The following is a 72,089-nucleotide window of genomic DNA, read 5'->3' on the forward strand; positions in this document are numbered from 1 at the left end:
AGCGAGTGAATATAATTTCCAGTCTGAAGCATTCCATTAAATTCCACACAAAAAAAAAAAATATGTATTCCATTATCCATAATTCATAGCCTGATCTAGCAAGAAGCAACACCAACCCTTGTCAAACATGATTAACTATGTCTGTATCTTATACAGTTTAATTTCTGTGTGTGTGTCTGCCTGTAAATCAGAGAACAATTATTAGCAAGCCCTCTCAAAAGATTTGCGGAAGAGAGGTTTTCAAGCGTTTGAATGCTACATACAGTATCAGCAGGAAAAAAAGAACACAAAGTCTCAAGGCTTGGAGCAACTTTTCTGAATGAACATAAACTTACACCTGTTTAACTGCAAAACCTTATAATTTCAGAGCAGTTCACATTCAGTGTAGCCAAGGACAGATATTGTTACACCATCTACAGCAATGATTCTCAACCTTTTTCATATGAAGGACCCCTAGTTTAGTCCACATTAGGGCCACAAACCCCCATTTGATGAGATTTTCTCTCTCGTACTCAAATCTGAGAATATTTTTATTGTCAGATATGATTTTGTCCAGAATTCCATGACTATCTGTATTGTAGGTAGAGAGATAACAGTGAAACTATGATCAAAATAGTCATTCTTCTACATTCTCTAATTGTGTTAACTTCTTGTAAATGAAATAATGCTGAAGTTTATCAATTCACCAATTTGCTGGGAACCCCCTGGAACCCCCTCAAGGACCCCTGGTGGTTCCCGGACCCCACGTTGAGAACCACTGATCTACAGCCTGCAAAAAAAAAAAAAAAAAGTATCTATTCATCTCTAAGGCCGAGGGAAAGATGGCTGTTACAGAGATTACAGCTTTGGTGTGAACTTTATATAATGTATGATTCACTGAACTGCAAGAACATAAAGATCAGCAAAGGTCTTTCATAAAAACTAAGTGTGCTTTACATGATAGAATGCATTGAAAGACCTAATGCATATTCATAAACAAACATTGTATGACGATAATTTGAGTGTCTGGGGATGAGTGCTCTTGACATAAGAATTCTGAAGTCTACATTTATCAAGACACTCTCATATCATATCAAAAACTGCATAGAATACAGGAGCATGACAAGTGCAGTGACATCATGCAATTAATAGAAATATTTTCAAGGGGAAATAATTACAGCGATGAGCGTAATGAAGACATGCAGACGTTAAATGGTGATCAACCAATGCCATCAAGGCAGACAAATGTCCTCAGATCTCAGATGCCATTAGGGTCGCTTGATCCTAGCCCCCTCTTCTCCTAACACCACCCCCCCACCCCGCCCCTCCTCACTGCCCCCCCTCCCTCCCCTCCTCCTCCTCCTCCTCCTCCTCCTCCATTGACATACATCTGAGCAGGACCCTGCACCTTTTGTCTTGGGCTCCTTCTTTGTTAGCAGCTGGTGGACAGAGCAGCAGCAGCAGCAGTGGCAGCATTATATTTACTGTAATGGTAATAATGACAAGAAGACACTGTAGCACAAGACCATTCTCAAGCTTTTCACACTCAGTATGTCAAGTATTTATTGTTTGATTTTGTTGGAATAATCAGAGAGAAAAAAAAAAAAAATATATATATATATAGGGATGTAAAATACAGTTTAATACAGTAGAGTTGAATGGACTGAAAATATTATTTTAATGGGCTTACATCAAATAGTTTTTTATTTTTAGAATAAAGATGTATTGCAACTATTATATTTGCTTCTATCTATCTATCTATCTATCTATCTATCTATCTATCTATTTGTCTGTCTGTCTGTCTGTCTGTCTGTCTATCTGTCTATCTGTCTGTCTGTCTGTCTGTCTGTCTGTCTGTCTGGTACAAGTGTGCAGCAGCAGCATCACCGCCAAAGTGAACTGCAGATAACCTCATGACGTGGCAGACATATGGAAAGCCTATATAAAATTCTCAGCGCCCACATTTATCTGGTGGTGGTCCGAGCCGCTGATAAGGGTTTGCTGGCTATTTGACTTCAGTCTAGATGAAGGATGAGCTTCTCAGACATAGACGTTGTCCATCCTGCTGATGCTCCCTCCTCGTCTCATCGTAAACTCTTGTGCACCCTCTGGTGCTTGCTAGTCTCCCAAACTTCTTTGTGTAGCCTGCTTTGCAGATTGTCTTCCTTGTCTGTGTGGTTGCTCATTATTCAGAGACAGACGGATCTCAGGTCATCTGCAGCTGCAGCAAAGGAGAAGCAGGAAAGATGGCGATCATCCATTAGACCGACCGGGCACACGCATGAAATACGAGGACAACTTTTTGGAAGATCGCTTGAGGAGAAGATTGTACCTGTGAGTTTTTTGTTACACTATATTTCCAGTTTCGCCAAGATTGTGGCTGGGCTTTCAAGGTCTACGAGAACGTCGGTATGGTAGATCATGGGATATAATTTGGAGAGCGCCTCGTGAATGACCTGGAAAGAGCTGATCCCCCTTTTCTTTTTAGTTCAGGTCCAGCCGACTTGGGAGAGAAAGCCGGGGCGAGAATAGACGGGTGGGCGCTCCGGCTGGCACCCATGTAGCCAAAGTCAAGTGGGTCTTCTAGCTTCCCAATAATATCCTACCAACCTATCGCTTCCTTGCTATGTCGCCTTTCGGTTTGTTGTCAAAGTGACACAAGGAAATGGACACGGCGCTTTAGCGGCTGCCTGCATGTTTCAGCACCGGAGTGAGTGTTTTGTTATTCTGACATGTCTGGTCAGGGAATTAGCCTTGCTGTACCGTCCCTTTTTCTGGCCGTGCATGTTGTTGTGCGTTAGCTTCATGGAGAAGCCATTGCACGGATTGCTCTCCTCTCCCAACCAGCCTCCATTAGCGACACAGTCAGTGTAGCTGGCATAGCCGCTGGTCCACGTCCAGTCACTCACCATGAAAGCCATGTCCAGTGGAGGCTATGTGCTCCCCGACGGCTCCCCTCCCACCACCACCACACAACCACCACAATTAAGAACAGAAAACCCTTATCTGGTGTGGATTTGAGACGGTTCTCCACAGGGTTGGAGCTGTATCTAGATATCTCTGGTGGTGAAATGCATGCAGGCGCAGTGTGGGTTATGTATTTTTTCGTGTGTGTGTGGTGGTGGTGGTTGTGTGTTTCTCGCTCGTGCCTGACTGTGTGGATGCCTATTGCTGTCAGTGGTCTGAAGTCAGGTATGTCATACTAGTAGGGCTTCACCATAAAATGGAGGAAAGCAGATGAGTCTCCAAGGAGAGCCCTGGAGTCAGACAGGCAGGATCCCTCACGCCAGAACAAAGGTTGACTCTATTAAAAAAAAAAAACTATCTCTTTCTCCTTGTTGTTTTTTTCTCCCTTTACCTCGAAAGTTTGTCTGCTTATGGATGCAGGAGAACTCAGAAAAGTGAGGTTAGATCATTTAGAGGGGGGCTGTGGAATAAAAGTCAAGGTTAACTTCTTTTTTTTTTTTTCCCACCCTCTTCCCCCCCCCATAAACGTATTGCTTTAATTTACATGATTAAACACATTTTGACCGATTTTCCCCTCACGCCATGCAGCTTTAATGGAATATTAAAGATTTACTTAAGACTGTTGGACAGTGTTTGCGATGGTGATGGCTGAGGGACACATGGATGAGATAGGAATTTTAATGCTGAATAATGCAGTGTTTTAGCCTGCAGGTAGTTAATGTTCAACAAAGTGGTCCTTGCACACATGCACACACACACACGCACACACACACACGCACACACACACACACACACACACACACGCACACACACTTTCTGAGAGAGAAGTGATTGCTCTTGCAGATAGTTTCTTAAAGGAAGTTCTCAAGATGATTCTCACCAGTTTGTTTCAGATGAGTTTTTTGTCAGATTGGGGTTCAAGTGCTGTTATCTACTCGCTGTGTGGTGGATTTAATTTAAAAACTAAGGTATTTTGATTTATATATTTACTTTTTAATTTGTAGACTTTATTTTAGACGTGCTAGTGGACACCCCTGTTCTGCTTTTTGGGCTCCGTGCGCGCACACCTGTTATTTCAAGATTGTACTTTATTTCTGTGGTGTTTTTTAAGTTTTCTAATTCATGCAAAAGTGATCTAGACTGTTGGATTAGGTGGTTGGTAGTTTATAAATAGGGTGCACGTTACAACACACTTAAGGTAATGATATGTGGCTACTGGACAGCCATAGGTGACTTTTTCATAAATTATATCCTGAAGGTCTCTGTAGACCAGCCTGTCAGGAGAGTGAGGGAGGTGTGTTTGTAAGCCGCTGTGTTTTGTGTGTTTGTGTGCGTGGGACTTGCTGTGTGTCCGTGTGTGTGTGTGTGTGTGTGTGTGTGTGTGTGGCTGTGCTATGCTCTGCAGTTCCCCTGGCCACTGTGTGAAATCTTGCTGACAAGGAGACTGAGCTTGACACACTGTGCTGCGACAACGGTGGGGCTGAGAAGAGCAATCAAAATGGTGGCGATGCTCCTTCTCCCTGGTGTGGCAGGGCAAACAGGTTCTCAAGGAGGAGCTGAGAGAGGATGTCTGGGCAGGAATCTGCTGTGGTCGACATTTGTTTCACAGACGGGCTGCACTGGATACTCTGCTGAAGGATGTTCTGCAAATGAGCCCAAGTGTTTTAATGCCGGATTTGATTTTGATGTTTTTAGAAGAAGCCTCCAAGCCTGCTTAGATTATCAGTGGGACACTAGCGGACGCGTTATCTCGGTTTTGCACTTGGGTTTCCTATATTAACTTTCACAGCTTCTTCAGCTAATTCTTGACTCTCTCCCAATTGTCAGAAAATATTTCATAGCTCATTCATGCTACAGTCGTGGATAATCTATGGGCCCAGTATTTAAGTTCAGCTCATCAGCTAAGGTCATGTAGGCCCGGGCTGTTTGTTTTTCCTCGAGTAGCAGTGGTGAAATGTGCAGCAGTTTGTCTTATAGTGTTGGCTATTCAAATATTGATCCCAGTAGTCTCTAAAAGCTATAGGCTACATTTCTGAATGAGTTAATTTCTGAAGTATAGGCAATAAGATACTATGTTATCACACAAATCAGTTAAAAAAAAAAATTTCACACTCATATTGTTTATACTTGCACTTGTAGGTGTATTTGTAATTTTATGGTCTTAGTGTTTGACTGACTAACTATTTGTATTATGTGCTACAAAGTCAATCCAAATCAAACTACTTGACTTTTACCCCTGCATAAATATTTAATACAGATTTTTTGCTTTATTGCAGTTCAGTTTTAAGGTGACAGCACAGTAGTAAACTATGCTAGATACTTTTGGACAAAATTACATAACAGGATTTTTGTAAGGTATTTCAGGATTACACTAAAAAGCAACCGTTTTGAAAGACAGGGTAGGGGATTAAACAAGAGAGACTTCTGTGATGGTTTGAATGCTGGAAGGAAGTGGTGGTGGAGCTCATCACTCACTCTGATACTCTTTCTCAGTCTCTCTCTCTCTCTCTCTCTCTCTCTCTCTCTCTCTCTCTCTCTCTCTCTCTCTCTCTCTCTCTCTCTCACTCACTCTCACTCTCTCTCACACACACTCTCACTCACTTGGTGATGCACTCCTCCATTCTTCTCTACCTGGGGCAGTGAAGAAGGCTAGAGAGACACACAAAAGCCAATTGAAATGCTCCAGTGAGTGCTTTCTTGACATGATGCATGGCTCATGAGATGCAGCCTGGCCCTACTGCTACACTTGTAAGTGTACAGAAACACTCTAGCCCCAGTTCCAAAAGTCTCTAGTCATTATAGCAGAAACCATCCTACCCTCTCTTGCATTTTAACTGACCGTCTCCACACCATAGACACATTCCTTCATTTTCATTTAATTGCATGCATTCTGAAAACACGGCATTGTTAAAACATCCCAGCATCCACTGAATAATTAAACACTGTATAACTAGGTAGGCCTGTTTGAAAAACTAAAATGCATCTGTCACTTAAAGGTTTCAGTGGAACAAGGAAGTGGCTGGCTAGAGGAGGTGTCTTTCCAGTTTCTGTTGTCAGTTGCCACGTTACACCACTGCTAAACTGGTTCCTCCTCTTGGCTTTCCATCAGAACTTCAACATTTCAACCTTTGCTTGTCTTGTTTGGAAAAGCAGCTGTGTTTGTAGCGCAGATATAGCTCACGGTTCTGTGATCTGTCTTTGATATTCCTTTCAACATGCATACATCAAACATATGGGGACCTAGTTTTGTCTAAAATGAAGATGATCTGTCGGTGTTGTCAATTCGTCCAATAAGATAAATCAAGCCATCAACACTGGCTTTCTCTCAGGTTAGGAAGCTAGCCTCAATTCAGGCTTCATTCCCTCCTCTAATAAGACACAGTAAACCAACTCTGTCAGCCTTGAGCTGCCTGTGGTGGAAAAATCCTGAATTCTTTGGAGACGCCCGTTCCTTGGGCAGTGTGGTGCCACTGGACAAGGCCTTCATTGAGCAGGAACAGGAGTGGTCTTGTAGAAGGGATCCACTGGCTCGGCCTACGAAGCAACAGAGCTGTCCAAGGACGATTAAATATTTAAGGGCTTGGAAAGGAGGTCTCAGTGGTAAGTTAATATTGATGGGTCTCTCATCTTTCCTTCTCAAACTTGTTGAGTCGCCTCGAGAGGTTGTCTTGGCGCACCTGGAGAGGAACCTCGCTTCTTCACCTCTAAGCTAAACACTCACCTTTTAAAAGATCAACATCACAAAGTCTTAGAGTAAAACTCAGACTCAGAGTATGAGTTTTCCACTCTTTGTCCATGCCTCCTCTGTGTCTTGGTCAGTCTGAAATCCTCCATCCTGACTAGCTTGTAACCTCACCCACTCCCTGTAACTGTAGTAACTGCCATGTCAGGGTTACAAGGAAGTCAGCAATGCAGCATTTTCTGGCAGTTGTCCACTGAACGCCATTTACAAGAAACCCTTCTGTGCATCTCATAGTCTTCTCTTGTAATCATGTTTTCTTTTTTTGCAAATTGGTGTAAGAAGGCATTTCTGTTTTAGGGAAAAAGGCAGATAGGAATAAAATATACTTTTTAGATCTTTTGGCAGAGATGTGAGAGGAGAGAGGAACCTTCAATAGCTGATGTGCTTCATAGCCAGGAATAGAAACCATAGTTCCATTAAATGATTATTATAGTATTTCCAGATTCATTATTTTAAGATATGAATTTTATGATATGAAGGAACAGTAATATACTGTAGAATATTGTATACAACATTGTTATGCTAGTCAGATCATACATTTAATAACAATACCTCATTTACTGTGGCTTCTTTAACCAAAGACCACTAGTGATCATATCGAGGGCTTGGAGCCAAGGGGCGTATTTTGGGCAAATATGAGTATTATATATCAATTGAAAGGTATCAGTGAGATCTTTTCAGTGCCAAAAGGACACAACTGAAATCATGACCCATAAGTTTTAATTAAACAAAAACTGAAAGCCGTAACAGTAAAAGTAGGGTTTTGTTTGCTGCTTAAAGGGCGTAACTGCACTTACGCCCTTTTGACACCAAGCAAAACCCCACTTTTGACACTGAACAGGCATTGTGGATAGAGGATTCTAACAGCACTTAGGTCAACTCAAAATGCATGCTGGCGTAAGTAATGCTAGCATGGCAGCATGATCACATAATTTTTAGTATCCTATTCATAATATTCTAGGTCAATATTAGATGAATGTAAATATGTTAATATTCCCATGATATACTTAGGCCTATAGATTCTATGAACTGGTCAAGATGAGCTCTGATAGTAAGACTGCTGGTAGCTGAAGTTATCCCTCAGTGTTATGAGGAGTTTTACAGGTCTTTGAATGTGTCCCAGGACACATCAATAAGTGATGTGTCCTGGGACACATACAAAAATGTATTATACTAGCAAAAGAAAAAAAAAGTAGTAGTTTAGAATCAAAAGTAGTTTCTTATGTCTATAGAGGTTTATTAAAAAGGTTTATTAAAAGTTTTTAACAGAAAAAATGTATCAATCAATTTGATATGTTCCATGTAGCCGACCATTTTAAAGGCCTTGGTGAAAGTTGCTGAGCATTACTTCAAGATAAAGATATTCATTCTGATCTTGTTTTATATTTTAGTGTTGACTGAAGTGTAATTGCTAGATTTGTATTAAAATGAATGTGTTTTACAATTGTTTACTTACATACGCCCATATTCTGCATGGCTGTATTGGGACAATGTGCCAAAAAGGCGTGTTTCACTCTTTTGCCAAAGTTTGTTTTGGCTCTCCTGTAAAATCTACTATAACACACTTACTTTCGCTCCAAGCCCTCGATATTTACTTTGTAAAGTTTGGTACCTCGTGCCATGAACCTGCAGACAATCTGTATAGTCTGTTTATAATGTAGAATTTATAGGAAACTTACAAACATCAACATATGTAGCCTGAGATAATATAGAGTTTAGACAACAGGCGATTGATTTACTTCAGGAAATAGTTCCCTAGGAGACACGGACTACATGGCTGCACGGAATGTAAGGTTTCCTGGAGTAATTGTCCTTGTGGAAAAACACTTCCTGGTTTCTCTCCAAGATCTGTCTTTGGACATCCTTCAGTTGCTTGTCTCTTCAATGGCTTTTAGCTTGTCCATGGTCCTGTCTGTTTCCATTTGGGAGAATGAAAGATGTTTTCAACTTCAATTGTTGGACTGCGAACATGTAAATTACGTAATGTTGAATAGACTAGCACACAAAATCAGTTTTGTTTTAGCCTACTTGTGTACTTGAATTTTTTTTTTCTGAATTGCTCTTTCCAAGCTCAAGGGAAGAAAACCTCTTGAGAAAACCAAATACATCTACCTATTCCTTCCCACATAAAATTGTAAAAATAATCATGCCTAAGGCTTGCAATTAAATTGTGCACTTAATCATTTTTGGATGGAATATTTAATTAACCATGTTGCTGAGGGTCGCCCCAAGTTTTTATCTTTTATGCTTTTTAATCTAGAAAAGGGATTTTATCTCTCTAGTGAAACTGTAAAATGTATGAAGAACCTGTTTAAAACATGTTTGAGACAAGAGTGATCTAGAGCTGATAAAAGTGTGTTTTTACTTTAGCGTGTTAGTGTTGTGCTCTGTGGTGAACCTTTGCAGATGTCTCCTGAAGCTCTGGTGTAAACCCACAGTATCTCAGGGGGGAGTGAGTCAAAGCTCTATATTTGGAGGCATGATCCTCGGATCTCTTTAGAACGTCGTCTTTAGCCAGTGAAGAGCAGACGAGCTCCACTACTGGTGGCCATCTTTGCACTGAACACAAACACACATCTCACTTCTGCTTTTGCTGACAGCCATGACAATCTGCAGAGGAACCAACAGGAGGGAAGCTGCTTGCCCAGGTCTGTGCTCTTAAAGCTAAACAGTTCCATCTGTGTAACAAGATAGCAGAGCTAGCAGAGGCAGCTCCAGTCAGCAGAGCAGGACAGTCAGAGACCTTGAGGAGCACAAAATGGTGGATGGCCATGCCACTGATACTCCAGTGTGATTGGCTGTGTCTCCTTGGCCACAGTGGGGCTGCTGTGTGAAATGGAGTCCTCTGTGTGGAGCGCTGGCCCAGCCTCTGCTCTGATGCAGAAGATAATTCTGTCAGCCCCGAGAGAGCGAGTGAGAGAGAAGAGAGAGCGGCCAAGTGAGGTGACTACACTAACACAGGTTGAGCAATAGTCTTCAGAGAACCCTTGCCTTGCAAGTCTGTTAGCTTCCAGCCCTTAGCCACACTGGAAAGCTTCATTTCCAGGGTTTGGTCTCATCCTTGAACATTTAGACTTCTGTTATTATTTGTATTTTTCACATGCGCAGTTGTGCCTTTTCCATCTCACAGACTAGGCTATTAAAATACAACTATAAAAGGTTGATTTTGGGGTGTGTTGGCATAAGAATGAAGAGAGTGACTATGTGAGGGTATTCATTATCTAACCTTCACACACAGCAGCTTAGGGATTTACCAGCCCCACGTTTTGTTGCTTTGTGCATGGAGAAATTTAAAGCTTGAAGGTCACGTAAATATCTGAGAAGGCTCACAATTGAAAGGTAAATGCAGGACAGATGCTAATGCATGGAAGGACTGCTCAAGAACTGCATTGTGAGTGGAGGAGTAGTTTTTACCAGCCGTATGGATTTTTCACCATGACAACCCGAAGACAGCGGTCACATGGAAGATGGCCATTAATGCTCCTCTCCTCCTGATCTGCTTGGTCATTATCTTCTGCCTGCGCACAAGAGGCCAAACGTCGCCATTGAGTGCTCTGTGTTGCAACCATCCGCTTTTAAGAAGGAACAGTCTGAGCCCTTTGCAAGAAACAAAGGCTGCCCTCGGAGCAAGGTTACGTGTACTATGATGGTCGGCTCCTTTCTCTCTTTTTTTTTTTTTCAGCTTTAGAAAGAAATATGGAATTAGCAAGCTAGATCTCTTTTTTAATGGAGAAAGGAAATGCATTGGTTTGTAAAGAAAGCTCCTATAAAGAGTGGAGTGAGAGCAGTGATATTAAGTATTAAAGGCTGGCTGACTGGGTGGGTGATGTCAGGTAACCATCTGTCAGAGAGGGAGAGGCTGACACAGGCTCCGTCTGACCTTGCAGTATGGACGACCCAGACATGAAATAGCAAATTATCGTCTCTTCCTGGGATTAGCGTAGTATTGCAACTACAGGAACCATGCTAATGGTGTCTCTCTCTCTCTCTCTCTCTCTCTCTCTCTCTCTCTCTCTCTCTCTCTCTCTCTCTCTCTCTCTCTCTCTCTCTCTCTCTCTTCTCTCTCTCTCTCTTTTTGATCTGAAGACTTGCTTGAAGCCCTCAGTCAGCAGTATACTTTGAGGTCCAAAGATCAAAATTCTTCCCCCCTCTATTGGTTGTCCTTTATTACTGAGGTGACGCATGTACATTTCATGTAATGCATGAACTTCAGCGTTTAATCTGATGGAATCTCAAGAACAGTATTGACGACAAGTAAAACATTTTTAAAGAATAACATTGCGAACATTCAGTAATGCAGTGAAAAATGGATCTTTCAGGGGTTAAAACTCTCAGTTCAGTTGCTTCTCCTTCATTTCGTTCCACTAAACCTATATTTAGCCTACATAACAGGATGTATGCATCTCGTAAACACGTTCTACTCCTTTACCCAGAATCCTTATGGTTTGTCGGGGCCCGCTGTGGCGAGGTGTTTCTTTTTTGCCCCCTCTGATTGTGACATTAGTGAAGGTCAGGCTGCAGACAGATCAGAAAAGCTCTCTGGACTGCAATGTCTGAGAAGCTCTGCACCTGTATTTACCAATCCTCTCAGACAAGGAGTTCAGATCTGGGATTACTGGGCTGGTTCTCTGAATGTTCACATTTTTGACATTCATTTGAATATAGTAACCAGCAAAAGCAAGGTAAAAACAAAAGCCTGCTCATTTCTAACTAATTTCTCTGTGTTTAAGAATGGGAAAACTAAAACGCCTTGTTTGCATAAGCGTACACATACATATAGCTAATTTACCTCCACCTTAGATAAACTGAAATGACTAATTGGATCAAATAAAAGTAGAATTTCACTAAAGGTCCATAGTGTATTTCAGTGTGCAGAGGCTAGCATAGCAACAAGGAGCTAACACAAGATCTTCAAGATCTTGCTGTCGAAGGTTTCAGATTAGGACATATAGGATACAGAAAGATTTCAAAGACCTTAAATATTTCCTGGAGCACAGTGAAGATTGTAATGAAGAAGTGGAGGAAACATGGCACCATCAGGACTTTGCCTAGTTCAGGTCGTCCCTCTAAGATGGATGACTGTGCAAAGAGGTCGCCTGTAAGGGAAGCTACCAAGAGGCCACCAGCAACCTTAAAATAACTGTCTGTCCACTCCATGCATGTAACAGTTGTGTGTTCTCTGCACTTCTGGGCTGAGGAGTAGGATGGCAAGATGGAGGCCACTTCTCACTAAAAAGGACACCAGGTCCCGTCTTAATTATGCAAGAAGATACAGTTAATCTCCCAAAACCGTATGGGGAAATGTCTTCTGGTCTGATGAAATCAGGGTAGAACTTTTTTCGAAAGATGTGTTTCGTTCAGAGGCAATACAGGCCATCATCTTAATAACACTGCCTATTGTTGAGTACAGTATGATGGTGGTGGCAGATTTCTATAGGGCTGTTTCTTTTTTGGCGGACGGGGAAAATGAATAGCTCCAGACGCCGAGGTATTTTGGGGAAAAATCTGCTGTTCTCTGCAAAAAGCTCGAGTTAAGGAAGAATTTCATCCTTCATCATAACAACGATGAAAAGAAAATTCCTAAATTCAGATGTGCCAAGTTGGTAGAGACTAATCCAAACACTTACTGCCTATATCGAAGCTAAATGTGCTTCTATTCAGTATTAACTGAAGGGTATGCACAACTAAGGCATTTCAGTTTTCCTTTTTTAGTACATTGTCAGAAATGAATAGCCTTTTGGTTTTACCTGTATTCAAATGAAAGTCTGACTCAATGGGTTTTTATGTTAGGCCACAAAGCAGTAAAACTAGAAAATTTGAAAGGGCCTTGATAACTGTAAATTGTAAAACTAACACAATAAATAAATGTTGGAGCAAAAAGACATGGCCTTTCTCCAGAAGCGACCCATTGATGCAGTCAAATGGAGCGGTCTTACAGCATGGGAGGACATTTTTTCTGTTTTGTTTAAAAACTATTTGTGCATTTTTATTTTATATCCAATATTTCAGATGGATTTAGGGCTTTACGATGGAGGAGGGCTAGAGGAGCATTTCTGGTCAAGGCTATGTTAGCTGGTTAATGGTTGACCTAGTTTTTTTGGATGCCATATGTTTCCTGAAACAGATTTGTTGTCAGATTAACGCCAGTGTTTTTGTCAGGTGGCTGATAATATCTCATCTCATTGTTGATGATTGTAGCCCCTTTCAGAGATGTTTTGGACGATTAGCCCATCCATGGTGGGTTGATTCATTATACACGTTACAGTCTCAGTCTTACTGTGATTAGGGCATAAACATGTTTCTGCACAGCGGGTGATTTAGGCCTGATGCAGGGTCACTGTGCTTAGAAGAGACAGATGTATCACAATGCCGCCCTGATGTTAGAAAAATGTCACAAAACAAAAATCTTTGAATTAACATCAGAGTCGGTTCCGTACTGAAGGTAGCATAATGATAAAGCTTAATCTTAAACTTAAATGACAAAATGTATCGCGTTGATATTTAATATTTGTCGCTGTGTATCATAAGCGGCAACTTGCAGGGCGACGTCTCCGGTGACATCACTGTCATCTGGCCGGCTCTACTCTTGTTTTGTTCCGTTCTGCTGTATTCTATTCCATTCCAGGCCATTCCCATCTCTTTCATTCCATTCCAGTAGATGTCTGATGAATGTTATGACAAAACGTTTATACTGAACACTATTGATTTCTCACATCTCCTCTGAATAGGCCTGGTCCATTGATCGGCCAGGTGGGATCGATGTCTCATCTCTGTGTATTCAGACTTCCTCAAATGAGCAGCACCATGTGATCACATCATTTAAGGAAGCTCTCCGCTCTGACGCCAGAGAGGGAGGAGTGCAGAGGTAATGGATGAGGTCACTGTCCACCTCGCTCTCATCACACAAAGGCTGAAACTCAGTTGGAATTAGATATCTATCCATCAGGTGCAGGTGGTTAGATTGTGGTCATTTGTTACATTTTCCATTGAATTACAGTACATTATTAACATATTACGGTTACAATTTCTCATCCATGTATAAGAATCAATGTATTTTAGGCCAAAGCAAGAGGTAGTATGGGGTTCTCGGCATCAAGTTTGGATGCATGGACTATACAGTAACAGCACCTGAGGCTTACATGCGTATTAACACAGCGAGGGACGACGGTGCAGTGTTGTGGTTTCATCTGTCGATACAGTGCAGCTTGTGTGAAGGGATGAGGCAGGGGCACAGTATTGGAATATGAAGGTCAGTCAGGTCAGACAGGCTCTCCTCTTTTGAACCGGTGTTGTTATCTACTACAATGCCGACCGATAAAAGCCCAACTGTGAGCCAACTCGAGTGTGAGCTGCATGCAGGCCAAACGATCGGTTCAAACGGGAGACTGTTATTTTGGTTGGCTTGCGTAACTTTCGGAGTGCGCCATTCCCAATCTGAACCAAAATAACTTGCAAAGCGTGCATCGGGAATTTCTTGGGAGATCCTTTTCAGGGAATAATGCCCTGTGACATATTCAGACCGCGTGGCTTAATGTTTAGAGACCTGCAGGTGAGGCTGAGCCATGAAAAATCACTGACATGTTGACAGTGGAATTCTGGGCTCTGTGTGTAGTTGAGGGGGTGATGGTGCTGTGTGTGTGTGTGTGTGTGTGTGTGTGTGTGTGTGTGTGTGTGCGCGCAGGTGAGTGCATGTATGCATGCTACATGCACATATGGATGCATGTCGGCCTACAGTGGTACACAAACCTTAATTATGCTTCCTAGTTACCCTTTGGCAGTGGGTTGAGGCCAGTAGCAGCACCGCGTCTGTTCACCAGAAATAATACAGTTGGAATGTGCTTCTAATTATATCATAAATGTATCTGGCTCGCTATGAAAAAAAAGCATTACCACCACATTGTCAGTTGATGTTTTTTTGGGTTTTTTTGGTGGCCACTGGTTCTGTTTATATGAAGACATAGTCTGTGGGATCAACTTTACTGCGCTGTAGTGCGCCTCCTTTTTTTGGCTGAGAAGTCTTTTTGACTGCTCATTATTACTGTATTTCCACTTGGAGATGTCTCATTAACAACTTCACAGCATGTTTACAGGGGTTTCCACTAAATATCTAAACCATAATTTCCTTAGACATTCATAAAACTTTAAAGTAATGGTTTCAAAACACTGTTTTACATGCAGAGCTGCTGTGATAAAATCTAATGTCATGGCTAAGTAGGAGGCTATGGTTGAGTGAGTTTTGCTACAGCAGAAATGGAAATGGTCTGTTAAGATTCCCCACAGACATGGAAAGGAGTGAGTCAGTTGTGCTGACCCTCACGTCAGTGTCTGTGGCGGCTCTATTTGCGACTCAGGGCAGCCTGGATAGTAGTGGCAGTCACTGACTCGCTGTTTCACTGTTTTGGTGTTTTGTCTGAGCCAGTTTTGGACCTGTTATATGTCTCTAATATAGTTGGAATCCATCCAAGTCTAGACTCACAAACTGTCCACTCTGAACAGATTTAGATTCCTCCAGGATATTGTTTTTTTTTGTTATTTTTGCAACAAAAAATGCTTGATGTTGTGACATCTTGCTTTAAAATTGAGGAATTAGTAAAAATTGTAAGTGAGGGAAAAATTTTACTAAATAAACTTTTTAATCACTTCTTGTGATACTGTACACTAAAGAAACTACTCAATACTTTAGTCCTCATCTGTTTTTTATTTTTCGGGTTCAAAGGAAAGTACTGTGCTTTAATTTAATTTTTAATAAATATACCTTCAACTCTGCATCAGCACATTAAGCACCAAATTAAGTCCGTCCATTTGACTATGTTTCAATATTATAAAACTCCACAGTTTCATTAAAAAAGTGCCCATTTACATTTAAGGTTGACTTTTCTGTCCTGTTTTTCAGACTAACAGTATGAAAACCAAAGGCTCATGATCAGTTGAAACTGTAATATTGCAGGTTAAATGAAAAACAAAGTGCACTCAACTTCTTACACCTGAATAAAACTTGCGTATGAAACTACAACCCTAACTGTCTGAATCATCCTTCATCTCCTCTCTCTCAAAAACTCCTCTGCAAAGTTGTTAGTTGTAGTATAAGAGGACCAAGGTAGACATAGTTTGTTGAGATGAAAGTTGGATGCTGTGATAGCATAGTCCCATTTGACTTCCTGATACTTCCAAATTAAAGAGATCACAGCTTTAGTTAGTAAAACTTCTCTGGATGGTTTTATTATTCTAGGGGAGGTCTAGTGATTGTACCTGAGCACCCATGTCAGGGTTAGGGTGGAACAACAAGTCACTGATTTCCTCCAGTCCCCAGGTAAAAAAATCCAGCCAAAGATGCACTGATTGTTTCTTTTCTGAAAAAAATAGCAAATGTCCTTCAAGTTGACATATTCAAAATGACTCACATCTCTTTATATTAGAAATTAAATCAGTGGAAAATAAGGGGAAAGCATTTTTGATGTGAATCCATTACCATGCTATCTTAAGTATTTAACATGACTGCATTGGTAAACTAGAAGGGCACTCGGAGAGCGCAGACCTCCGCCAAGGTTCGTGCTATTATTGCTTGTTCGTGAGTCGGATCCGGATCCGCTCCAAAATTTAATGGGTTCTTCCTTGGCCCATGCTACACCCTTCCACGAAGTTTCATGAAAATCGGGCCAGTAGTTTTTCTGTAATCCTGCTAACAGACAAACAAACGGCACCGAAAACATAACCTCCTTGGCGGAAGTAACTAGAAAATGTGCTCAATGAAGTTATGCACCTTTTGGTGACATGCCACGCCCACCACCACGCCCCCTTTTGGCCAATCAACATGAAAAGTTAATCAGTTCTTCCTTGGCCCATAACCAACCTTCATACCAAGTTTTGTGCAAATCCGTGGCCAACCTTTTGAGATATCCCGCTAACAGACGGACGGACAGACAAACAGGGTGAAAACATTCACTCCTTGGTGGAGGTAAATAGGAGCAATGTAGTGATTTCAGAAAATAACAGAATATACTGAATTTCTTTGAAAACTCAGGAATTCAACTCAAATGCCATCCAGTCATGAACTACATATTATACACTGCTTGACTTTTCTCATGGAGAATCCACCCTACACACTAACATCCTTTAGCGATGTATTCAAGGAAGAAGGATGCAATTAGTTTATTAGAAGTTAAAATTTACAAACCTTTAGCCTTAACTGCCTAATAAATAATTTGGTGTATGATAACATAAAGAAAGGTTATAATTTTTTTTTAAAGGGCGTAAACAATTTTTCAAAATCTGATTTTTCTATTTGTATTTTATAGTTACAGATACATTCCTAGAATCTCCTTTTCACTCTGATTATTACTTTGCATAATTGGGCGCTGTGTAGAGTCAGAGGTGTGTAGGTGTCGCGTTTAGGAAGAGCAGACTGTGCAGTAAAGTGTTTACTAAAATTAAAAAATCAAGTGTGACAGCAAGGTGGGCGGGCAGGCTAGCCATGCAAATAAGTCCCTAATATTGAAACAGACCAATGTTCATTTCATCATCAAACAAATATGAAAACTTTCAATTAAATATTGCGTGCTGTAAGTTCCATGTGCCCTGCGGCAGGCACACTGCCCCGGTGCCTGTTCACAACATTTTCACTGTTGGCATCTCCCAGCAGTTCAGGCAAGTGCAGCACCAAGGTTGTCCATGGCTGGGATGACTAGTAGCCCTGTTGCTGCGTCTTTCAGCGCCCGCACATCAAACATCACTCCAGGGAGACGAGGGAGGACCGTTTCAAGGTCTTCATCCTTCTCGCCTGGAGTCATGGCATCTCTTTCAGCCTGTGGGTGCAAAATAACAAGGAATACCAATAGGTGTTCTACACAGATCAATACAAAGACAGATAAATAATAGTTAGGGTGAAATTCTGAAAGAAGTACCTCTTACCCTTATTGAACTTTGAACGTTCCACCTCAAAACTTGTCTCCTTCAATAATATGGGAAAAAACATTTTAAGTTACCTGACTGCTCAACATTTATAGCATTATAGATCCTGGAGCCACATGGCATTATAATACATTTGGGGTTTATATGTACAACAGTGTTGGTAGATAATCAAAAAGCCAACACACTTTTATTCTCCATAGTCAAATTGCCATTGCCTACTGTACTTGATCTACTGTTACAAACACCATGGCTTTAGATGACAACTTCTGAGACAACTGGCAATTTCTTGGTAGTCAAAGATCAGGTAAACATTTCACAGCTAATTCAAATAACGTCAAACTCGGTTAGCAGGTTAAAAATACCAACGTAGGTCTATTGCTGACCTTTCTGTAAGCAGTCACTGTCCTCTGTTGATATAATGTTATTGGTTGAGTATCTGTGAACGTTTTACAAAACATGTTTGATATATTTATATAGTGTAGATACCGTCTCTGTGGACATGGTCACTGTTAAGCACCGGCTGAGTCATTCTGTTATTTGTAGTCACTTCTCTAGTCTCAGTAGAAAAGCCCAGGCGGGTTTAGAGGTTTGGGAGCTGCAGTCAGCCCAGTGACGTTAAAGTACTGGTGACACTGGTGTGAAGTGATAGCTGGGAAATACACTGCAAAACACCAGAGCAATGACTGCTCATCACCAATATTATCACAGCAATGTTTTTTAACACCTAGTTTTCTAGGTGTTAAAAAACATTGTCGTAACCTGACATAAAACAAGACCTTGTGAAAAAACTAAAACGGAACTAAAACAATATTGTCTACTTGTAAAACTTACCAAAATAAAGTAAAAAATATAGTTGAAATGTATCAAATACCACCCCTGAAGTAAACCAAAAAAAGGCTAGGCGCGACACTTGCTCGGTAGAAAAAATAAACTCTATTTATTACATTAAATCAAATATCAAATACCACCCCTACCAGAAGTACTAAAACTAGAACTGAAACTAAATAAAAACTAAACCAAAAGTAAACATTTGCAAAAACATTTTTTTATTAAAACTAAACTAAAACGACCACATCCGCACAGAAAATAAACTACAACTAAACTGAAATTGAAATAAAAATTGAAAACTATATAAGAATAAAATCAAATGAAAAATCCAGGACTATAATACTCCTGATGTCACCAAAATAAAGAAAAACAATAAACTTGTGTATTAGAATTTACATTTGTTTATGAAAAAACAACAACTGGGGCTTCATAAGTACACAACAAGTAACCAATTTGCATATTTTGTGATGTTGCATGAAGAATAAGAAATTTGAAGTGAGAGCTTGTGCTCGAGCCCATTTCCGCAGACAGCCTTGATTAGTTAGAATTGAGAGGTACATACTGTACGTGTGTGTCATTACAAACAGGTAAGAGTTGTATGGCAAGTCCCCCCCCCCCCCCCAGCTGCCATTAGCATTAGAATTGTTTGAATTGAATGGAGATATTTATGAATAGCCAGTCATGAAATGTTTTTGTGTCAGTCAATGACATGACTTATAATCTTGCTGTAAGTGTAAGTATAAGTGCTGAAAAAGTGTCAAAGTGTGCCAAAGATGGACGCATAGATTACTGTGAGGAAAATTTTCATGGTGTGGGAAATCCCCGTGTTGAGGAACAGTGAAACGTTCCGACCACGTCACACCTGTGAGCGCCTGTCCCTATCAGAGCATCTGAAACTGGTACAATGACTATTAACAAAGAGAGCCAGCATGCAAAGGCTTCTGGTTGTGGACTTGTTTGTCTTACCTTGGTGGTGTGCAGCAGAAGTCTCTGGCGCCGCAATACATTTTGGACGAAACAATCACAATAAAAACATGAAAAAAAAGCTCCTTCCATGTAAACAAATCTCATTCGCATCAAACCTGGACTCCTGTACTGGTGTCTCCCTGTGAGGCGCACTGTTATCTAGACTTAGATAACAGACTTTATTTTGAAGCCAAGCTTTGGTGTGTACAAGGTTTTAGGGATTATTATTTTCTGGAATTAGGTTACTGTTAATTACAGTTGTAGTGGGGCTTTGCTCTATCAGCTAATACTTGTTGCTATTGGGAAGAGATGGGAGAGGTGAGAGTTTGGCAAGGTTTTCTGAGCCACAACTATCATTTTAATAATCAGAAGTCCCATGCATAATTCATTACGTTTAGATTATGGACGCCGTTCTTCGTGAATATGATCATCTTGTCGGCTTGGTTACAATTTGGAAGATTGTATTTTTTGTTTCCTCCCAAATATGCTGTTTTGTAACACAGTTATTCCTAACACTGCTAATTTGTGTTAATGTTGATTTAGAAAATTATTTTAAATATGCATCTGTCTATCAATTCTGTAAAATTTGGCGTCAAGTTAGCTTGGTTACTGGGCAGGTGTAAAGCTTAGCCATGCTGTTAGATTTAACTCGGCCTGTATAGCACATGTTGATCCGGCATGTCCAGTTCTCCAGGGTTGCTGACATGGGGATGGGAGTAGCCATCTTGATCTCCAGCTTCTCTATCTGCTGTTTGTGCAAGAGGCCAAATTCTCCCTGGTCCTGTGACGCAACCTTTGCTGCTCTTCTGCAGGCACAATGAGATCTTTCTCTACTGTGTTTCACTCTCCTCTATCTCCTCAGCGGGGCTGAGTCTGATTAAACCTGCAGGACACTGTTGGCTGAAGAGATCAGAATTTGAAGTATTTTTGGTTGCCTTTTGCACTTTCTTGAAAATAAAAATGTATTGATTTTTCTCTGATGTTGTCATCTAATCTCTGCGAAAATCAATTTCCATGGCTCGGGCTACCTGCTATTACTGCCACTGTATTTTTCCTTTAAAAAGCTGGCTGTCATTTTCAATCAGTGGGTCATCAATTATTGAGGCTCTGCAAGTTGACAAGATGCACGTCCTGTCTTGTTTGCCAGATGAATTATCTGTAGCTGTGATTCTGGCCGTACAGTGTAACATATCCGTGGCCTTTCCTCTCCCCAACGGCATGAGATGGTGGCACTAACCAACAGTTAAGGACAAAACCTCTGTACTCCTAATCAGCTTAATGCTGGCTTATTCAAAGGCCCTCTTTCAGACAGAGCAGCTGCTGTCAGCCAGTTTGAGTAGAGGGTGTGACTGCTGGCAGAGCTCGCCGATGCAGAGAGACCGGTTGGTGATTAACAAATGTCAGTAGACTTTGGAATCTGGGGAGCCCAGTCTGATGGCTTTGTCCTCTGTTGCTCACCAGTGAAGGTCTCCCAGGTGGCTTGGTCATGCTCTCATGCTACCTCTCTTATCCTCCCACCCTTCCCCTTCCCCTTCAGGCCTGCTCTCCCCTTCTGCTTCTCTCTCTCCTTCCTCTCCGCCCCTTCTTGTCTGCTCTTCAAGCCCAGGGTTGCAGAGCTCTGAAAAAAAAAAAGGGAAGTTCAGACATGCTTTGCATTTTTAGACCCCCTTGTGGAACGTAGTTGACAGTTCCTAAAAACGTATTTATTCCTCCTCTGGTTTTTTGAAGAAGTGTAGCCAACGTGCCACTGGCTCTGACCTTCTCTGTGTTTTTCCATGGAATGGGGCTCCAGCATTTTTCTGAAAATCTCTTGATGTGAGAGATAATGTCCCCCAGAAATGAAAGGACTAGGCAAAGTCAGTCTGGCAAGAGTGCGAGGTGTTTTCTGCTGAGCTGTGTGGGCAGAGGGCTTGGGCACAGCACTGTACATCTGGCAGATAGATTTCTGTCAGCAGCTCTCCAGTGACAGCCTGCCTGCCTTTGAGGAAGAGGATCAGATCTGTGGGTCCATGTTGTGTGCTGGCTGAACACCTAAGCGCACATAGTCAGCTCCTAAAATGGCTGCCCTTGAAGCTCAGCTCAGAGGAGGATCTGAGCAGCTCAGTGGCTGTCTGTTAGAGCCCCAGCTGACTAGATGAAAGCAGTTACACAATCTCACCCATTAACTTGGTGTGGCACGGGGACTGACTGGCTGAAGAGACGGCCTACACTAAGGCAGATGGTGGTTGTGTAGGAGGCTTTTTTTTTTTTTTCTCCTCAGGCATTCCTCTCCCCTCCTTCTCCTAAAGGATTCTCTTGATATCCATGTCAAGGAACCTGGCATTAGAAGACAACTTTGTTCAGAACAGCGATGAACTGCCAAGAGAGCAGGGTGGGGCCCCTGGTGGGGCTGTAACCCGACCCTGAACAACAATGGAGCCCCTGGCTGCTCTGGGACACACTGGCAGCTTGGCCCGCTCACATGGAGCTCTCCGCTGGCCGGCCAGCTGGGTGTGGGACCAACTGTCTAGGGCTGCGTATCGTTTGGAAATTTCCGGTACCGGTACCTTGAATTTGATACCGGTACTTTTTCACATCTATGCTGAATAAAAGCTGATTTTGTAATGCAATACCTTTTTACTAAAAGAAGTAACGTTTGAACTCTTGAGTGTGACATTTATTTAATATAAAACAAGCCTTTATGAGTATTTATTTATTAGTATTGTTAGTAGTATTTATTTGTTCAAAATGCAATTTTACACTGTAAAAGAAAATCACACTATCAGATTCAAGTGGCAGATAGTTTGTTGTCACAAATATTGTACCACACCCTTTTGCTGTCAGCTTCAGTGAAATGTAGCCAGACCTTGGACCGTTTCTGCCACATTGTTTACTTTGAGCAAACCGAAAGATGAAGGTGTAGTGACACCTGGACAGATTTGTTTTTCCTGCCTGTGGCAAGTAGTTACCTAGCAAGCCAATCAGCAGTCACTAGGTTTTATAACAGGTGTGGTGATTGGAAGATGGATGTTGCAGGCTAAGATTAACCATTAAAGTACCAAACTTTGGCACCAAATGTTTTAACTATTTCCTAAGTTGGTAGTACCGACGTGATTCAGTTGGTGCCAAAAAAGCACCGATGCTCAGCCCTACAACTGGCAAGATTTATAATAATCAATAATAATAACAATAATAAGTTTGAATATTTAGGGTAGTATTTAGGCTATTTGTTTGTTTATTTAGTCAGTATGTAAGTTGGTAATACTTTTTTCATTTCACTAAATTGTACATAGTGTACGTAAAGTGACATTTTATGACAGCTGTTCCAATTTTTTCATGAAGAGTCGCATCTTGTCTTTCTCTGTGGATACTCTCCGTCACAGGTTGTTTTTTTTAGTCATACTAACTGCTTATCTGCGCTATGGGCTGTGGCTGGATGTTTGATTTACAAGACACCACGAGGTTTCAAGCTGAAGCGTCTTGATCCTCCAAGGAATGTAGGTGGGTAGATAGCTATGCATGATAAAAGAATGGAGCAACAATTCTCTTTAGGTATGAGTGTATATGTATAGGTATGTGTAGCCTAATGACACTATGAATGTCATTTCTTTTAGTTCTATAATTAATAGGCCTAACTACAAGTAGTAAGAATGTACTCTAATTATGACGATCCTATACAATAAAGTATCAAGCTACATGTGGGATATTGACTTGGAAAATTCAATTATTAGTCTGGGTGTCATTATTGCCATTGATTTGACATCCCCATGAGGGTCGGCCTGTAGGCTTTTCAGCAAGACTCTATGGAGGCTTGAGGTTACAGCAACACAAGATTATTTTTGGTCAGATTGAACACATCTTGCAAAAACGACCCGCAGAATATTATGATGTGGACTATTTTTTCCATCAATCCAATGTATTATACAAAAGTATGCACAAAGGGTCATGCTTGTAGTGTGAACCATTAATCCTCTTTGAATACATGCAAAATACTCCTGCCTTTGCCAAACATAATACACAGTTGACCACTTGTGGGAAATGGAAAAGAGATGTTTGGGAAAATAAGAATCAGCTTTCGGCAAAATTTGTGTTTTAGTTTGGCCCCCGAGAAGGTGCTCATCAATCTGTGACCATTTTGAATGGTAATGATATTTAAATGAAAACTATCCTGCTTTGTCAGTACACAAAGGAGTGCGGACAAGAGGGAAAATCTTGAAAATACTGTCTCCGAGTGTGTGTGTGTATGTGTGTGTGTGTGTGTGTGTGTATAGGCCTACACCCTTTCAAATTTTCCAGTTTTTACTTTCTAGTTTTTCTAGTTTCATATTTTCTACTTTTTTCACTGTCATTTGGATATAGTTACCAACAAAAACAAAAGGCTACTCATGTCTGACAATGTATAAAAAATGTAAAACACATTGGTGGCATAAGTGCGCACACCCCTTGGTTGTAATTGTGTTAGGATTTAACTAAACATTGCACAGAGCTAATTTGCCTTCATCTTAAATAAAATAGTGATTCTAATTAGACCAATTAAAACTGGGATTTCACTGAAGGTTTCTTAGTTGCTAAGTGTATTTCAGTGTGCAGAGGCTAGCATAGCAACAAGGAGCTAACACCAGATCTTCAAGATCTTGCTGTCGAAGGTTTCAGATTAGGACATATAGGATACAAAAAGATTTCAAAGACCTTAAATATTTCCTGGAGCACAGTGAAGATTGTAATGAAGAAGTGGAGGAAACATGGCACCATCAGGACTTTGCCTAGTTCAGGTCGTCCCTCTAAGATGGATGACTATGCAAAGAGGTCGCTTGTAAGGGAAGCTACCAAGAGGCCACCAGCAACCTTAAAATAACTGTCTGTCCACTCCATGCATGTAACAGTTGTGTGTTCTCTGCACTTCTGGGCTGAGGAGTAGGATGGCAAGATGGAGGCCACTTCTCACTAAAAAGGACATCCAGTCCCAATTATGCAAGAAGATACAGTTAATCTCCCAAAACCATGGATAAATGTCTTCTGGTCTGATAAAATCAGGGTAGAACTTTTTTCAAAAGATATGTTTCATTCAGAGCCAATACCAGTGTTTCCCACACAGAGGCTTTACCAGGTAAAGCCCTCTGGTCTTCTGGTCTCATGAAACCAAGGTGAACTTTTTGGTCTTAATTCCAAAATATGGTGCAGAGCCAATACAGCCCATCATCTTAATAACACACTACCTACTGTTCAGCATGTTGGCAGCATCTTTCTATGGGGCTGTTTCATTTTTTGGGGGATGGGGATCCTGACTCTGGTCAGGATAAAGGAGAAAATGAATAGTTCCAAACACCAAGGTATTTTGGGGAACAATCTTCTGTCCTCTGCAAAAATAAGCTCAAACAACGAATAACAAAGTCTGTCATCTTTCATCATGAAATGATAGAAAGAAAATTCCTAAATCAGTCGATAGACACTAATCCAAACACTGCTGCAAACTGCTGCTATTAAAGCAAAAGGTTCTTTTTCCATGAATTAAAGGGAAAATCCACCCCAAAACACCAACTCTGTTAAAAAATAGCTATTGGCGACATACCTTGCATTACTAGGCCCATTTTGTTGTTCGGTGCTGGATTTTTTTCTGTTCCCATGGATAGCTGACCACATGTAAACGATGTGATGTCATGTCGAGATATTTCCAGTGCAGCTACAATGGAGTTTAATAGCAGAATCTTCAAAGACAAAGGGCTTCTTTCTAGACTCACCATTTTGCACCGACGTTCAACAATCATACAGGGAGAAATCCATCGTAGAAGAGTCAGGGATACCAATTTCTCCACCAACAGTAGCCTCAATAGACCAGAATGCAATGCAGGCACAAGACATTTTGCGTTTTCAGTAAAGGGACGTGACTCTTGCTTTTTCTCAACCTGAACAAACTCACTCTCTTGCTCTTATTATTGCTAATGCCATCACTATTACTATTGCTCTCTCCACCTACACGTGAGACCAATGGCTGAATGCAACAAGTTAAGGACCATTCTCTCGGGGTTGTCCAAAGGCCTTTTGAGAAATATAAGAAATCACTAACTGAAGTAGAAGTAGACGTGGGCACACAAAAAAAAAGGAAATTACACCACTTGATCACAAAATAACTCTTGTAATGCACTGAACATCACAGATTGATGATATCTAACAGTGTAAATGGGTCTGAGGGGGAGACTTTCATTTTAATTGAGTGGTGTGCGCAGTTAAGCAACCACTGTCATAAGCAACCAATATTGCCACAAATGAGTATTCTTTGTTTATTACCTGAGACTTTGCTGGTTACTGTATCCAAGTGAAAGTGTGAAAAAAGTATCATTTACTGGGCTTTGATTTCAAGCCTCAAGGTTCAAAATGGTGAGCTTTAACTACCTATCTAAAAACCAATGTGAACCATAAGGCTTATATGCTATTTAATATGGTTGTTGAGATATAATGACAATTGATTACAATGCCATGATGAGCAAGCTGTGAAATGATGGCCACATCATCAGCTTGTGTTTTTCTGGCCAGGTCCAAACTACAGAATTGCCCCAAAGACATAAAGCCTTCATCCCTCTGTTGATTCATTCAATCTTATTTGAGAGCGGTTGATACAATCTGACAGAATAGTCTGCTGTAAATACTGGGCTGTGGAGCTGCTCTCCAGCTGTTGCTTATCCCAAGGTAATAAAAATGGGACAAATCAGCCCATAATCCCTCCTCAGTCCCTCCATTGTTCTTGGAACGATGCTATGCTAAAAAATAGGATCTTCTTAGGATTCTTAGTAACATCAGCATCTGCAGAATTCTGTTTTCTGACCCGCTGTATCAGTTTGTTGACAGCTCTAAAATTACATTCATTTTAGAAACTGGAATTACTCTCATTTTTATGTGAATTTGTGGTATTGCATCCATGTAGTTTCTTCATCATAATGAGACAACAACATACATTTGTGACTGTTGATCATAAATAATTCCAAATGTGTCTAATAATTTTCTAATTTCACATGATCTATTTATTTACTGTATCCGTGAATTGTGATTGGTTTGGTCCGGACACTAGGGCTGCATAATGAATGAATAAAAAAAAAAGCAAAAATGCAATATTGCCTATTGCAATTTACAAATCGTAAAAGGCAGATTTTTTTTTTTCTCAGAGGGAAACAGCCTCCTAAACAAAAGTCTAAAAATCATGATAAATGTTAGAGATGTCATTTTATTCAAATTTTGCAAACCAAGTTTAAATTTTTATTTTAGCGTCTCATATCCATTTTGAGCATAATTTAAGCATTGAAAAAAAATGCACAATAAGTTATGTCTACATTTATTGTGAATCAAATTACAATCACAATATTCAACAAAAATATTAGTTTTTCGTCGATGTTTTGCCATCCTTGTGTGTGCTCCTGTCAGGTAGACTACCTTTATATTTACTTTGGGTTGCCAGGCGCTGATGATCAGCGACTACTTGGTGACTAGTTACAGAACTTTTTACTGTGCCTGAGTCTTTCAAGAAGGCTACTCTTTTGAGGATTTCTCTGAAGCTTGCAGACAACAACCTCAGGGCTTTGAGTTTGCTCTGAAGCAGAGGTGAAGGAACTGCTCACTGTCTCAGATGTACAGGGGTACAGGGGTCAGTCTAACTCAGCTCACGCTTTTTTATCTGGTCTGCATGTGGCTCTCACTGGTTGCAGGGATTTGCTGGGGACAGTAGTGATAGCTTTTCATGAAAACCTCATCCCAAGGTACAAAGTGACACATGTATCATGATTCTCTCTTGATGTCTCTGCCAAAGACAAGCCCTGAACAGTAGCTTAGTATGCATGGCAGAGTGCAGAGTATCTGCACTAATCTTGTAATTAAACAGGAATCTGGACACTTTAGTTCACAAGCTCTCCCTCTCACCTTACATCTTCTTCATTTCCTTCTTAAAGGTCCGACCTGCTTGATCAGCCAATATATATGATGGTTAAAAGATGCTGAAGTCAAATGTTTTAATTCCATTTTTTTTTCACTAATTCTGCAAACTCTGCACAACTGACATTTGTACTCACCAGCATTTGAAACTTTAAACCGCAATTGTTGCATGAGTAGTTGCCATATTTACTGGATACACACATCCATCCATTTAGAATAGGGGAAAAAATCAGCAGAACGTGCTCCCATTTTCCACAATCCGCATGTTGAATTCAAGGATTCTCTGGACATTACCATGGTTGTAATCATGTTGCAGCAGACTGCCTGTTCTGTAGATTGGTTGACTTCTCTTTCCACATCTTGGTCCATTTGTGGCACATTAACTTACCAGGCCCTTGATCCTGGTGGGACTGCTGCAACAACTTGGTCAGTGCATTCATGCCTTGTGGAGGAATAACCATTTGAATACATCCATGTTTGACACAGTTCCAAATGCTGGGTGAAGAGGCTCTGCAATGCTATTAAATGAGGCTCTACTAACAGAAGGCTATCCTTTGAGCACATGCTCATGGACATTTGAAAGTGTCACATCTTTTGCTGTCCATTTCCTTCATTACGATCTCAGTTGACTTCAGTCCTTGGACTTTTTAATGGTTCTTATTTACATACAGTGAATCTCCTTGCTGCAGTATATCCCTCCTGAACTTGTAGTGTAATTGGCAGCTGGCAGAGTAGAGAGGTTGGGAGGGAGGTGGAGCAGTAACCCTTAGGAGGCCTAGAGCTCAGTTGTGTTAGTTGGAGCTGGAGCCGCTACAACAGCTTTGATCTTAGCATCAATTGTGTGATCTCCCTTGGCATCCACTTTCTGTCCCAGGTACCAAACCTCTTCAGCGAGCAATGGGCAAATGGTTCTGTTTTGTTTGAGACTAGCGTCTTCCATTCTTGCCAATAGTTTATATACAGTAGGTTCTTCAAGTGTGACTCCCTGGTTGTCCTGATAACTAGAATAACTAGGGGCTGAAAATGCTCCAAATAGTAACCTGCATGTGAATGTCCCTTGGAGTGTTAATAATCCTGTATTTCTTGGAGTCCTCATCATGGTGGATCTAATAATATTTGCGACTCCTGCCAGCCAATGTAGCCAATAGTGTGTGTATCCAAAGTGGAACTCCATATCCACTTTGGATATGGAGTTCTGCTCCAGGTTAGAAAGTATTTACAGTTAGGCTATTTGTAGTCCCCACATAATCTATACTCAGATCTTGGCCTGTAAAAGTGGGATGTAGTATCAGCAGTCACATGAGTGGTAATTTTGAAACCTTTTAAGGTCCTGGCCTGATTTTTGAACACTTTCTCATGCTTTGAGAGCACTTGGTGTCAGGGTCTCAGTATTCTGTTGCCTAGAGGGAACTCTGGGCTTTGCACCTTTAAAATCCACTAGGCTTTGCGCAAACTATAGGTTTTCATCCTGCCCTTGTCAATTATGGCAAATACTTATGGATGCAGGACTCCATAAGTAAGTTAAACATGTCTTACAGTGTTACATTATTCAGTATACATGCATACTGAGTAGCACAACATAGTATGGGTCTTATTCATACTGCTAGGTGACTATATAATATGATTCTCAAGAATTTCAGAATTATTTTTAAATTACAAAGACTTGAATTAACCTTTTAACCTGGCATGTACTCATACATTTTTTTTTCCCTTTTTTGCCCTCTGCAGGTTTCCCTGATTTTCCAGGGAGTGCACCCCCTTCTTAATTATGGAGGTATTGCAGTGTGATGGGTGTGACTTCCGTGCCGAGTCATATGATGACTTGAAGACCCACATTCAGGAAGTACACACTGTTTTCCTGCAGCCTGCAGATGCAGATGAGTCTGACTCTCTGAAAGATGAGGATGAAGACGAGGAAGAAGAAGAGGAATATGATGACAAGGATGACAAGGATTATACGCCTCCTAAAGCTGGAATGAGTATGGCTACCACATTACCTTAGACATTAATAGGGCTGCAACTAACGATTATTTTCATTGTCGATTAATCGATTAGTTGTTTGGTCTATGAAATGTCAGAAAATGGTGAAAAATGTCGATCAGTGTTTCCCAAAGCCCAAGATGACGTCCTCAAATGTCTTGTTTTGTCCACAACCCAAAGATATTCAGTTTACTGTCACAGAGGAGTAAAGAAACCAGAAAATATTCACATTTAAGAAGCTGGAATCTGAGAATTTTGACTTATTTTTCTTAAAAAATTACTCAAACCGATTAATCGATTATCAAAATAGTTGGCGATTAATTTAATAGTTGACAACTAATCGATTAATCGATTAATCGTTGCAGCTCTAGACATTAGAGTTAACACTTTGTTGAGGATTGGAAAAGACTCCAGACTATGATGCTCACATAATTTACTGACGAACATTAAAAAAATGTTTTCAGTTTAGATTTAGCGCTGCCATTTGCTATGTCAATATTTTATACAACAATATAAAATCTAAATAATAATTTCACAAAGTTTTTACTTTTTGTCTTATATTGTAACAAGAATAAAACAATTTTGATGCTGTTATACTATTTTTCAGCAAAATTCTGACATATTTTCTCTTTTTTTAGGCCCCAACTCCACTGACGGTTCCAACCAAACATTACAAAAGCAGACAGCTGAATCTCTCCTGCCGTTTTACCAGTGCAAGTTCTGTGTCCGTTACTTCAGATCAAAGTCCTTTTTGAAAAACCACACCAAAAAGGTGCACAATGTTGTAGAGGAAGATTCAGATGCAAGTAACTCCTCACAGACATCTAAACATCCCAGCTACACCATCATAATGCACAATGACCATTCAAAAGTGTATTCCTGCCAGTATTGCACATACAAGTCTCCACGCAAAGCAAGGATAATGAAACACCAAATAATGTATCATAACAAAGTTCCTTCAGAAGGCACGGGAGATCCTTCAGAATTTGTGGAGGCTGGAGAGGAATCTCACTCAACCAGTGGATTCCTCAAGGGAACATTTGCCTGTGAATGGTGTGACTATCAGACTGACGAGAAGGATAGCTGGACTAATCATGTAGTGAAGGAGCACAGTGACAAGGTGAAGATTGTTTCCAGCGTTGAGGAGCTGGAAGGGGAGGTAAGCTCCCCCAAACCAGATTCTCCCTCCTCTTCCAGAAGCCCACCTAGATCAAAGATAACTTTCAGTGATGTAAGTGGAAATGAGGGGTCCACAGGGGAAACACCAGAAAACACGTTGGGGAAGTCAGCTGCTGGGATCTCATCCTTTCAATATGCACAGATCAATGCAGTAACACCAAACAGTACAGGTTCCTCCATTTTGTCTAAGAGGTTTGCTGCATCTGATGTCTCCAATGCTGTCATTGAGATGGATGCCAGCTTACTCAATGAAGAAGACTCAAGGAGCAGCTTGGAAGATGATGATGAAGAGTTAGGTGATATAGATGATCCCAACTATACTGGGACCCTGTCAGCTGATGCAAAGCAACTTTTAACTGATGAGGATAACAAATTACTGGAGACTAAAGGAATACCATTCAGAAAGTACATGAACCGCTTTCAGTGCCCCTTCTGCTCATTCCTTACCATGCATCGGCGGAGCATCTCCCGCCACATTGAAAACATTCACCTTTCTGGTAAAACCACAGTGTATAAATGTGATGAATGCCCATTTATTTGTACCAGCCCTCTCAAACTAGGCACACACAAACAGAGCCACAGTTCCTCAGACTTGGAGACCATGGACCTAACCAGCGATAGTCCAGAACCCCAGAATGACACTGCTGCAGAACCAGTTAATGGGGGTAATGTAGGTTCCAAAGTCAATGGAAAAAAGTCAACCAGCACAGTGAACGACCAGCAGAACCCTCACCGCTGCACACTCTGCAGCTTCTCTACCACCACACTGAAAGGCCTGAGGGTTCACCAGCAGCATAAGCACTCCTACTGTGATGATCTACAGCCCACTGTCTTTGAAAGCCCATTGACTGACCAGCCAGACTCTGAGGTGGACACTTCTCCGATTTTTTTACAAAAAACCCAGACCTCCATTCTAGGACTTGCCACCAAAAAGCCCTTAGTGACAGGGAAAAGAGCCAGGAAGTCCATTAATGACTTGCCTTTGGATTTATCCTCAGTTAAGAAGAGAACTAGAATTGATGAAATTGCCAGCAACCTTCAGAGTAAGATAAGCCAAAGCCAACAGGACATGATAATAAATCTGGATGAAATGGATGATGAAGAAGTGGGAGAAAATCACGCTAGTACTGATAAAGAGGGCAGCAACCATGACAGTAAAAACCCTGTCTTCACTTACAACACACAGCAACTTCATGTAAGAGAATCAACCATCTCGCATGAAGGAGGTAGAATAGGGAAAAGGAAAAGCAACCCCAAGTCAAAACCTAGGAACATTCCTATTGCACTGACTCTCTCAGATGATAGTGAAAATATCTCTGCGGACCCTAATGATCTCCAAGACCAGAGTAACCAAGACAGTAGGGACACTTTCCAGGAGAATGCAGAATATTCAGAGGAACCCGGAACTGCACGTTTCTATTGTAAACACTGTGATTACCACAACAAGTCAGCCCGTAGTGTCAGCACCCATTACCAGAGAATGCACCCCTACATCAAGTTCAGCTTTAAGTACATCCTGGACCCTGAGGACCAGAGTGCTGTCTTCCGCTGTCTGGAGTGCTACATTGAATACACAAATTACAATGATCTACACCAACACTACATGGATCACCACCCTGAGGCAAGCAATGTGCTCAACTTTAACCAGCCAAATCTGGTATACATGTGCCGCTTCTGTTCATACACAAGCCCCAATGTCAGGAGCCTAATGCCCCATTACCAAAGAATGCATCCCACAGTAAAAATCAACAATGCCATGATCTTCTCCAGCTATGTAGTGGAGCAATCCCACAAGACTGGTGAATCGCAAACACTGAGGGAAATATTGAACTCTGGCCCCAAGAATTTCAACTCCGCCACCTCCACCCCCAGATCCTCCTCCAGCCCAGTGCTGAAACCCATCTCCAAGACCCCTGAAGCCGGTGCTGAGACAGAGGCTCTCAAAGAAGCGATGGGTGGTAATGTTGTGGTCTATGACTGTGATGTGTGTTCCTTTGCTAGCCCCAACATGCATTCTGTTTTGGTCCACTATCAGAAGAAACACCCAGAGCAAAAGGCGTCTTATTTCCGCATACAGAAAACCATGAAGGTCATCTCAGTGGACCGGCCACAACCTGCTGCCAACTCTTCATTTAACCTTAGTGTCGCCACACCTACAAAGTCATCAAGTGCTACATTGTTTGGATCTGATGAGGAAATCTACTACTGTAAACATTGCGTGTACAGTAACAGATCTGTTGTTGGTGTATTGGTCCATTATCAAAAGAGACACCCAGAAGTAAAAGTGACAGCAAAATATATCAAACATGGCGCTCCCACCCCTGGATTGATGAAATTAATGGATGAATTGCAAATTGCAGCTCCCAAACAGTTTTTGAAGCAGTTTCACAATAATGGATATGATGGATCTAATAACTCAAGTCCTAAAGCTGGAAATGGAGAGAAAGGTGAGGCTGAGATGCTGTTCTTTTGTCAGCACTGTGATTATGGCAACCGTACTGTAAAAGGAGTGCTTATTCATTACCAGAAAAAGCATCGGGACACCAAGGCTAATGCTGACCTTGTACGTCGCCACACTGCAGTTGTCCGGAGTCAACGTGAGCGTGCTCAGATGGTTCAGTCTGGCAGTGTCTCATCTGCCATGACACCAGCCCCTGCAGACCCTGAGAACTCCACAACTCTCCGTTCACTAAAGTGCAGACACTGTTCCTACACATCCCCCTATGTCTATGCCCTAAAGAAACATCTGAAGAAAGAGCACCCTACTGTGAAGGCCACGGCCATGACCATATTACACTGGGCCTACCAAGATGGCATCTTGGAGGCTGGCTACCACTGTGAGTGGTGCATTTACTCCCATGCAGAACCCCAAGGCCTGCTGCTCCATTACCAAAGACGCCATCCTGAGCACAATGTAGATTACACATACATGGCCAGCAAGCTATGGGCTGGGCCAGAGACTACCCAGCAAGGGGGCAACTTGGACACTAAGCATTACAGATGCAGAGACTGTGCCTTTGAGGCCTGTACAATATGGGATATCACCAGTCACTACCAAGCAGTTCACCCCTGGGCCATCAAAGGGGACGAATCTGTACTTTTGGATATCATCAAAGGGAATAGGTCACCTGAAAAGGTCCACCAGTCAATGGCCAAAGAACATGCACCTTTCAATTGCCAGGCTGTTGAAGATGATGGAGCACTGGTCATTGCTACCCCACCTCAAGAAAGCAACCCCCATCCTTCCCACCCACGTCTTTCTATCTCCAACAATCCATATCAGTGTACTGTATGTCTGTCAGAGTACAACAGTCTCCATGGCCTCCTTACTCACTATGGAAAGAAGCACCCAGGCATGAAAGTAAAAGCTGCAGATTTTGCACAGGAGGCTGACATCAACCCCAGTTCTGTTTATAAGTGTCGTCACTGTCCGTATGTGAACTCTCGCATCCATGGGGTCCTAACTCACTATCAGAAACGGCACCCATTAGTGAAAGTCACTGCAGAAGATTTTGCAGATGATATAGAGCAAATTGCCGACTTAAATGAAGCAGATGACAAGTGCAAAACTCAAAGGCAGGGCTATGGTGCATACAGATGCAAAATGTGCCCGTACACACATGGGACACTGGAAAAACTCAAAATCCATTATGAAAAATATCACAATCAACCAGCTTCCGATATGTTCTCTCCTTCTCTTATAAGTTTCTCCTCCGGCAAAGAAACAGAGCCAGTAGCTGAATGCAGTGCCAGTAGTATATCGAGTGCTCCAGAAGTCCAGGAGGTCGGCGAATTGGACCTTGCTCTCTCCCAGTTTCCCATCAATAAGACAGAGAAACACGCTATATTCAAGTGTCAACTCTGCAAATACTTTTGCTCCACCAGGAAAGGCATCGCCCGCCACTACCGTATCAAGCACAACAACGTCCGTGCTCAGCCAGAGGGTAAAAACAATGTCTTCAAATGTGCTCTGTGTTCATACACAAACCCTATACGGAAAGGCCTGGCAGCACACTACCAGAAGCGTCATGACATCGATGCCTATTACACCCATTGTTTGGCTGCTTCCAAGACAATGACCGATAAGCCTGCTAAAGTGATGGCACCCCCATCATCAGAAGGAGACTGCTCAGAAATGAATGAAGACCTACGCTTGGCTGTGGAGAGGCGAAAGTGTTCTCTTTGCAGCTTCCAGGCCTTCAGCAGGAAAAGCATTGTCTCACACTACATTAAACGCCACCCAGGTGTCTTCCCCAAGAAGCAGCATGCTAGCAAGCTCGGCCGCTACTTCACCGTTATCTATGCCAAAGAACCCGAGAAGATCACTGTCAGTGCAACGGTAGAGGAAGACAAGGAAGTGTTGGAGGTTCAGCTTGAGCCTGAGCAGGACAGAGAGGTTGAATGGCTGCCGTTCAAGTGTCTAAAATGCTTCCGGCTGTCCTTCAGCACAGTCGAGCTGCTTTCTATGCACTACAATGACCACCACAGCAATGACCTGAAGAGAGACTTTGTAGTATCGCCCAGTCCCGGGGAGGATGGTTCAGAGTTGTACCAGTGTTCCCACTGTGAGCTGAGGTTCCTGGCTCTCCCAGTCCTGGCCAAGCATCTGATGAACCACAATGAGGAGTTTCAGAAGAGGGCCATGAGGCAGGAGAGGAGGAGGCAGCTTCTCAGCAAACAGAAGGCCACAGAACTACCAGAGACCAAGCCTGAGAAGGTAAGTACAGATGATATTTCATAGAATGATCTCTGAAACTTGTTACCTGGTAAATTAAACGTTAAATAATCTAAAAGAAAATAAACATAATTTTCAATGCTCCTACACTTTCATTCTTGAAAGGAGGTAACAATTAGTCAAGTTAAAAAAAAATGTGGTATGTATAATAAGTTCTTTGTGTCAATTCCCTTTCTGTTAACAGGAGAACCCTGTAAATAAAGCCCCCATAGGATTCAGGTGTAACTTCTGTGTGGAGGTGCACCCCACCCTCCGAGCCATCTGCAACCACCTTAGGAAGCACGTCCAGTATGGAGAGGTCAAAGAGGGACATGTCAAGGTAAGCAGAGTGGCATTTAATTTTAAATGGTTTTTATACATGTTTTAGGCAGTGTTTGTCTTATTGTAATTGATTTGCTGCATTTGGTCTCAAATAATTTTGTTATTCCATATATTATTGTTAAAAAAAAAATACAGATTGAAAATTAATCTTAATTTATGTCAACATTTACAACAAATTTTGTTTTGAAAATATGTGTTCCCTGTGTAGTGGCATATGTTGTTCACTGTGACTTCAGTAGGTTTCATCTATCTTAAATTCACAAGAGATGTTAGACAGTGTGTAAAAGGTATAGACATATCATGTAGCAGCTACATTGTTGGGCAGATCAAGCAAATGTAAAGTATTTCATTATTATCATAATTAAATAATTTCTTAAATGTATATCCACCCTCATTTAATACAAATAGATCTTAGCTAATTTAAGGCCCACTTGTTCTATCCCCGCTGACTCAGTCTTGCACACTAACTCCCACCCTTCAGACAGATCTAGCTCTGCTGTGGTCTGTTTTACTGAACCTGGGTTCTGTTTCCCATTTTGTTTATTACTAACGGAGGCTCCTGGGTAGACAGTCTGTCAACTTCCCCTAGAGAAAACAAGCAATGTTGTCCCATTGCAGGAGAGGGGGAGGAGTGGAGGACAGAGTGGCGAGCCATAACTTTTAGGGCAGCGGCGGGTAACCATTTGGACATTAGTATTCCACTGAGGTTGCCAGTGTCTAAGAGAACAGGCCTAAGGATCCAAATGGAAGCCTGGTTCTTCTGCCAGACACTCAATCTATCTTTTGTATATGTAAGATGAGATGGTTTGGGGCCTCAGAGAGATATAGGGAAGACATGTATTCATATTGGCAGCTGGGACCAGTATACAACTAATTATTCTGAAAATAAATAACAAAGGTGATGAGATGCCTCTGATAAAGGGGAGTATTCCTGTTGTGATGTTCACTTCACTTTCTAGGTAGCCTCAATACAATGGAGATTGTTTTATCTGTATGTGTTTTATTGTTATCACAACCTTTGGACAAAAGTGTTATCCTGTGTAGCTCAATAGTGTCATGCCACTTACCCTGCCAGAGTGAATTACTATAAGCACTCATGGTCTTCAGGTCCAGGACCAGGTTCATTGGATAAATGCATCTACCAAATGGAATATATGTTTTAAAAGCTAGAGAAGCTGACAAATTATTGTTGGATTTCATATTCTCAAGAAGACTGTTTTAATTCCAGTTTCTAGAACCTAGAGTGGTTTCTTGTACGGTTCAGTGAGGAATGGGCTGACAGTGCAGTCAGGGCAGACAGGATGGCAGGGTTGGGCCTGTGGATGCCACATCTTATTTATGGATGTATGAAGTGCAGGGTCAGGTCCTTCCACAGAAAGAATGAGCTTCCTAGAGGCAATAAAAAGTCATGGTGTTTGTCTGTCTACTTGTGACTGCAGGAACCAGCCTGCAGTCCTACAGATGAAGGAAGCCGTGTGGTCTGCAGTGGGCTAGTGAGAAATAGATGGAGAGGGGTCCAGTCAACGATAGTAGCCACCTACATATAGTGAGAGAGAGAGAGAAGTGAAGCGAGAGGGAAAAGTCATACTTAATTCCATCTTTGTTTAAATAGCCTCATGAAGACCACACTGCATCTGTTTTAGCTGAGAGTGTAGTGGAGTGTCAAAAATTCAGCCCACTATTTTTCTTTTTGCAATATACCTCATTGATTTCATTGTACCAATGTAATATTTAGTTTCCTTGTGAGCTACTGATGGGGAAAAACAAATCAGAAATGTCTTTAAGTTGCTAAAAACAGCTTTGTTTTTCAGTTGCTCCTGTTTCACAGTGTGTCAAATTTTACTTCACTGCTTAGTAGCCAACTAGTTAAAATGGAAAGAGGTTAAACTTAGAACTGTCTTGATGACTAGCTATCTTGATGTTTGTTATAACCCAGTCAAATAAAACTAAGCAATCAATTATTTTTGTTTTATCTCATATCGTTGTTGGTAGATGAGTGCATTTTAGTAGGCATCTCTTCTATTGGTTGGAATAGATAGATTTGTGTCCTCTCCTTTCTTTTATTTTTGATTAAGCATAATCATCAGCTAGTAATCAGACCTTTCTGTAGTTAATGGTGAGCCTGCCTGTTTTTATTCATTCATTTTATTAATCAGTCAGAATAAGAGCTGATGGTTTAGCATTAGACAGGGCTTGGTGCTGTGTTAATATAATAGACTTTTTTTAGGGAGTATTTTATGGCATTTCTACTGTATTGTATAGTTGAGAGAGACAGGAAAGAGAGAGAGAGAGAGACTGAGGGATGACATGCGACAAAGGTCCGAGGCCAGATTACACAGCTACATGGTATGTGCCAACTGAGCCACCACAACGCCCCCTAGAGTAGAGCTTCTAAGCCGAGGGATGGAACAGAGGAGACATTTACTTTTCCTTTCTACATTCATTGCAATATAGCTGGACCACAAACTCAAGGCTATAGTGGACTACATCGGCAGGCGCAGAAAGGTTGCTGAATATCTGAAACGCCTCCTCTTTGTTTTGCAGCAGGAAGTCAGTGAAGTCCCCCTGACCCTTCCTTCAGAGAGCATAACTAATGGTGAGCTGGACGGGAACGAAGCAGCTGCTGCTGAAGCCGATGGCCTGGAGACCAGTGCTGCTACAACCATGGGCCCGCCATTGGTCTCCACAGGCCCTGGTGGTGTTGCTGTTGCCATGGAGACGATGGAAGCGCAGGCGGACGGTGGAGGAGGAAGGGCAGCGGCCCTTGTGGCCGCGGCGAGGGCGGTGGTTTCAGGGGGCCAGCTGAAGCAGCGGTTAGCAGCGGGGGGTCACCCGTGCGCCCAGTGTGACCGAGTCTTCATGTCCATGCAAGGCCTGAGGTCCCATGAGAGGAGCCACTCGGCTATGGCCCTGTTCAGCAGAGAGGACAAATACAGCTGCCAGTACTGCCAGTTCGTCTCACCCTTCAGACACAAGTGAGTAGAGAGGAAAGGGGGTCTATGATTGACAGTTTTAACACTGCTTCTACTGTAGTGTACTCTGTATGCAGCATAACACTTTGTTACATGGTCATTAGGTGGGCTCCTTTCCCCCACATATGTAACAGACTATGTGCAATATGTAGCCCTGGTAAGACTTGATGTTAAACTCTCAACCTTACATTTCTTACCAAATCAGCTGGATGTTAAACCCCTTTTGTACAGAGCAAATTTTTTACATCATATTCTGTTTACCTTTATATCAAAATTCCTTTGAATCTTCAGTCTTTTTAAAGATTTCCTCCCCCCTAGGAGACAGGCAGAATAAGACAAACATTATAGCAAGACAGACATTTTGGTAGTGTGATTTGTTTTATCCATCACAGAGAGTGAGTGAGAGAGAGAGAGAGAGAGAGACCTCATCTCCTCTCAGCTCCCGGGTGTAATCCCTCTGTACTGTATGTGCCCTGACCCAGAAAGAAGCCGCATTCCCATGCCACCTAGGAGGCTGGCATTAAAAACACCGCCACCGTCCCCACAGGCACTCACACACTCATTCCCACCAGGGGATTGTGGGTAGATGAGTTCACCCCACGGTTCCCTGTTCTGTAGTCATTGGAAATGTGCTGCTGTTGTTTGTGAGGTAAACAGAATCAAGCGCTTAGATGCTGCTGAAAATCCTGCTGTTGAAATCATCAAAGTGGTTGTTGTGGAACATTAGTAGAGCTCTCTCGCTCTCTCTCTCTCTCTCTGTCTCTGTCTCTCTCTCTCTGTCTCTTTCTCCTCTGTACTCTATTCTTGTCACTGTCTCTTTCACTTTGTTTTCTCTCTTTATCTGCTATCCTTTTGTCCTCATTTCATCTATCTTTCTTCTTTTATCCTCTTATCTCCTATCTTCCTCCCTTTCACTCCTTCTGTTTTTGTGTATTTTCTCTCATCCCCAGTCTGGACAGACATGTGCAGTCTCACCATGGGCACCACAAGCCCTTCAAGTGCAAGTTCTGCCCCTTTAAATCTGCCTACTTGAGTCGCCTGAAGAGCCACCTGCATAAGGCACATGCAGGTAAACAAACTTGAGCACGCACACACACACACACACACACACACACACACACACATATTAAATCACTTCTTACAGCTCTCTCCATGACTAACAAGGCAGTCCCGGGCCAGAATAGCAGCCCTGTTTATCATCTTCCACATAATGATGCCGTGCTTGATTTAGCTTATCCAGCACAATGCAACCAGTGGAATAGCTTGAGCAGTAGATTCACCACTCACCGAGCGCACTATGTACAAATTAAGCACATCCAAAGGAATCACATGCTATTTTCTCATAACAAATAGCCATGATGAATGTGTTTCACAAGGTGACCTGTTGACCTTAGTAGTGTTTTTGACTATAGTAAGATTGTACTATCATATTTCCAGATACCAAATAAGCCATAATATTTTTATTTCAAAGGATATTGTTTAAGGAATATGATAATAATTTTTCAGCCTGCTACAAAGTTGAATGCATATGCTTGTTTGATGTGATTCCTTGCCTCAGATGGTTTCTGTTTCTGAAGGAACCAGATGGCAGAGATTGATCCAAAGACAGAAACAGAGACATACAAGCAAAACGCAAAAAAAAGCTCCACCAGAGCAATAGATACAATATGAGAGACAGAGTCAATCTTTACAAATGATAATACAGAACAGCCCATTTTCAAAAAGAAGTTATGAATACTCTCATCTTTCTGATTGGAGAGAACAAGAAATAGCAGTCAGATTTAACAATTGCTGCGGATAATCGACACAAACAAAAATCAATTTGGAGTTGTGTGATTACCTTTTGGAAAGTGGGGCTTGATGTTTTTGTAGGCATGCAGTTTCATTCTTTGTCAAAACATCATGTTCCCTCTGTTGGGCATTGAGTCTCATCGCCGTGTCTCAGTCTGGTGCCTTTGTGTGTTTGATTGTAGCCTGAGTAATAGGCTGAGGACGGTGTGTATGCTATGGAATCCATATACCCCATGTCATGTGAATGCTGCTTCTCTCGATTAGGTGTTGAAGTCATTCAAGGGTAGAGCAATAGAAAATGATTGTCAGTATCTCTCTTTTCAGACTACTTGCTGAATGTTTGTAGCTGGACTGTTCAGGTGGCTATCAAGGCAATCAATTTGCCCTTCAATGGGCCGCCTGACTGGTCATTATCAAAAATTGTCAAGTGTCAAAGCTGTAGAAAGACAGATTGTTCATGTTTTGCAGCCTGAGCCACGACTGGCTCTCGTATTCAATAATTGGGATTGGTGCACCAGTATCAAGGATTATTCTTATTCCAAACAACCTTTTCTTGCCAGTAGTGGTTCAATCAGGAAACCATCTTTTTTTGTAAGACAGTAATACAATCATATTTGGTGGTAATGGCTCTGCTCTTCAGGGTGCTCCCTGCATTAGGTTAAGCAAACATGCTCAAGAGTAGCGGGAAGCAAAATTCCATAAACCCCCCATGGGTGCATACAAAACTGAACCGAAGCGTTTGCCAGCACCGCACAGTGGCAGCAGCATGAGCAGTCAGCAGCATAAATGAATGTAGAAACAGGTCAACATAAATCAATCGCCATATTAATGTGTTGAATTGTAATTTCTGAGAGTCAGGGATCAGCTGCAATACTGTCTTTCCAACATGACTCACGTGTCCTGTGTGAGTTTTTGTGATATTCCGCTTATTATTTAAGTTGGTCTCTATATCCGTGTTTACAGTGTAGGCCCTTTTTTCCTTAATACACTAAAATCATAGTAGTATCCCATAGTGGCAGTAATATCTCTGGCATACTGTAGATTTTTATTGGATAAATACAAAGTTATTATCCACTTCCTAACTCATTTCAAGTTCTAAATCCCCCATGAGGAAAGTGTTGGAAGGCTGTAGATTGGTCTTCTTCATTTGTTTGTTCATTCATTCGTTCATAAGTTCATGTGCCATGTGTGATATCTCAGACACCGCTAATTGGATTTTGGTGAAACTTGGGGAAATGATGCATCTCACCACTCATTCTGTTTTCTCTTCAACATTACACTGATTGGCCCAAGGGGAGCACTACAATTACAAGTCAAAACAAGGTGACATATTTGGTACAGATTGGCTTCATTTGTGGGGAGCGACATGTTTCCCGTTTCTTTGTATAGTATGTGTCTGCTATCATTTCTAGGTCTCTACCTATCCTCATCAAGATAATCCCTTTGAGCATTTGATAGAGTAGTCAAAATAGGTGACTATGATTCCCGACTTTGCCTCTTCCTTCAGGTGAGCACACATACAAGTGCTTGTCGTGCCCCTTCTCCTCTATGACCATCAGCCAGCTGAAAGAGCACTCTCTGAGAGACCACGGCGAGGCCCTGACCCTCCCCAAACTCCGAGCCGCAACCCAGGCTGCTCATGCCTCCCTCAAGCCCTCCAGGCTGGCCAGTGACACAGAGCAGACTCCCTTGGCCCCGGATGGTAAGAGATCTTGCATAATGTAATTTTAATAGACCATCTTTGAAATGGAGTTTCATCCAAGGGCTGTCTTAGTGTACCAATCTCATCCTAGACATAAGATCATATGATGGGCTTGTCAGGCCAGATTTGTCGCAGCTTGATTGAATGTTAAAGCAAAATCCATCTTAATACAGATTTCCATATGCCTTGAATGGCTCTTTGAGTGGTTCAATCTGTGATGTCATCAAGCAAGACTTTTTAGAGCTGCTTCACTGACAGGCTAAATTTGGGAGGCTGACTTTGGACTCATAAGATTTTCTGGTGGGCTTTTATACCCAAATTGGTTTTTATTTCATACTAGTGATGTTTCTGAAACAGAAATTGGATCTGTATCCCTGGAAAATCACCAGTTAGCATCAGTGTCAACAAAGACTGTGTCCTGTTCACTTACATCCAGCTTTGGGAGAGGGTTGTTCATATGCACAGATTGAATGAATTGCCCGAGACTGCAGGTGTTAACATAAGGAAATTCTGTCTCAGGGCGGATAAATGCTCATGCGTTACTCCTACAGGTAGATATAACATGATTGGAACAAAGTCATTTCTTTTAATATGTGCACCTCTGCCAGTGGCATGCAGCATTCCCACAGGTGTTTAAAGCAGTGGTTCTCAACGTGGGGTCCGGGGACCACCAGGGGTCCTTGAGGAGATTCCAGGGGGTCTCCAGCAAATTGATGAATTGTTAAACTTATTATTTAAGTTAACACAATTAGATGTATTTAGTGTAGATTTAATTAATGTAGAAGACTATTTTTGATCATGGTTATCTCTCTTCCTACGATACAGATAGTCATGGAATTCTGGACAAAATCATATCCAACAATAAAAAAAATAGACAAAATCTCATCAAATGGGGGTCCGTGGCTCTAAATGTGGACTAAATTAGGGGTCCTTGATATGAAAAAGGTTGAGAATCACTGGTTTAAAGTATCTATTAAAAGTATAAATTTTTTTGCAACCACTCCAAGCTGTTCTATCCAAGGTTTGACAACTAAAGCCTTCTTTTATGTTCGCGACGCCACTACAGCGAACCGTATATTTGTTGATAAGGTAACTTTGTTTGCAGTCAAGCAGGCGCCTTCACTTTTAGTTTTGGTGTGGCAGTTAACTCCTTTAGGTGTGGTGCCATGCTTTTAGCCTCGGTGGCTGTGCTGCTGCTGCTGCTGCTCCAGATTCCAGAAAGTTCTTGGCAGTAACTGTCACCTTGCTGCTGGAGCTGTGGAATCTTCCCTGGAGGTGAAGCAGGGCAGCATTCCTCAATGCACCAACCACCACTGTCAGCCGTGCCCTACCAAGACAAATGAAGCATTGAGAAAGAGCAGAGCAGACATATTGAATGTCTCTCTATCGTGCCAAACTAGCTACCTTGAGTTGAAAGTCTGAAGCTCCGGGGATTCGGATATTTGCAGTTGAAGAAAGAGTTTGTCATACTTATGATTTTTTTTTTTTTGAGTCGTGAAATGCGTTGTGAAAAGATTATTACTTGCTTGCTTCTTATTAGCAGCAGTTGTTCACTTGGATTCCTTGAAAGATGGTTGAAATGCAGTTGCAATTATTTGTGCTCTGAGAAAAATCCAGTCCTCACTGTTTTTTACGCTTCTTTCCTGGGCCCCTTTAAATATATTTTAAAAGCAGGCTTTGTTCTTCAACTTCTAATAATAGTATTCCACCTCTCATTTCTGCGCCTTAATATTACACCTGGACAGTTTTGGCCCTTCATCCATTCAGGAAGACACATCACCACCATTCTACAGAATTCCGCCTCCATCTGCCATCTCATCTTCATACATCTCTACTGTACAGAGAAGATATTACAAGCATGAATCAACTGTGGCATTGTTTAATTCATATGAATTCTCCTGCCTCCTCTGCAAAAGTGAGGAATTGGATCACAAGCATTTTAAAAAGTCAAAGAAAAGTGTTTTTTTTTTTCTCCTCGCCTCCTCTGTGCTGAATGAGGCATTTTTCACATGGATAGATATTCTATTAGTGTCACTGTGGTTTATTTATTGATGTGGTGGAGGCTCAAAGTAGGACGAGAAGATGAGCTTGCTCACTGATATTATAGACTGTTGAGAAAGAGGGAATGAGAGAGAGAAAGAGGTAGAGAAGGAATGATGACAGTTACAGTTACACTTCTTTTTCTGTGAGGAGGGAGGGGACATATGGCGTGATCACAACAAAATTCCCAATAGTCCAATGGTGGAGTCTCCTTTTAGAGAGGCAAGGTTCAACTGATGTCTAGCACAAATGGATGGAACGGATTTTTTTTTCTTTCTGATTTCATATTCAGACAGCTTGCATAAATCGAAGAAACAGATGAATAGATTTGGAGAAGATGCATAATGTAGGTTAAACTCCAGCCTGCTGTGTGTAGAAATTTCATCAGCTTGACTACTACCCTATGCATTGGAATGACTTCAGTCTTGGATGCACAGTAGCTCCTGTGGGTTGAAATCCCACGGCCAAATCCTCTCGAAATCCTGAAAACTACACAGCTGCACTTCCTGTCCAAAGATATTATTTTAATTTCTATGGCTTGTGAGTTCTAGGTAAAATGGTTATTTCCTTTCCATGTAAGAAACTAATTCTGAAAGAGGAATATGGTAATTTTAACTAGCATATTGTGCTATCCTAACAGTATTCCTTGACTCATGTCAAATTATGTATTTACTGGTCATAACTAGACTAGAGCACAATAGCCTCTCCTTGTCCACATGAATCGATACAGCATGTTCTAATAGCAAATCTCTCTCTCTTTCACTGCCCTCTCACAGACCCGGCATACCTGGAGCCAGCGGATGTTCGTCAGCAGCTTAGCCATTACCAGCTGGCCTCCCGTAGTCAGATGTCTTCCGGCTCAACACCTGGCGGCTCAACAGTTGCTGACAGTCGGCCAGACGGCGTCCTCACTTGTGAGTTCTGCGAGTTCAGCTCCGGCTATATGCAGAGCCTCCGCCGGCACTACAGGGACCGCCATGGTGGCAAGAAGCTCTTCAAGTGCAAAGACTGTTCCTTTTTCACCTGCTACAAGTAAGGAGGGATTTCACTTTGACAGTAAAAAATAGTTATCACAATGGCAACAAATTACACTCGAGAAATTGTTCTGGCAGCGCAATGATCCCTACTTCTGTCTGTGAATCTATTGCAGGAACACCTTCACCATGCATGTGGAGGCAGGGCACAACATCAGCGCCCCTGACGAGGGCCCTAAAGACCTGCGCTGCCCTCTCTGTCTCTACCACACCAAACACAAGAGCAATATGATCGACCACATCGTCCTGCATAGAGGTAATGCCACACATCATGCAGAATGGTACCAAGGCCATAGAACACAAGGGAACTTTACAATTAAATACTGTTGGGTGAAAACCTTGTAACTCCAATTTTGAATTGAATGATAACATGCTCCTCTATGGGTTGAGAAAATTCTACAAACCTTGAGTTTATGAAACCTTTTCAAAACCAATTAGATCATCTCAAAAATGCATGGCCGTTGAGATTTAAAACAAGGTTGTTTTTCTTAGTTCCTGAAAAGTTGACATTTTGGAGATGAGGTTTTCACCCGACAACAGTGATATGCATCTTGTATTTCATCATAATAGTTGTTAAATGACACAGAGTGTATGCAGGTTAGGGTTAGGCCATTAGTTATTTAGATAATTAATAGGCATCCCAAATATAAGATGGTTCATGATGATATTTATGCTGATACTGACCAGTTTGAAGGATTATACTTAAAATGTCAAGCCAGCACAGAGGAATGGAACTGCTCTAATAAGTCAATAAAAGTCATTTGGGTTGTTTATTTTTTTTTTTATCATTTGGCTTTTCTCAATTTCCTAGAGAAAGTGTTTGTGTTGTCCCTGAGAAATTGAGAAAGTGACAAAAACATCAAAGCGTAACGTGTTGGGGAGTCACTGTGATGTTTTTTTTTTTGAGACAAGTCATCTGATATCACCTCTATTGTTTCACCCCTATACATCTCCCCTTCCCATTCTGTGGTTCTGCCTTGCTTTTCTTCCCAATGCTTCCTCTTCTTCCTCATTCTCTCTTCTAACTCCCCCCGCTCTGCCCTCTCTTCCTACTCCCCCTTTCTTTCATCCTCTTTCTCTCCCCTCTCTCATCCACCCTTTCCATCCTTTCTCTAACCACCTCCTCTACAACGCTCTCTCTCCTCTCCCTCCGTCAGAGGAGCGCGTGGTTCCGCTGGAGGTGAGCCGCTCCAAGCTATCGCGGCATCTCCAGGGCCTGGTATTCCGCTGCCACAAATGCACCTTCACATGCTCCAGCGACCAGGCCCTGCAGCTGCACCTCCAGAAGCATGCTGAGCTCAAGCCCTATCAGTGCCAGCTCTGCTATTACGACAGCAGCCGACGGAGCCAGCTAGAGGAGCATCTCCGCCTTGAGCACAAGGTCAGTTGGAGTCCAGATATGCACCAAAGAGTCTTTGTCCTGTAGTTACCCCTATAGTTCCATTTTCACCATGTACTTCTATCTGTTTACAGTATATAAACACATAATGTTTGATATACAGAGTTTAAAGTGTCATATGGAACGGGCTTCCATAATATAATTTCCAAAATCCAATGCAGAAAGAATATGATCATGATTACAATGAACAGTGGCCTCATTCAGTGGATCAGAGACTTTCTGACCTATTGTGTAATGAAGAGTCGTAATGAATGTGGTCTACTCACAAGAACAGGTTTTAACCACAGGTGCACCTTATGACTATTTGCTGTAACCTGAGATGTTTTCAACTTACACAAATGAATGTGATGTCAAACTGCTCAAATATGCTGATGATACGGCCCTTGTTGGTCTTCTGGGAGGTAATGAGGAGGCCTTTGCCAACAGGGTGTTTATATTCCAAAACTGCTCTCAGACGAGGAAATTAAAAGTCAGGCTAGCCAAGTGTTAAGATCTCAAACATCATACAAAAGGGACCAAATGAAATGTGTAATTACATTCCTGTAATCCTCAATAATCAGCCCATGGACTGGATAAAACCCTTCCAAGAACTTATAACAACAACTCAGAGAATTATTAAGAGACAGTAGGTGTTTCTATTTAATCAGGCAACTGAAGAGTTTTGTCTTTGGCCAAGACATTCTTCAAATGGTCCACCAAAGCCTAGTGGAAAGCATTTTATGGCAACTTCAATGCAAAGCAAGCTTCCAAAATGGTTAAAATGCAGTAAAATTGATGTGCAACTGGACTCTTAATGATTCTCTTGCTTATATTTTGTATGTGTGGTATATGCTTTTTAAAAACATATTATAAAAACTTAAAGTATATAAGAAATCAATGGCAAATTTCAATTACAGTGGACAATAAAGTCAATATAATAGAATCTAATATAATTTAGTCATGGTACACAAGGGGTATATACAAAGTATGTGGACACAGCTTTTTGTGTCTGCCCCACCACACATCTCTGCTCTTCCCATCCCTTTTTCCATGCTAACTTCTATCATCCTTTAGTTTCCTTTTATGTGAATATTAACATGGAATGTCCTCATTTCTGAGGCTGTTTTACTCACACATAAGGCTACAAATGACAATACAACATTGCTACACACGGTTATAAAACCAAAATTACTTTTGGTTCAGTACACACAGTACAATGCACCTTGACAGATAAGTAGATAGAAAAAAATCAGTGAAATGTGTATTGAATGATACAGTGGAATAAGATCACTAGATGCATACATATCAGATAGCTAAAGCTTCTATCTATTCCAACCACATCCAGAAGAGAATAGGTTTCATCTCTCAGTCTCCCTTAATGGGGATAATGCATGAGATGCTGTGAGAGGGCACATGGTATTTTTGGAGGTTGAAGTATACATTAAACTTAAAAGGGCACCCAGTTATCCCCACTGCTTTTTAAGGGACAAGTAAGTTACTCTTCCCTGTTTGCACACCGTTTGTACTTACCGCCAGTTGCATTGATCATTATTTATGACTGGATCCCTGGACATTTTGATGGGCAGCACTAACTTTTTTATGCTGTAGTGGGTTTCTGATGGTACAAATGCATACAGTTGCATACAAACTGAGAATGCCGTAAAATATTTTATTATCAAGTTAACCCAAAAAGAAGTAAATAATGGAAAGAGAAGAGAAAGAGAAAAATGGACAAAGAAACTATTTATTTAGAAACAAAATCAGAATATACTGTCTACATAACAACCGATAAGCGGAAGAGTAGTACTGCTAGCTCCATTTAGGCTTCTTCCACAGAAAAGAAATAGCAGTAATCTACAAATTTAACAATACAACAATCCAAAGAGGAGGAAGGAGAAAAACTAGGAATAAATATACTCGCAAGCAGCCATTAGTGCAGTCCAAGCCCATGGGTTAAACAACAGCAACATAGAATCTAATAGATATCGTCATCTGACACATTTTGGAACCCCTTTGCAAATATGTATGTGAAGTTTGATTACTGTAGCATTAAATGTTTCGTTGTCATTTTTATTAGTGTGTCCTGGCCAAATGCTTACATGTATCAAAATGTTCTGGAATATGATGTAGGCAGCTGAAATATGTGTGTAAAATTTTGTGGAGATTGAGCCAGCTCTGTAGGAAAAATATAAAATAGGTCCTGTTGCAGGGTTGGCCTGATGGTGGCGCTATGGAGCATGACTACATATGGTCTACACTTTAGGGTCCATCCCAAACCTGCATGTGAAGTTTGGTTACTCTAGCTTCAAGCGTTTAGGAATTATGCCTCACTTCCTGTTCCTGCATGTATTTGCCATGCATCAACTTTGTGCATCATGGCAGTTTGGATTTTCAAATTTGCCGTGTAATAACTGTAGTCTAGGAAGTCCATATATGCCATGTGCAAAATTTAATGGAGATTCGATCAACTTTGCAGGAGAAATTGTGAAAAATAGGTTTCGCATAAAATTCAAAATGGCAGAAAAACTATCATGGTTGATATGAAGACCATTATGTGCGACAGATCCTGCTTGTTAGGGGTCCTGCAGTGCTTGGACCCCTAACAAGAACTATATAAGGCACTTTTCTTAACAATATTGCAAATTTCTTAGACCAGCAAAGAAATGATCAATACTACTATAGAATAATGACAACAAATATAGATGTGTCTCAAAAGAAAATATAGAGTTTTCTAATCATACTTCCTCAGGTAGTTTTTTCCAAAGTTTAGGGGTCCTGATTTCAAATACTTGATTGTCATTTGTCGTTAATCTGGATTTGTAGAACTGAAACTAAAGACTGAACAACTCTTTGGACTTCATTCCCATAATTCAGACCAGTAAAAGTTGCATCCAGTGAGCTAAATATAACAATCTTGGATTTACCATCATTAATTTGAAAAGTATAGAAAGTATCATGGTTAATTATATCATTGGATTTTACAAAAAAATACAGTGGTGTATCATCATCAGCATAGCATCAAGATATAACAAAACAACAAGATAGAAACAAAATATTACGTGTACAACTTATATGACAATGTGGGACCATATAAATAGAGAGCAGAATGGGGACCAGGATAGAACCTTGAGGTACTCCACAAATGAAGTGCACTGAGGAAGATATAGATTCACCACCCAATCTAATGGTGTAATCTGATTTTTTATGTTGTCACTTTTCTTGGAAAAGAAAGTAAAAAACCTCACATTCTTCACTAATCCTCAGTAACTAGTTACTAATTAGCAGAGCATTAAGAACTTGCCTTGGCACTAAATAGTATTTTAGCATTGTGGTAGCAATCTCTAGAAATATTTCAAAAAGTATTTTTGATGTCATATGATTAGTATATTACATATGTATATCATATGCAAATATAAATAAAAATAGACATGCATGGGGAAAAAAGTAAAAACTACAGTTCTGTTTTTATTAAGCTGCACTTACTGTAAATAGGATGGGTATGCTCATTTATCCATGGAAAAGTTTTAAGTGTTAGTTTTAAGAGAAGCGACTATATATTGTAGCCAATGAAATGTTATTGAAATTCTCCATTAGATTTTCTGTATGACATTATGTAATGCAATTTGGATATTTATTTCAAAATATAAAAAAAAAATACTCAGAATGATTAAGTTAATCATACTAGACTGTGTGTAATATAAGAGATCCTGGTAGGACTAAAAACAAAGAATTTTAAAAACAGTACCAAGACAATCAAACACTTTTTTCTAGACTAATTTAAATCCAAAAGTCCAAAGGTCTATAAAATATAATCTGTATAATTGAGTTTATGACTAGGTCCTGTTATAAGATTAAATTATTTAAAAATATTTGATCCAATGTACTATTTGGTCAACATAGATATATATAGATACTGAAATCACCAGGAATAATAACTTAACTCACCATGTCTATGCCAACCTGAGGAAGTTAAGACTATTAGAGGAAATTAAATCACTGCATAAGTATTGACATTACGAGTTATCTAAATGATCAGGATAATAATTGAGCTGGGAAACAGGGTAGCAATAATATTGAGTTTGGAACACATCACAGCAGGGTGGCGTGGTGAGTAGGGAGACGTCCGTCAACCAGAAGGCCCAGGTACAAGCCCCCGGTGACAGCAAGCATGCGCCCTGCTGAAGTGAACATAGCTCACCCTGCTCTCCCTATGGAGGGGAACAAGCAGAAAGAGAATTTTCCCTTTGGGGATTAATGGAGTTTTGTGAAAAAAGATATAAAATAAAAGCACTGAGCTTGATGAAATAGTGTTGATTCCATGTCTAGGAAGTGAGATGCAGGGGCACAGATGAAAAGGTTAGGTGGCTGCAGCTGTCCTCTCTGAGTAGGGTGTACTGGCTGACCTGGGGATAGGAATCATACATGGAGACTTTGGAGGCTCTGATAAAGAAAGGGAGGAGAGCCCTAATTGCTTTGAATGTTAAGAAGGTACTGGGTGGAGGTACCTGGCATCTCTGGATCTGGGGTGGAGAGACCTGGAAACTCTGGAATTGGTCTGAGGGAGGGACTTGATATTTCTGGAAATTTGGAGGAATCCGACAAGTGTGGATATAGGTCAGGGGAGGGACCTGGCATCTCTGGAATAGTGTGGAGAAGGGACCTGACATCTCTGGAAAATGGGTGGAGAAATGTGGGATCTCTGAATGAGTGGAGGAGGAGGGATCTGGCATATTTGAAGGCAGGTCTGTAGTGGTCCTGGTTTGCAAGTCCTGGCATCTATAGAAGAGGAGGATGAATTCCAGAGTTCATTCAAGAGTTGGAAGTGGAGAAGACTTCTGTCAATGAGAAGACGATGCATGATCTTCTTGATCTTCAGAAGCCCTAATATTATTTTGGCAACTTAATGTTTTTTTTTAAATCTGGGTCTCTCAGCATATCAGCCAAGAGTTAAGCGCCCTCTTCATTCAGATGCTCATCATCATTTTGTGATATGAAGATGAACATCAAGAAACATGAAGACAGCAGAGTAGAGACAAGATACATCTGAGCTGCCTTGAGCATGAATGCTGCAATTTCAGGGGCCCTAAGCTAACTTTTTTAGGCTTTAAATCTTTAGCTCCACTGTATATGATATATTTAGTACCTCTCAGTTTATCTTAAGAGATCATTTTCATAGCACCCTGAGTTGTGGGTCTTGATTTGCACACCAAATTGCACACTTGCCATTGGAATCATGCAAATGTTTGCCTCAGTTTTGGAGAAATCTTAATGTCCACTGAAGATGTGAGAATCGGAAGAGCTGCAGTTGGAAGGAGGAATGAGAGAGCAAGGCTCCTCAAGGGTGGGAAGTGAGTAGAGTAGTCGGGCGTATTAGTGGTAGGAAGTGGAAGGACAGGGTCACTGGTGAGAAGACGACTGGAGGAGTAGGGCCCTGAGTCCTCAGTGACTGTGGAAGGAGGGAATGGCTCAGTGAAAGTGAAATCAGTTGTGTGAAGGCGGTTCTTGTAATGCGCTGATGGTCTCATCTCATGGCTTAAACTCTTTTGCTGACAGCCACAAGCTCTGTCATCATGTCTATCCTCTTCCATCTTCTTTGTGAAAAACACTTTTGTTTCTGAGAATTCTGTAATTTACTCTTCACATAATTTTAAGTTAATTCTTCATCTGCTACAATACATATAAATGCCTCTTGCTTGAAAGACGATTGAGACTTGAGACTTGATTTCTTTGTCCAACTCCAACTCTGGCAAATCAGAGGGAACCCATGATTGACAATATTAACAATAAGAACATTAGAATTTACATTGGGAGAGGATGGGTTAGGTCTTCAACTTCAAAAGATAGGGCAGAGGAGACAGCTTTCTCAGAAGTCCCGATACTTTAAGCTAATATAAGCCTCAACCAAAAGGTTTTAAGGCAGATTCTTTACTTCAGACCATAAAGATACTGTTGAACTTGTTTGCTTGTTTTAGTATTCCTAAAAATGTAAATTGTCTAGAGCAAGGCATGGTTACACTGAGCATAGATCATAAAATCATAGGTAGGCATGTATCAAGAATCAAAATAGTCATCTTATTTTAATTTTGTTCATCAGTATATGATCTGCAAACAGAGGCTCCAGATTGTCTCTCTGTTGCTTGAGTTGAACTACAGATAATTCCATCACCATTGATTGCTTTTCTGGTATAAATTAGAAAGAAATGGTAAATAACAAGGACAATCGGACCAAAATAAATGTATTCACTTTGTAATAGAAGTGAAAAATGATTAATTAAAACAATTTAAAACACATTAATGGGACTTCTTCAACAACTTCTGCAACTTCCCTGCCTCTGTCCTCTCCTCATCAGTCTTGATTGTAGATATGAGATGCTTTATGTTGTAAAGATGTACTGTGGCCTCTTTCACTACGCTAATATTTTTCAAGGCTTCACTAAGTTGTAGTAGAATAAAAATGTCCAACACGTTTATATAAGTTAAATTACATTAATTACACAATTTCTTAGGAGCTCTTCCAGATTAATAACTGCTCAGAACAAACTACGAACTATACCAAACTGAAAACTACCTCCTGTCTTTGATCAGGTTGTCCGAAACTTTGAGCTGATGGGCCGGGTCAACCTGGACCAGCTGGAGATGATGAAGGAACACGGGAGCAGCGCAGAGGAAGAAGAAGAGAGAGAAATGATTGAGATGGTTGTGGACGGAAGAGTAGCTATGGAGGAAGAGGATGAAGGAATGGACATGATGGAAAACGAAGTGGAGGAACAGAGAGAGATGGACGATGAAGACCTAGTGGAAGAATTCAAACAGGAAGAGGTGGAGGAGGAGGAGGAGGAAGAGGAAGCCGAGGAGGTGGAGGCAGAGAAGCCTGCCCCACAAGGTAAATGCAGACGATCATCAATGAACCGCCATTCCTTTTGTTGAATACTAATCTCTGTGGCTTTCTTTGGGTGTGTTACATATCGTCCATACCTGGGGTGGGCAACATGGCGCTTGCTATGTACCAGGTGGTCGTAACGAGCCTGCCAGCCAATCACAGGATGAGTTTGAAATTGGCATATTGGCTATGAGTCATGAGGATGAGAGCAAAACAGTGTTGAAGATTGCGTAAACTAGGTAATGTCTATATCCAAAGGACAATTTGTGATCGAACTAGACAGGTAATGATACATTCATTTCACAAATAAAATAGAAGTTGTGAGCTAAAATCAACCTGAAACATATGGGGCTTGATTTGGGCAAGTTTGGTTCTAAAGCTTTGACCGCCACCAGTGACTCTAATGAACATAATACAGAGTACACCTGCTCTTCCCTGTCAATATCCCACTTCAAAATAGATTTATTTGCTCACCACTGGGTGTAGAAATATTTTTTTTTCAGTATCAGAAACCTTGAATCAGACTGTCAAATCCTACGACAGGAAAATGATTCCTTTAAAATAATAACTTAGATTTAAACAGTCTTAGAGATGGTGATGTCAGAGTACAACTGAAGTCTCTTGGGGACTAGTGAAAGAACAAACGTATGATATTCACACCTGCCCAGTCAAGACCAACAGAAAGCACTACTGGACACTGTTTGACTGCTGTATTAGCCTATTGCAGAACATATCTCATTATAACACGTAATGGTATTACACTGTGAATGGGTATCTGCAGAAGAACAATTTTTTGTGCTGTTCTCAGTATTTTATATCAGAGAGCAATACATCTCCTACGTCTTTTTAAGCCAAATCATTTATTCATCAGTAAGAAACTATCATGCTTCTAAAATATTGTTTCCAAAACTGAATAACCAGCATTTGATCTTCAGAATATTTTGAAAACAATATCATACATTGTTGCACTCAGCAAATGAGCTGGAAGTGAACCAGGGGAAAATGCTGGCATTGCTATTATGTTTGTCTGTTTGTTTTTTAGATACAAATACCTAGTATATACATAAGGTTTATCTCCCCAAATAGCCACAATTTATTCCTTATTATAATTATTAACGGATTTCCTCATTTCATTCTTGTAGAAGTCACTGAACCTGCTCAACTGGTGTTGGATATTCATTAAAGGAAAAAGTAGATCTCATGCCAAAAAAGCTTGCCCACCCCAGGTTTACATATATAGCAGCCAACATTAATGGTTATGATGCATGAAGCATTTTACATGCTGATTCATCTATAATTACTGATATATATTAATGGCATTAAATATTAATGGTAGATAATAATGCACTTTATATGTATAGTATTTTTATTTTTCAAATTTAGTAGCAAAGGGTTTTACAGACAATAAAGTAATAGTAAATAAAAGCCCATCAGATAAAGTAAAGGTAAATGACAGATATTGATTAATTACAGGGCTACAGGGAAATACAACAAGAATTAAATACATAAAAAATCATATTCAATAACACCTGAGATGAGAAAGGACGAAATGTTATGAGACCAGCTGAGATCTGCTCTGCCTGTTTTCTGCATGCCTATTCTGCATGTTTGAGATGAATCAATGAGACTAATCACTTGTACTCCGTTTCCCAGAAGTCCTTGCATCTCCCAGCAGCAGCAGCAGCAGCGTTGGTTCGAGCGGTGTAGAGAAGCGTCTGCCCTGTGAGTTCTGTGGTCGCTGCTTCACCAACAGCACCGAGTGGGAGCGACATGTCCTTCGACACGGCATGTTAGTATTTATTTATTTATTTATTTTTACCTGTTTCTATTCCTCTTTCTCTGCTTGTTCTACTCTCTCTCTGTGTCTGAGCCTATGTACTTTCCTGTGTTCAGTCCACTCCCCCCACACCCCACTCTGGCATGCTCCTACCTCATACCACGGCCTTCTTTACCTGTCTTTCTGGTCTTTGTCTCTGGACACAAAACAGACCTCTATGTGGGACTTTGTTTTTTACACAAATGCTCCAGTGTGCGCTTTCAAACTTCAGGGTTACGCATGGGGGAAAATGAATCTCGGGGTGGAAAAGTATGCTGAATATGCCGTAGCTCCAAGGTAGTGTGCACATCTCTACATAGCTGGAATAGTTTCCTCTGTCTCTTCAGTCTTCCGCTTGCTCATATCTTGTTTTTCCCCACATTGAAAACACTCATCTTTGCCCTCTCCTCCTCTGGCAGGATGGTTAACAGCAGTCGGATGGACACCAGCACCACCCCAGAGGTGGAGGCCTCAGCTCCGCCTGCCGTAGGCTCATCTGTCTCGATGGACGCAGGACTGGAGCTGTCCAGCAACAGCACGGAGGGAGGGTACCCCACCGACCTGTCACAGAGAAGTCAAAACCTGTATGTGGAAGACAAAGAATTGCTTGAGACCAAAAAGGATCAACAGTTTGGTTGAAATGAATTGTGGCCTATCAGGATATTGTGCTAGAAAATCATAACATGTGGTAGGATCAACACTGAGTTGGATATTAAAGTAGGATGCTAAAGGAAATGGAAACTGAAAATGAAATGAAAAAAAAGTGAATTCTCATGAGTTGGCGCATTATTAGATTTTATGTGTTACATATTAGAAGTATTAGGTTGTGCTGCATCCTACTTGTTTTAAAATGGCTGAGCTCTTTAAATGGGCGGTCCCCTAGGACAGATCTTAATATATTGGTAACCAATAGTGAACAGAACTCTTATTGCTGACATTCTGGTCAAATCTACAGTGAAAGGTCCCACCTAGATAAAACTACTAAGCTATTTATCAAGATTGTTGTCCAAACTGATTACTAAATTTAAGCATTTATTGTTTCAAGCACCTTTTACAACCCCCCTGCACGTCCAAATCAGGGCTACCTTTACCTAAAAGGAACCGATGAGGTATAAAAGCATTTACACCCCTGGCCCACTGTAGAGCTACCTTTTCTTGTTTCTTATTGAAAGTTGGGTGAGAGAGTTTTTTTTGTTTTTTTTGCATCTTAGCCTTGTGTTAACTGTGTAGAAGTATTCCTTGACAAATAGTTGCACCTTATCTATTCTAGTTAAATCGCAAATCATTTTCTTCTTCATTGATAGAAATAATGACAATTCCCCCCAATGATTATAGCAAATTGCTATATTATAGGTCCCTTGATATTATACTACGTATAAGCCTTCAGCCTTTGGCACCCTTAGCATTTCCACTGTACTACTTTGTTGTTGTCCAGTAATTTCATTGATGATGGAAATAAAGGGATTATTTTACATCTACCTTCTCCTATCAAGCAGTATGTTGTTTGTATTCCAGGTTACCAATATCACAGTTGACCTGTGCACTCAGCAGATCTACATAACATTACAGAGATATGTTTAATGTGTCATGCCTGTACCAATATGATATTGGACTCGATGTTACATAGAAGTATAGAAGCAAGGGTTACCCTGGAACACAACTTCAGGTGCAGCGGTAGTAGGTGTGATATATTCTCTCATCATCAACAGAGATTTCTGAAAACCATTTGTTTCACATACATGTGTGCTACTGGGGCTGTAATGTGAAGATGGAACATTTGAAAGTGTCTAAGTCAAGTTCCCCAACTTGAAATCCTATATTACCATTGTGTTGAGACAACTGTCAGAGCCTGCATTTGTGTGCTTCTTTTTAGACAAAGCTGTATTGTTGTTGTTGTTGTTATTGACAAAAAGGCAGAGATTGTATTTGTTGGAAGTTGCTGCTTGAATGCCCCAAAGCCTTATAAGAAATGAATAGCAATTAAGTCAACCTTCATGTCGAATTCCAATAAGACCAATAAGCAACATTTAACAGTCTGAAATGAGTGACTAATAACTCTTGAGCTATCAAATTTGTGGAGGAACACAATAAATATAATTGTGTCCTTGGTACCAAAATGTTTAGCAAGCTGGCTATGTTTGCTGTGATTGTCTTTCCTGAGCATTGAACCATTGATGGACATAGGAAATCGGGGTTGGAACCATAGAATTTTAGAACCAGATTTCCGAGTTCTATGGTGGAACCCAGGTGATCTACATGTTTGCAGCCGTGTATAGAAAACAAAACTACTCGTTAAGTGTTTGAACTGTGGTGTTTCAGAAAGGATACTTTAACCCTTTTTCCTTTAGGTGTTGTTCTCATAAAAAAATACAAAAAAATAAATCAAAAGATGATAGATAACCCTTAGGGGCTTTTTGAGTCCCCAATCCAATGTTATTACGCTGTTGTACAATGTCTGGTTACAATAAAAAATATCTCCTTTTTGTACTGTAACGGGAATGAACAGATAGTAAGAGCAGTGTGGTTGTACAATAATTAAACGCGTGAAGGCAAGCAGTGCAGTTTTCCTGATTAATGGCCAGGGCTTTTATTGTGGAAACAAAAGGACAGAAACTTGGCAAGAAAGAGACCAGAAAAAGGGTTCCTTTGGGAACTTCTACCTAACTTGTTTGGGGGTTGGCCACCATCTGGCTTACCAGTCAACCAACAAACCCACACTTAGTGTATATGGCTCACTTGAGTCTAATCCAAAGTCTTTAAGTCTAGTGAGCTCCAGCTAAGTTAAACTAGCTGCAGGTGTGTGGCCTCAGGTTGGACCTGCTGTAGCGCTCCCACTGAGCGACAGGTGGGGATGTAGCAGCCCTCCACCACAACGCCCCTCAGTCCTTTACAGTAAAAACAAAACATTGGGTGAGTAGGTGCTGAATCTCAAAGCCCTTTGTCTGTTTTACAGGACTAGCCCGTTGCTTTTCGAAAGTAAAACCGTTAGAAAACTGTTATTGTGGAAATAAGCTTTGCAGGGGCAGCTTGTTCCCCAGCACTCAGAACCAGGGGATAAATTGGGACATTCCGGGTAATGAAGCTGTCCACCCAAAATTGGTTGTTGTTCTGTGATTATTTTAATAGAAAATCACTATGAATTCTTCACTGTGTGCAGTCTCTCCAGACTGTAGTACTCTCACCTCCCCATTTACCCCACGTTTAGCCCCTGCTGACAACACACTGGATACTGTATATATGTTTAGTTTGTTTCCATTGCGTTTCTCTTTTCTCTTCAGACTGTTCTCTCCATAGTTTGACACTAGGATCTCTCCTTCTTGCCTTTCTTCCCATATAAATCTGATTACCTGATGGTGGGTTGTGATGTTGCCTAGAATGATTGTTTACAATTTTATTCCATTTATCTCTGGATATTCTGTAAATATTGTAATTCATTGTCTTTTTTTAACTTGATAATAAAGTTATCAGATAACAATTAATTGTGTGTTTTTCTCCTCTCAGGAAACCCAGTAGTCAGTGTCTCCCTTACGGTATAATAATTTGATCATATAATGTGATGTTGGTTCGTTTGGTAACACGAAGATGTTGAAGGATAGGATCAAGCCATGTGATCGTTTAAATGCAGAATTGCCAGCACATACTGTAGCTCACCCTATGTAAAATAAATTACTTTTTAAATCCTCTGCAAACTTGATATCATGTGCGATATCGCTTGTCCTCTAAATCAGTGAATCATGAATATCAGGACAGATGTCACGAGTATTAAAGCTTCCTGATAAGCAAGCTTCCTCAATAGCAAATTGAGAGAAAAAAAAATAAAAAATCACTAAAAGCATTTCAAGGACAGAGTGCGGTGATACTAAACTCTAGTCAAGAAAATTCCAATACCAACTCAAGTGTTTTCTTTCTCCGACATATAATCAGCTCACCTTGTGGGTGCTTATCCTTTTAATGACTCTTAATCATTATCAAACTGGTCAAATGGTAAGTATTACTTGTGGTGTAATTTTTATTTGATCCAACGTGTTCATACACACACCCTTCAGTCAGTCAGTGTGGGACAAAAGGAGAGGTTGGCATTAAACTATTGAGAAGCTGCCTCATCTTGGTCATAGATAAAAAAAGATGTGAGATGCAATAATTGAGGTGGCAAGGAGCGGGACCAACGCTCGGCTCCGTTTGTGTCTGCGGCCTCCTATCTATCCACGGGCCATGGAGAACAAACACCTGACCGGCTCATTTTAGTAGTAGTAGGATCATACGTTTTTTCATTGCAAGTCATAGTAGTGTGTTTTTGGGAAACCCAGCCTTGAGAAGGTCTGTAGGAGACACAGACTTTCAGGCAAGAAATGGTCTTTGTATTTATTGGTGAAACTGGTCAAAGGAGGCAGTACTGTAGTTGGCACATTAACCCCCCGCCCCAACATCTGAGCCACATCTGCATAAATACTCACACTACTGTAGTTCGGAGCACAAAGTTCATCTGATATCCTTAAATGTCTCTAGTAATCTGCAGATAATACTACTACTGATGGATAATAACCACTGTTCATAAAGTGCTGTTTATGCTTATCTCTCTTAGCTTTTGTGTGATATGTTTCCCATCCTCAGTGACCTATAGGATTTCCTTTTGAATCAAGTCCCTCGGAGCCCTTGGAGTAACCAATAATAGTCCCCACAGCTTGTCCACAGGAAATAGTTGCAGGCTGAGAAGACATCCCAGTGGCCTTCACTCTGCGTTACACCCTTCCACCCCGTGTCTCTCTCTCTCTCTCTCTCTCTCTCTCTCTGTCTGTCTGTACTCCACTCCACACCCTGCAACAGTTCTGCTGACCAAAACCACAAACCCAGAGAATGCCAGTGTGTGTTTGTGTATTCCTGTGTGAGTGTGTGTGTGTATGTGCATGAAATAACACAGCGCTCTACCACCCCAAATACTGCAAGTCGTTGACATCACCGGGTTCACAGTGCTGCTACTAGCTCTAATGTTGGTCCAACCGCATGTTTCACTGTGGTTCCCCTTATTTTGTCAACAAGTCTCTACATCTCTCTAATATTAGCAGTGGGAGTAGTCTCTCTTGTGTCTTCGTATTCAAATTCTCTCTCTGTCTCTCTCTCTCACACACACACACACACACACACACACGTACTCTGCATTTCCTCTGCTGCCTATTTCAGAGGGGGGCGCTTCTTTATTTCACAGGTCTAACATCATCTTTTAAAAATATCTCCAAGTCGCCAGGGATCAGACAGTAATCTCCGTGGCTCACCACTTCAGAGGGGGCCGACGGCAGACTGACGACCCCTGGAGACGGGAGCAAGAGGAGCAGCCACAGTGGGGAGAGGGGAAAGGAGGACACTGCCGCCGCCGCCGCCACTGCTGCTGCTGCCGCTGCCGAGCGGAGCAACACAGGGAATGCCTGATGAGCGCGTTCAGGCCTAGGCAAGCGAAGGCGCCGCTCCTGCTGTAATGACTGGAAGATGTGGAGAGGGAGGGGGGGGATGGACGGAGGGAGAGAGGAAGGGGTGCGAGCAGAGAAAGAGGGGGGTACCAGAGAGGGGTGAAGAACAGGGGAGATGCTGCTGAGAGGAGTGAGGGACAAACGGACATACCGTAGGAGGTGAGAGGGAGTGATAGATAGAAAGAGTGAGAGAGAACGGGCCCTGGGCAGAGACCCCTTTGAGCTGCAGCATATCATCTCTCACACTTAACAGCCCTCTGAACGTCAGAGCGGGGCACGGCAGCCTGCGAGACAGAAGTCACTAAAGCCTCTGAATACTGAGCGCCGGACGGACGATAGCCATCACATTGAAATTCCACCATGCTTGAAAGGCCTGGGATTGTTGAGACTAATAATAAAAGGCATAGACAGGTTCAGGTTTATTCCAAATGTATGTGGTGAAAGATTTTATAGGATTTACGACCACTGAGAAGACCGTGTTAATTGTCAGCAGATTGAATACAGCTTTCTGCTTTGTACTAATTTAACTTGTGATATGATTCCACTTGTGATATGACTCTGTTCTGCATCATTTTCTTTTTCTTGCCTGTAACTTATTTACACAAGTAGTAGTTTTGGGGAGTTATTAGAGATCCCAACAATCTGAAGATGACATTGCATTTTACTTATCACAGATTCTTAAGAACTGGAACAAAAAAGGTTTTAAAATGTCTAATCCTTATAGCTACTGAACCATGTTTTGGTGCAACCTCCTGGTTTTCTTCAAATATGCATCCTTGTCAGGGCATTTCTGGTTTGTGTCAACACTACAACACCTTTAGACTCTTTTCTAAAAGACTTAATATTGGTGTTTGTTTTGTTGTTGCAGGATGAATGTGTTTCTGTTATGAAAGTGGAACAATCAGGATCAAGAGCATACTTTAGTAACTAACCAGATAGCAAACCGGAGACACAAGGCATTTTGTTTTGAATGGTCCAGCATTATAATGTAGCAAAGCACAACATCCTTAAAAAGCCATTTTGCATTGTAAAACAATGAAGAGTTTAGCTGTAGCCTGTTGGCATCCAACCAAGAAGCTGTCAGCCAAGTCAAGTGTCAGTCCAACGTAACGTTAGCTCTCCAGTGCCCATCTGGCCACTAGTGTAGTCCGCTCACCAAACACAGCTGGCTGCTTTCTGTCTTTACATATTTGGATAATCAACTCGTTTAACCAAACCTAGCACACATCTTACCTTTCTTACTTACTTTCTTCTTTTGAAAAAGTGAAGAAAATCAATAGAACAATATTTTTTCTGGCTCTACCTTGCCTCCTCTGACCCAGGACTGACCAATTAAAATCATGCCTAACATATTCCTTTAGTTCTGTATTAGTAGTATTGTGTCCTGGAATGTACCTTCACCCAAAGCTTGATTTTAAAGCTGGCTCACATAATATAACCGGCCCGCTCTGACCACTAAATCAAACTTACCCTACACTCCAGTGCAAATCTCTACAGGCCGCACTCATAATGGGGCGTGGATTTAAAACTTGACATTCATATTTCCTGATCACAAACAGAGCTAATCTCTAAACATCGCTCTTTCCAACGCCACTTTATGCTTGCTCCGCAAGCACGTTAAAGGAAGTAGACAGTGCTCATATTTTGCCTGTGTGAAACCTTTTCACAATAAAAGTCCTATTCTATCCTAGTCTATTCATGTAATGAAAATGTATTTATTTTTTTGCGGGGGAAGCACACCACAACTAAAGACAGTAGCTAGTTCTTTACCATGACACGCAGGGAGGAGATTACTCCCAACGGTTAACACTCACTCACAGGCTAGTAGGCTAACGTTACTATTATTTGGGAACCTCTGAAATCAAAGGTCAGCAGTGCAATGATAAATGACCCTTAGATCAAGGTGCATTAGATTTGTCTGCTATGAATTTGAGTTACCATTATCAGTGAAAATAACTTTTTTCGTATTTCAGCCATACACTGTTTAAAAACTGTTGCGTTTTCATACAGGGCTATTTTTGATTTTGTGATGCTTGTCACCAGTGACATTCTTGCCAATATATTACTTTCACATTGCGAGGAAGACAATGGAAAAGCGTCATAAACAATCCAAAAGTAAATTTCTTTAATCACATGTAGGTCAATTCAACATAAGCTTTGCATTCGCTTATTGACTCAACCTCCATGACAGAGACAGACACACGGTGCGTTGAGATGTTAAATCTGTCAAAAAAAAAAAAAAGAAGCTTTAAACGAACAAAATTAAAAAGTACTAGCAATGCTATGGACAGGCAGCATTTGCTTGTGTGAGTTTTTGCAATACCAAGAAGCTAACTGTAACTGTAATAAGCTAGCTTATTTAACATTTTTGGACAAACTGTTTCTTTATTTTATTGAATGGCACAGTGTCACATCATGAATACCTGTTAAAACTGTAACTCCCACCTGCCAGACGCGGTCTGTGTAGGCGCAGCTTGCACTCTGAAGGACCAATGAGTGTTTTTTTGTTTTTTTTTTCTAGAGAGCTGAGGCTTGGGTGCAACCACTTTTCCAAAGAATGGGGGAGGCCTTTTTAATCAAGCTGCCTCTCTTCTGTGAGAGTGGCGCCCTGCCCTTTGTATTAGATTATGAAAATAATTTTATTAAAAGAAATACATATATAGATATATTAAATTCCATTCACAAAGGACACGTTGGGATTGACTGGGCAAAGAGGCAGGAGCTCAAGCCCTCTATCCACAAAGTTTGGGCGGAAGTAAAATAGTAGCACAACCACAAGGGTAACGTTAACCATAACTACCGGTAGTTGTTTTTTATTTTTTATTTTTTTTTATGGAACTTTCTGAGTTGGTTTGTAGGGAAATTATATTACAGCGTGCATTCATGTAAAGGAAATTTAAACACTACCATAAACAGTAGTACTTTATTTATTGATTATTTTTCAGTCATAGTTTATATTTGCATTCATTAAAAATAGCTCTGGTTAAGTCAGTGGAATCGATTATTAATGTGAAATTATTTTGTATTGTTGAAAAATTTCCACAGTATTTCACTGTAGCCAGTGGGAGCGCTAGCTGTCATTGTCGCCCCCTATTTGAAGAGAAGAAGAAAGCCAAACCGTTATGGCGGCCGACAGTTTGTAATGAGCCAACAAAAACAGCAAAGATTCTTTCAAGTTGGATCCACAGCGTTTGAGCAGAGACAGGGGAGAAAACTTAGTCGCCAAAATGCAGATAACTTTGAAAACCTTACAACAGCAAACGTTTAAAATCGACATCGATGCAGAGGAGACGGTGAGAGTTGAAACCATACATTTGTTGAGGGGGTGGAGTGGGAGGTGGCTATGTCCTGGAACGAGATACTTATTGCCCGTTTGGATTTAGCCGATCAGTTAATGGATCTGCTTAAACTTGACCGGTATTTATGTACGGCGCTTTGAATGGACTTCGTGGTGGAGTTAATATGATGGTGTTTGACGCGAAATTTGGGACAGACTTGCGTCAACTGCTTGATAACTGTTTAGGAAATGAGTTTGTCTCACGGCAGCATTTAGACGTAGCCCAAGGAAGGTTGTCAGGTGGGGTAAAGGATGACAAGTTCAATGGTTTGTCAGCCAGCCTGGAAACCAAGGTTAGTTTGTTTACTATGAAATAAATCAGCATCAAATTAACATTATTATTATTATTATCATTATTATAATATTATCTTATTTCATACAGCGTTTGGCAAAGCTATGTGCAAACTAATGGCTGGCTCACACGCAGGTGTTTGTGAGGAAATGACAAAGTAACTATCGATGGCTGACTGAGGCAACGATATTGTTAATTTAGTTAACGTTAAGTTAGCGTTAGTTCACTGGCAGTCTACTAAATTGGTGTGGTTGAATACTGGATGAGATATCCCTGATTAGCTACCCTGTAGCACTCATTTGCTGTGCTTGCTAGCTTATCTTCTCGACTAATTTCCATTAATGTTTCACTGAAGGTTAATAAAGCGGGAACTAACGTGCTAGTCCAGTCGAAACTCGCCATCCAAGTTAACTAGTGTTAGCTAAGCTAGTTAAAGCTAAGCTAGTTAAAAGGCTGCCAACATAGTTGAAAGAAAACTGATCAGAAAAAATAGACAAAGACAGAGTCAAGCAAAGTTAACTTAACGTAATTCTGTGGTTAAAATTATACCGATTCATCAACTTATTTTTGATGGATGGTTTAACTTCTTTAACCTTCAGCAATCGGCTTTACTGAAGCATAGGTTTAGAAATGCAAACAAACCTCTAAACATTTACCTGGGCAGAATTCAGACATAAGTTTATTGAGCGATTGCAGTCATGGCCCCTATACTTTGGATCAGCCTGCCTCAGGGTGTACAATCATTAAACTGTCTTTTTTAACGCAACTGAAAACTCATTTTTATGAACTTGCATTGAATTGGTAAACTTGTTATTGCCGTCATTATGCTGTAATTCTGTGAACTGGTTGAGTCCAGTGTCCAACATGGTTTCTGAACTCTGTGTAGGCCTCAATGAGCCAGTAGTATCAGCTGTCATTCAACTTCTTAAATTTTATGGTGTAGCAAGGAGTTGGTGAACTGTTGATTGGACTTTATTGTGTATTTATGTTGTGTGTAAGTTTCCATTGCATTGTCTTGTACCATTTCTGCTTTGAGGGGGCCTTAACAGAGTCAGTAGTGCAACTCTTCTTTTTATCACAGCTGATTGTTTCATTCCTTTTATTTTACAGCACTTGGTAACTTTTAAGGAAAGTGTTCTTTCTTCTTATTTCCACAGGTAAAAACATTAAAAGAAAAGATTGAACATGAGAAGGGGAAGGACAGTTTTCCAATCGCCGGACAGAAACTGATATATGCTGGTATGTTACAGTGTTGTTTTTAAACCTCCTTACAACAGTGTTTTCTTTATGAAACGATACTAGCTGCAGCAGAGCAACAATGAGCTTCTTTAACATGCAGGTGGATTCTGCACTGCATTTTCAGTTGATCAGTGATTACTTGATTAAGTAGTGGATGATGCATTTATGAATTCCCACAAATTAGGCCTTTATTTTTTTTTTAATGCAGACAGCTTCTCCTGACTGTAGTCATATTGGATGCCATGCTCGTCTCCTCTGCATGTTGCATTCTATCCAGTGAGAAGGAGCATAATACTGTCATGATAGCAAAAGTGGTTATGAGCTACTCCATTGCTACCATCTGTCACTGTTTGTTTGACAGAATGTGTGTAGACAGCAGCCGTGTACAACTAGCCTTTTTTTATGCAAAAGTTACCGAACTCTTTGCTTACCCCTTGTGCTCCAGTGGAAGTTAATTCATTTTAAAAGAGAATCTGTTGCTGTATCTTTAATTGCAGATGCATGCCATTGCTATGCAAGTGTTGTGTGCATTGGATTTATTCTACTTATGCTTGGATTATGCATGCAACAACAAATGTTTTTACCCACGCTGTTTTAGACCCTCAGTGGTGTCCTACTGATACAATGCGGCACTGTAGAGCTATCTTACCCAACAGTGGAGCTAAGAAAAGACACAGAACTGCTGAATGACTGCAAAGTCTTTGAGAACTGCAGTATTTGACTTTCACTCTGTTAAGTAAAGCAGATGCACTTACAGCATGCACTGTTTATTAGCTTGTATCAAAACTTGAATTTTGAAGAAAGAACTTGATGCTATAGCTAATCAGTGCTAGCTAGTGAAGCTATACAAACTACTTGTGGGAAATGACTGTAAAACGTCAGCTGCAGCAATAATAATTGTACTAACTAAAAACTATATTGGCAGCAGCTTAGCATAGGTTGAATCCTAGCATTAAGGCCTCTCTGGGTTTCCCGCAGGAAATGTTAGTCAAAGGTGGTGGTGGGGGACAAGTTGAACTCATCAGAGAAAAACGCAGTGGAATTATTATTTTTTTTTTTGCAATGGCAGGAAGGAAATCAATTTGCTGTATTTATCTTACTTGCTAACATAGCCAGTTAGATGGGCTTCCTGATGTCATTAATGTTGGCCAAGTTTGTAACAATGTACCAGCATTAGGCTACTTCACACACCGTGATTGACACAAATGTGCTCCTCTTCGACCTCAATGCCGCTTTGGGCCAGCATATGGCATGGATGCTTTGTTCAACACTCCTTTGGTCTCAGTGAAAATAAACTCCAAAAAAATCAAATTGAGGGGTTGTTTTGTTTTTCCTGTCAAGGCGGCAGTATTCGTTAAGACAGCCTGCCTTGACTATATACGGGCTAGCTGCAGGAAACACTGCTTCTCCTTTGCAAGTCTGTCTTCTAGACAAGTAAATTGGTTAGCTCCTTCCAGACGAATCTGTAGTTAGCAGCCTAGTAAAACCCAGGGAAGCTTCATATCCCTCCTAACATTTTTTGGTCTTTTTTTCTGGCACATTACTTATTAAGCTCTCTCCAGACAAAGATAGCAGGCTAATAAATTTATATCTCTTAACGTGTAGGGTAAATGACCCAATTAAGCCCACCCAAATCTAAATTTGACATATATTCTCATAGGTATGTTAATTGCTTCCCAAAAAAAATGATATTCATCTATCTCTCATCTTAACACTTGTGGTATATTTTATTGTAAATTGACAAAATTAAATTACTTTATAAGGTACACGTGTACCCTTTAAGCCCATATGTGTCCCAAATAAGCCCACAAGAGTTTCAACAATATACACTTCACATTTTATTGATTAAACACTTGATATTTTATTGATCTTTCAAGTTAGGCCTCAAATAACCAACCTAAACAATTAAAATATAGCCATATAAATAAATAAAATATAGCAAGCAATATAGTCTCTCTGTTGCTGCATCAAGGCAGCATCAACCTGGATTTTGTCTCTGACTCTCTGTCTCTGGTCCTTCCTATCCACTCTATATTTCCTTGCCAATGCAGCAAGGTTGTCAAGGTTGTGCCATGTTTAGGCAGTCACTATCATTTCTCTCTGTGTACCTATTTTGTCCCTACAATTAAAATAAATTAAGTAGTTATGGTCATCAATGGAAAGGATGTGTTCTGAGTTAAATTAATTCATTTAAGGCCTGTTGATGTCAATGGCAAATATGGCCTACACCAGACAACTGCATAGGTAGCAGCTTGGGCAAAAACAAGTCTCCTAATGTGCTTATCTGCCAGATTGTTGCTTAATCAAGCTTTCCAACAATCTCTTATCTTGCTCCTAAACTATGTTAAAAGACAGGGAGCCTGGCTTGTATGGTAGGAAATGGCTAAAAATCTTTTTTGCCACCGTATGAGTTGTCTAGTAGGGGACAGGGGCATTGTCTGGAAATTGAACAGCAGTGTTGGGTGACAGCTTGTTTAATCATTGTCTACAGGACAAGCTTATTTTGCTAGGCAACTAACCATAGATTCATCTGGCTAATAAGAGATTGGCATTTTATACATGTTTGAAGTGTCCTGCCATCTTAAACAGCTGTTCCACATTAATGTCCCTTCAGATTTCTAGAAGAATAAAGCCCTGAGCCCTTGTGCAGTAGACCGCTTAAATGAGCTTTAACTTAAAAAAAAAAAAAAAAAAAAAAAAAAAGGAGGTAGAGCAAGCATCTGGACTCCTTAGCAGTTACTTCTACTACTCAGCTAGCTACTCCTATATATAAGTTTGTGGGACATTGTGTAGTATGCAGACAATGTAGTAGTCTGTATTCAGTCTGGTTTGTACCAAGCTATATATTTGATCTCTTATTCTTAAATGGGACCATGCGCTGTATTTCAACATTTTCTCATCCTAGAGTTGCTGTTATAGCAGAGGTAATGCCAGCAGAATTGTGATTAATTTTGCCATTTCTTCCTAGGTAAAATTCTCAACGATGACACGGCCCTCAAGGAATACAAAATCGATGAGAAGAACTTTGTGGTCGTCATGGTGGCAAAGGTGGGGATTTATAATTGGTTTAGAAATGGGCGGGTTTTGTTTGAGATTTTTTTTTTATATGTAGAACATCATGCCCTTGATTATGCCACACAGGAAGTGTTGAATATGAGCTATTATGTTTAGTAAACCATCTCTTTTCACAGTCAGCCACTTAAGTCTGTCTGATGCACATGAGAAAGTGGCTCACAGTGTGATCACCACTGACAATGGCAGTTGAGTTAATCAACTTCCCATGTCATTGGAGGAGGGTACGGTGTACAGGGGAGAGACCTAATTGATCATTTTGTGTGTTTTGTTGGGGATGGGGGGGGAAAGAAGGAAAATGACATGCGAGTTAAGTGACCTCCCTGTGGTGCCTAATGGTGCACACCTCCTGATATTGGCTCAGCTGCTGTAGTAGCTCATGGTTACAGATGACAGCAGCAGATCACAGCTTGGAAAAGGACGAGACTGCATGTGTCTGGTCTTTATTTATTTGTAATTTGTGTGCAAATACGGAGATGTTTGCTACATGCTTGCTCCCTCTGGGGGACAGTTTTATTGACTTGGATTTAAGAACCCACTGATGTTTCACTGTTGCTTTAACGTTGCCATTTTATTATCACAGCGCAGTCGAGGGCATCACAAGGTAAATTCAGGTCGGTCAGTCAGTCATCTGTCACTTCGTGAAATGATACGCTTCGTCAGTTGGCCTCTAGCAGGTGTCTTTGACTGTAAGATGCAGTGTTTCCCATACAGAGGCACAAAATCAAAAGTTTGTCAATGTATAGAAATTGATCTAAATGGATCTCTAATTGATTTATGTAATTTGGAGATGTGCAGTCCAGCAGCCTTGTACTCAATGCACAGAGTCTCCTGCTGTGAAAACGTTAAGTGAAACTTAACATTCCACAATTTGCTCCAAACTCGCCTGTGTTAGTAACTGGATTTGTAAATAACCCATCGTGAATTCAAAGTGAAATAATATAGAGGTTGCATATTTTTGATATTCTTAAAATTGTTTTGCAGCCTAAAGTGGCCCCAACAGCTCCCCAGCCATCAACTGCCACTGTGGCCTCCAGCACTACAGGTCCCACAGCACCCGCTGCCTCAGTGTCCGGCCCCGACACCTCACCAGAGGGGGCACCCACAGAGGACAAACCAGAGGAGAGGCACCCGTCGACTGCTGACCCAGCTTCCGCCCCTATCGGGTAAAGAACGGGTAGATCTTTTTTAAAACTGTTTCTCTGATAGCATTGCATAATGCTTTGAGAACTGATGTACAGATCATGCCTCACCACAGGTCTGCTTTTCTCTTGCAGAACCTGTGAGGCCTCAACAAACACAAACTTAGTTGATGAAGCAATTTCGGCTCTGGGTAAGACCTAATTTTTAATATTTTCAAGTGATTATTTTCTGATGGTTGATGGCAGAGATATGACAAAAGTAATATCTTGAATTGCTTTTAACAAAATCTTATGTTGCAAATACTGCACCGTCTGTGCAGTTTTTAGAATTGAGCTGTAGTCGGCCCATAAATTTGTTGGTCCATGTGTGAACCTGGGTTGTCAGTTCATTTTGGCCCGCCCAACTGTAGTCCTAGTTTGTGGGAGTTCAGGTTCCAGTTGCCACGCAGTGTACTGTCGTGCACAGTGTGCAAAACAACACAGCCTCACCCCTCCAACACTCTCACTACCTAAGTGCCATTCATTCACTGGTACCTAGCAAGAAAGCGAGCAAATTGGCTAGCTCAAATTGGCAAAGGTTGATACTGAAGGCAGACAATTCGAAGGGAGACGAGGGACAGTACTTTACAGAAAAGCCTGAGTCTCATTTCATGAGACCTTTCTGAGTTGGTCGATGTGCTATTCCACACACAGGTACACATGCAAGCTAAACTGAGGAAAATTGCTATGAAGGGTCTGCACTGTGAGCAAAGCAACAGGACAACTTTACTCGCATTCAGACTTGTCAGTTGGTGGCAAGTGTGCTCACCAGCATTACTTTCTCCAACAGTGGGATATGTGCAGAAATTGAACACACTCTCACCCTAGCATATTAGTTTTCTGTTAAACTCTGCTATATTGTTATAACCCCACTGAAATGCACTTTAACTGTGTTGGTGTATTCGTGTGTTTTGGACCCATCCCCCTTTAGTTACGGGCCAGTCGTATGACGCCATAGTGACAGAGATGATGCTGATGGGCTACGAGAGAGAGCAGGTGGTGGCCGCTCTCAGAGCCAGCTTCAACAACCCAGACAGAGCCGTGGAGTACCTGCTCACAGTAAGCACAGCATTATGTTTTGTGTCCCATACCAAATGTGTCTTGCTGCAAATCTTCTCAACCTTTCAGTGTAGTCAAAAGAAGAATCATCATTGCAGCCATGTGATAAAAATTAATCCATGGCCTTATCCCAATTAGCCTGAAGACTAACTGTTCAAATATCATCTTTAATTGCAGCACAAATAGCCTGTAACTCCCACATTGTGCTGCCTATAATTATGCTAACAAATGTGTCCATTGGACCATCAGAATCATGATGGCTTTTCAGCTATTTTGAATTTTACAGAAGCAGCCATTTTACTAAAGCTTTATCTTTTTTTTTTTTTTTTTTTTTTTTTAAACCTATCCTCAACAAAGTTGGTCTTTTTTGGACAATACTTAACTGGATAAACAATACCACTGCCCTTAAACATTATAGAAAGAGTATGGTCTATCAAAAAATGTAATAACATTTTGTACGTATGTCTGCAAAGCTATTTTGAAATTGACTAATCGGGCACCGCAAATACCAAAAATATGTATTTTCTTTATCTCGTTAATTGGATTCCTTCAAATTTGTTATATTTGTTCTAGGGCAGAATATTACTGAACAAAGTGTTATTGAACCATTGGATTGATGCCTGGCCTAACGCATAATGGCTCGTACCTCAGTGTGGGTTTGGGCTATCGTAAAGCTTTGAACACCTGTACAGGTCAGGACCTCGTTAACATGCATTCGTTACAAGGCCTTTGGCATTTGTGGATATGTGGGAATTTGTAATTTACTGCCTTGTTCGTGACTTGAAAGTATTAGGTTATGCAAGTTTTTCTACCCATAAGCAATTATTCACAATCTCCTGAACCTCCTCATGAATAATGATTGGAATTTGTTAAATGTATACATGGCTCTATCTGGGCCCACAAACTCTAAACTCAAGTGAGAGCACAAGCAGTCCAAAAGCTCACGATGGGATACGCAGCCAACAGCGAAACGCTTTTCTACATGGCGTGGTTTTTCTTATGTTTGTATCCTGTGACTTTTCTACAGGGCATCCCAGCCAGGGAGGAGGGCCATGCGGGAGGGCCTGACCCTGTGGCGCCTCTAGTGGGTGGAGTGCCAGCTGTGCCCACAGCCGGTATAAGCGTCCCGGCCAACACTGGCTCCTCACAAAGTGCCGCGGGTGGTGAGTGGCCCATGCCGTACATTACCGCAGTCTCAATAAGCAAATGCGCACTTGTGTCTCTGTTATTCACCTTCTGCCTCCGTCCTCTAATTATATTATCTCTTGCTTCATTCTGCTTACTCTTTCCCTCTCATCCTTCCTCCGTCCCTCCAGGCAACCCTCTGAGCTTC

At 41.1% G+C, this 72,089-nt stretch overlaps 2 protein-coding genes across 5 annotated transcripts in view; both read left to right on the top strand.

The window, feature by feature from the left end:
• The first annotated feature begins 2,020 nt into the window (after window positions 1–2,020).
• On the top strand, window positions 2,021–58,593 carry znf462 (zinc finger protein 462). Of its 4 annotated transcripts, none has more exons than XM_071896751.2 (13): window positions 2,021–2,313; window positions 29,015–29,265; window positions 29,905–35,162; window positions 35,365–35,499; window positions 38,046–38,476; window positions 39,424–39,542; window positions 41,772–41,966; window positions 44,783–45,038; window positions 45,157–45,296; window positions 46,198–46,421; window positions 53,004–53,301; window positions 54,952–55,087; window positions 55,534–58,593. In XM_071896751.2, exons 2-13 carry the CDS (start codon window positions 29,055–29,057, stop codon window positions 55,751–55,753), a joined length of 7,623 nt encoding a protein of 2,540 aa, XP_071752852.2. In that variant the 5' UTR covers window positions 2,021–2,313; window positions 29,015–29,054; the 3' UTR covers window positions 55,754–58,593. The 4 variants fall into 4 exon arrangements, with proteins under 4 accessions (XP_071752852.2, XP_071752853.2, XP_071752850.2 ...); XM_071896752.2 differs by having other exon boundaries at window positions 54,955–55,087; XM_071896749.2 differs by having other exon boundaries at window positions 54,952–55,673.
• Window positions 58,594–63,685: 5,092 nt separating this feature from the next.
• rad23b (RAD23 homolog B, nucleotide excision repair protein) overlaps window positions 63,686–72,089 on the top strand; it is a 10,634-nt gene continuing 2,230 nt past the window's right edge. Inside the window, exons 1-8 of the mRNA XM_071896743.2 lie at window positions 63,686–63,869; window positions 65,363–65,444; window positions 68,413–68,492; window positions 69,501–69,682; window positions 69,794–69,849; window positions 70,629–70,756; window positions 71,784–71,919; window positions 72,073–72,089. The exon at window positions 72,073–72,089 is cut by the window's right edge and continues 111 nt beyond it. Coding sequence (XP_071752844.1) covers window positions 63,804–63,869; window positions 65,363–65,444; window positions 68,413–68,492; window positions 69,501–69,682; window positions 69,794–69,849; window positions 70,629–70,756; window positions 71,784–71,919; window positions 72,073–72,089 — 747 coding nt within the window. The 5' untranslated portion in view covers window positions 63,686–63,803. The remainder of the gene's footprint in view (window positions 63,870–65,362; window positions 65,445–68,412; window positions 68,493–69,500; window positions 69,683–69,793; window positions 69,850–70,628; window positions 70,757–71,783; window positions 71,920–72,072) is intronic.

This window comes from Centroberyx gerrardi, chromosome 2 (genome assembly GCF_048128805.1).
Source record: "Centroberyx gerrardi isolate f3 chromosome 2, fCenGer3.hap1.cur.20231027, whole genome shotgun sequence".
In the NCBI taxonomy this organism is placed as follows: Eukaryota; Metazoa; Chordata; class Actinopteri; order Beryciformes; family Berycidae; genus Centroberyx; species Centroberyx gerrardi.

Coding starts and splice junctions, on each gene's coding strand:
- znf462 (XM_071896749.2), top strand. CDS start 29,055: ATGGAGGTATTGCAGTGTGATGGGTGTGACTTCCGTGCCGAGTCATAT. Junction 29,266..29,904: donor GCCTCCTAAAGCTGGAATGA/GTATGGCTACCA, acceptor CTCTTTTTTTAG/GCCCCAACTCCACTGACGGT. Junction 35,163..35,364: donor CAGAGACCAAGCCTGAGAAG/GTAAGTACAGAT, acceptor TTCTGTTAACAG/GAGAACCCTGTAAATAAAGC.